General features: G+C 41.3%; 1 protein-coding gene across 3 annotated transcripts; it reads right to left on the reverse strand.

Annotated features, from left to right (window-relative positions):
* Positions 1 to 5,153: 5,153 nt before the first annotated feature.
* On the reverse strand, positions 5,154 to 57,308 carry manbal (mannosidase beta like). 3 transcript variants are annotated; one of them, XR_005945039.1, is made up of 3 exons: positions 57,232 to 57,308; positions 44,297 to 44,535; positions 5,154 to 6,341 (listed from the first exon to the last, which is right to left on the reverse strand). XR_005945039.1 is itself a non-coding variant. In XM_041203751.1 (2 exons), the coding sequence occupies exon 2, from the start codon at positions 44,444 to 44,446 to the stop codon at positions 44,264 to 44,266; it is 183 nt and encodes a 60-aa protein (XP_041059685.1). In that variant the 5' UTR covers positions 44,447 to 44,535; positions 56,727 to 56,782; the 3' UTR covers positions 43,602 to 44,263. The 3 variants fall into 3 exon arrangements, 1 of the variants encoding a protein (XP_041059685.1); XR_005945040.1 differs by lacking the exon at positions 57,232 to 57,308 and adding an exon at positions 56,727 to 56,743; XM_041203751.1 differs by lacking the exons at positions 5,154 to 6,341; positions 57,232 to 57,308 and adding an exon at positions 56,727 to 56,782 and having other exon boundaries at positions 43,602 to 44,535.
* Positions 57,309 to 62,572: the final 5,264 nt, after the last annotated feature.

Raw genomic sequence — 62,572 nt, forward strand, 5'->3', positions numbered from 1 at the left:
GTTCTATACATTACAGGATCTTGAGGGTTTATTCACTCCTCCTTGGTGAAACCAAGGTATGCCAAAGCTCTCTGGTATTCAATTCACTTCTCCTTAGTGCTCCCACTATTCTGAGGTACGAGATCACTTGGGGTCTTTCCATGAGCATGTGGCTAAGTAATCCTCCAAATCTCCTTCAATACCTCATGATTGTGGACTTCCCTAGCTCAAGCATGGGTCTCACTTGCATTCTTGATTAGTAACTTTTAAAATCAGGAACCAACCCCCCTCCCCCAAAAATCTCAATTTCCCACAGTCCCCTGCTATAGTTCCAGCAGCTTAGCAGCTTCTAGCAGATTCTCCCTGTGCCTGTCTCAAAGTTGCTCTAAGCTGACTGCCCGTTTGTGTGAGAAAACAACCATATAAAACCCCAAACAAAAGAAAGTACCTCCTTGCATTGCCTATTTCCACAGCAACATGGGATGCCCATGGGATACGTGGAATGTTCCAAACAGGAACTTAAACTAATTATCCTTTCCTTCAAAACAACCCTTTGATTCTGGGACCCACATGAATAATTTATATCTCTAATGGGATAACTGTAAGCATCCTGCCTCTACCAAGAGATCCATAGAGGGGTCGTCCATTGTTGAGGGTTTTCCCATTTCAAATTCTGCCCTTAAATAAATACAGGCAACCCTTTGATTTGCACATAGGTTTGTTTACCAGATTCTCAACCAGGTGTTGTCATTTATCTTACATTAAAAAATTTCAATTCCTAAACTAAAAGTTATACTTCTAAAACATATGAATTAAAAAGAACACAGATATCCGCAAGATTTGTTTTACATAACTGAAGCAGATGGGAAACAAATTAACAAAATAACTTTGAAATCATTCCTTCCAATGTCAATTCATTGCTTGGTAACATTTAAGTTCAGCACAACCTTCCTTAACCTCATCTAGTCCAGAAGAAAAAGAAATATTTCTAAATTATTTTTCCATACAATAGTTTAGATTCCAAATTAGTGTTTTGTTACAAATAATTGTCATGATTTGTTTTAGTAAAACTAAGTCTCCTAAGAGCCAGATCCAGTGCTAACTCTAGTCAGCCTACTCCCATTCATAGCCTGCAATATCACACATTATATTTCATACCGATTCAAGAATTAATTTATTTACAATGCAATCAATTTCCTTCAGCTTCTACTGACAACTTGAAAGAAGAAAGAAAAGATTAATAAAATAAAGCATGATGAAAATGTAATGAAAGATTTATCCTGAAGTATGTATTTCTCAATGTATTTTATGGTACAGATTTACTGCCACTTTTGCACAGATACGCAACAATTTGAGTGTGAGTCAATGCAATAGGGGAAGTTAAAACTTGGTAGTCAGATCTTAAGTATATTAATGCCAAATAGTTGATACCTCTAACAGAGAGCAAGTTAACATAGGCTTAAATTTGTGCCAGATGTAATAAAATTCCTCCTGCATTTTCTATGCTTGCTTTTTATTTTATATTTTAGGAGAAAGCAAATATTTTGGCTATTCTCATACAACAGAGTGAGGCATTGCAAATCTGTACAAGCACTTGTCTACGGGCTTCTTAATTCCAGTAAGGTCCATAGTATTACTCAAATTTAGAATATAAACTACAGCCCACAGGTATCAATTTAAGACTGTTAGCTGCAACCGTAACCTTCGAATCTAAATGTTCCAAATGGATGTGAAACATTTTATAACAATATGTATTAATTTTCATAAACAGTTACATTTGGCTATTACTGCCTACCTTAACACGTACACTGTGCCTTGAACAGCTTTGTACATTTTAAGCTGGATTCTGGTAATACGAACCAAGGGCAGGATTTTTCAGTTCAGCAGGCGTCCATGATCAGCGGGCCCGGGAGCGGCCAGGAAATGGTTGCCCGACTGCGATCGGCTCCCGACCGTGGTTTCACGCTAATTTGGCAAATTAGCGGCAAGCCAGTATGAAACGCACACCGAAAGGCTCAGCGCTGCCAGGGTGGGGGTGGGAGGAGGGCGCGCGTTGAAGTCAGCGCAGGCGCAGTGGAGCACAGATTGAAAGCTCCCCAGAGGCAGAGAGCTGGCTCAGGGAGCTGAAGAATTTAAATGCAATAAAAACAGATTTTAAAATGTGGAAAATACTGCCCAAGCATCAGAATTAGTCACCTGAACATATACAAGATGAAAATTCTGTCCTTACATTTTAATTGTTTAAATTTAATAATGGAAACCTCATCCCGCCCGTGAATGAAGTTTCCTGAAAAATGCAAAGGCCACCTGGCCAATTTGCCCACCCGCCAAACATAACGTTGGGCAACGAAAATCTTCATTAATTACAACTCTGATGGTCTTAATAGGCCTCTTATTTGCCAGCAGGCATGCTTCCGACTCACGCACACGCCCGCTGACCAAAATATCGCATGAGTGTGCAAAGACGTCGGAACGCTCGCCCAATGTCATCGAGTGCTACTTCATGCTCGAGCGGGTTGAGCTGCACTGACACGCTGAGTGAAAAATCCTGCCCCATGAGTTTACATTCTTAATATAAAGAAAAGATCCTATAATGCAGAATAAAAACAGCAGCAAGAAGGGTGCTGGTGACAATGACAAATATTAGCTTCAAAACATTTAATTGTTGGAAACAATATTTTAATTCGAAAAGCAACCCATATATCTTCATACAATGAATGCACCATTTCAACAGATCAGTAAATTAATATCACTGCAAAATTGAGTAAACATTATTGGCAGAGAGATTCTTCATTTTATTGACTTCCAGGAGATGCAAAGGAAAGCAATCCAGTCACATTGTGATGTATGACATCTGAAAATTTCCATACACAATGTGCTTGAATCAGTTATAATTTATGATCTTAATATGAACAATTGTGCAATGACCTTCTACCACATAATAAATGGGAAATCTCAAACACAATATCAATGAAAATGTAAAGGCAACAAGAGACAAACTACCCCCAATTGGTTTGTAGCTTTAAAGGCATCGTCAGGTGGCTTTTTTTTTAAAAAAGGAGTGGAGTTAGAGAGGGGTAAGGGGGCTGGATAGGGTAGATGCTGAGGAGATAAAAACAAAAAACTGCGGATGCTGGAAATCCAAAACAAAAATAGAATTACCTGGAAAAACTCAGCAGGTCTGGCAGCATCAGTGGAGAAGAACAAAGTTGACATTTCGAGTCGTCATGACCCTTCAACAGAACTAAGTAAAAATAGGAGAGGGGTGAAATATAAGCTAGTTTAAGGTGTTGGGTTGGGGGGGGGGGGCGTGGAGGTTGTAGGGACAAGCAAGCAGTGATAGGAACAGATAATCAAAAGATGTCACAGACAAGAGAACAAAGAGGTGCTGAGTGTGGTGATATTATCTAAAAGAATGTGCTAATTAAGAATGGATGGCAGGACACACAAGGTACAGCTCTAGTGGGGGTGGGGTGAAATAAGACTAAAAAGGGGATAAAATGTATAGATTTAAAAATAATGGAAATAGGTGGGAAAAGAAAAATCTATATAAATTATTGGAAAAAACAAAAGGGAGGGGGAAGAAACGGAAAGGGGGTGGGAATGGAGGAGGGAGCTCAAGATCTAAAGTTGTTGAATTCAATATTCAGTCCGGATGACTGTAAAGTGCCTAGTCGGAAGATGAGGTTTACGTTGAGCTTCACTGGAAAAATGCAGGAAGCCAAGGACAGACATGTGGGCATGAGAGCAGGGTGGAGTGTTAAAATGGCAAGCGACAGGGAGGTCTGGGCCATTCTTGCGGACAGACCGAAGGTGTTCTACAAAGCGATCACCTAGTCTGCGTTTGGTCTCTCCAATGTAGAGGAGACTGCTTGGGAGTAACAAATGCAGTAGACTAAGTTGGGGGAAATGCAAGTGAAATACTGCTTCACTTGAAAGGAGTGTTTTGGCCCATGGACGGTGAGGAGAGAGGAAGTGAAGGGGCAGGTGTTGCATCTTTTGCGTATGCATGGGGAGGTGCTGTGTGGGAGTTGAGTAGTAGGTACTCCTTAACCCCCACCTACGGCACCTCCACATGCATACGCAAAAGATGCAATACCTGCCCCTTCACTTCCTCTCTCCTCACCGTCCAAGGGCCCAAACACTCCTTTCAAGTGAAGCAATATTTCACTTGCATTTCCCCCAACTTAGTCTACTACATTCATTGCTCCCAATGCAGTCTCCTCTACGTTGGAGAGGCCAAACACAGACTGGGCGACCACTTTGCAGAACACCTTCGGTCTGTCCGCAAGAATGACCCAGACCTCCCTGTCGCTTGCCATTTTAACACTCCACCCTGCTCTCTTGCCCACATGTCTGTCCTTGGCTTACTGCATTGTTCCAATGAAGCTCAACGCAAACTGGAGGAACAGCACCTCATCTTCCGACTAGGCACTTTACAGCCTTCCGGACTGAATATTGAATTCAACAACTTTAGATCTTGAACTCCCTCCTCCATCCCCACCCCCTTTCCGTTTCTTCCCCCTCCTTTTTGTTTTTTCCAATAATTTATATAGATTTTTCTTTTCCCACCTATTTCCATTATTTTAAATCTATACATTTTATCCCCTTTTAGTCTTATTTCACCCCACCCCCATTAGAGCTGTACCTTGCATGTCCTGCCATCCATTCTTAATTAGCAGATTCTTTTAGATAATATCACCACCTCCAACACCTCTTTGGTCTTTTGTCTGTGACATCTTTTGATTATCTGCTCCTATCACTGCTTGTTTGTCCCTACAACCACCCCCCCACACTTCTCTCCCCCCCAGCAGCATCCTCCCCCCCAACTTAAACCAGCTTATATTTCACTCCTCTCCTATTTTTACTTAGTTCTGTTGAAGGGTCATGAGGACTCGAAACATCAACTTTGTTCTTCTCCACCAATGTTGCCAGACCTGCTGAATTTTTCCAGGTAATTCTGTTTTTGTTTTAGATGCTGAGGAGGTTGTTTCCCTTTATGGGAGAGTCTAGGACCAGAGGGCATAATTTCAGAGTAAGGGGCTGCACATTTAAGACAAAGATGTGGAGGAATTTCTTCTCTCAGAGGGTAGTGAATCTATGGAATTATTTACCACGGAGGGCTGTAGAGGCTGGGTCATCAAGTATATTCAAGGCTGAGATAGAGAGATTTTCAATCAGCAAGGGAATCAAGGGTTATGGGGAAGAGGTAGGAAAGTGAGGTTGAGGATTATCAGATCAGCTATGACCTCATTGAATAGCAGAACAGACTTGATAGGCTGAATGGCCCACTTCTGCTTCTACATCTTTTGGTCTAAGAGAAATTTCAACTAATTTACAGTCTTAAAGCTCACACCAAAACAAACAGGATATATTAGCATGATGTAAGATTCTGGTGGTCCAAGCTCAGTTCTCCTCTGAACACAGGTCTCAAATGGGCTGTTTAACACACTTTTGCAAACTATTTCAGGGTGTTTTATGTTACGCTCTTGCCATTAGTTACTGACCTACTCACTTAGTCCCACATGTCAGATAAAATTCTCAATTTTGCTGTCAGCGGTCACCCAAGCCCTAAAATCCCCAGAGAACGAACGCTAAAGAAACAAAACGGTCATTAATATTGCTTCCTGGCATTGGTGGGGGGTGGTGGGGAGGTTATGCGGGAGACCAAGAGTTCTCCGGAATTTCCAGAACCAGGTTTTTTTTGGAAAGAGTTTGGAGCTCCCATGCCTCCATAATAAAAATGCTGAGTCATAACTAGTGTATTGGGCACACAGTGATATGAACTCCTGTTTGGTCCTTGAACACTGTGGAAGGCATAACATCAATGGTCACACATGCACAATGACCTAAGTGTTAAAAGCACTTATCCCTATTTACTATTTAGGGAGCAATCCACTGTAGTGTATAAGCGTGGAGGAGTGCTGCATGTAAGCTGCTCTCCTGAGACCACAGTCCATGGCAATATCAAAGAACCTTTAGTTGCAGTCAAAAGATCCATGTGCAGCTATTTTCAATGAAGGATAGGTATAAAATGACTAAGACAATGAAGCTGGTTGCAAGTTGGTAATTTTTAAAATTTCCAGAAGATGCAAGAAAGATGGGATAGTAAAATTAAGGTTGCAATTGCAAAACTTTTGTGTAAACAGCACTGAAAAAAAAAAAGTTTATATATTTTCAGGAACAATGAATACAAAACCAGCATCACCACAGAAACATCTATGCTATTTTTACTCCAGCTCTCTTCCAGTAACCTATCTCTTCTTTTTGCTCTCTTTCTTGGCTTTCTTGCCCAATGAAGGAGTTGTAGGCTTCTGCTTTTTAGTGACGTCCAAAGACTTTGTCTCAGATTGGTCCCATTCCTAATGAGGTTAAAGTTTGGATAAAAACAAAAATATTTTAAAAACATTTAATAAAATTTAAAAATATTTTAAAATTACCATTCTTAGTTTCAACTTTCTAATTGTTGGCACATTCTAATGCTGAAAAATGTCTAAGAGGGGCCCAATGCAAAGACATTTCATACAAATTAGCAGCATAACATAAACATAATGCAAGCTCAAGAATAAATACCACACTTCAAAGCACTACTCCAGGCCTGTGGTTCCTTAAAAAAAATTCACTAAAAGTGCATTTTGTACTATTTCTTTGCATTCAGCAGGTCGACATGCACAGTTTCTCTCCCCATTGCAACACAGAAAATCAGAGCCACCACAGACCCTCGAAACGAGAAGCACATTGAAAACTGTCACATTTTGTACGTTTTATTCCCTTCCTCCCTTCATGGACACTGTACAGCAGATCTTTACCAAAGCAATGTGAAAGTGCAGCATTTATGTACGCCCTTCTTGTTGATACTTGAAATCAGCTATAGTATTGAAGTCACATAATCATACTTCTTTGTGTAGTTAAAACCATTCTCTACTTCCCTGGATAGTTTTAGCTACATAAACTAGAACAACTATAACAATAATAGTAGCAAAATAGCTTTCATTTTGAACACAAAGGTTACACTTCTGTTCGTATGCCACATCCTTAGGATATCTCAAAATATTTTACATCCAAAGACATACTTTTGGAAGTGACCATTCAGTAGGCAAACACAAGCAGTGAAGTTTGGCAATGTGAACAAGCGAGAGGAGAAAAGTCTTCCGAAAGCCCTATAACAGAAGTTAATGCTCGCTTCTAAATCGCATTAAGTCTGAGATCAAGAGGAAACCATTCCTGTTAAAATGATCGGGGGGGGGGGGTTGCTCTACATTGTAAGGCTCAATAAGTAAGGTATGGTACCAAGGCATGTGGATCCAGGTTTGGTCCTGTTAATCTAGCTGATCTAAGCTCAAGCAGTAATGGGTTACTACAGCTACCCTCAAAATCCTCAGTTACAGGTGACTCCTCCTGGAAAAAGTTGATTGTGGGGGTGTTGGGCATGGCGAACAAGAATCAGCTCAGTTGTGATAATTCTACCCCTTCACTAACAATGCTCACTGAAATGGTTCCTCGAAATGGAGAGCCAAAAGACTGCTGGCACCCATAGCTTGGCACATACCATTCTCACTACGTATCATATGTAGAGCAGGAAATAAAGAATCATAGAATGGTTACAGTGCTGAAGGAGGCTACTTAGCCCATCAAATCCATGCTGGCTTTCAATTTAGCTATTTCTACTATCCCACCCTTTCCCTGTAGCCATGCAAATTTTTTATCTTCAGGTACTTATCCAATTCACTTTTGAAAGCCATGATTGAATCTGCCTTCATGACGCATTTTATGGTTAAAAACCAAATTTTTTCCTTGTGTCACTTTTGGTTCTTTTGCCAATCGCCTTAAATTCTGTGACATCTGCTTCTTGATCCTTTTGTCAATTAGAAGAATTTCTCTCTATCTACTACCCAGACCCCTCATGGTTTTGAGCACCTTCATGAAATCTCCTTTCAAACTTCTCTTCTCTAAGGAGAACAACCTCAGCTTTTCCAACATATCCACATAACTGAAGTCCCTCATCCGTGGAACTGTTCTCGTAAATCTTTTCTGCATGCACTCTAAAGCCTTCACATCCTTTGTAAAATGCAATGAATAGAATTGGATACAATACTCCAGCTGAGGCTAAACCAGCATTTTATTAAAGGTTCACTCTTGTTTTAACACTCTTTGCCCCTACTGATAAAGCCCAGGATCCCCATATACATTTTAAACTATTCTCTCAACCTGCCTTGCCACCTTCAATGCACATGTAGCCCCAGGTTTCCTTTTGACTGTATCCCTTTAAAATTGTATATTTTATTTTATATTGCCTCTCCTTATGCTTCCTACCAAAATGAATCACTTCACACTTCTCTGTATTAAATTTCATCTGCCACATGTCCACCCATTCCACCAGCTTTTCAATGTCTGCTTGAAGTCTATCACTATCCTCCTCCCAATTCACAATACTTCCAAGTTATGTGTCACTGGCAAACTTGAAATTGTGCCCTGTACACCCAAATCCAAGTCATTAACATATATTAAGATAACTTGCTCCAAAAAACAATCGTTCACCACTACTGTCTGTTTCCTGTCACTCAGCCAACTTTGTATCCATGCTGCCACGATCTTTTTATTCCATGAGTTTCAACTTTACTGACAAGCCTATTATGTGGCACTTTATCAAATGCCTTTTGGAAGTCCACGTACACCACATCAATGACATTACCCTCATCAACACCCTCAGTGTCTACCCTGCTAAGCCCCTTCAAAAGCTTGCATGTTTCCATGAGATCACCTCTCATTCTTCTCAGCTTCAGAGTATGGGCCCAATTTACTGAGCCTATTATACGTTAACCCTCTCACCTCACAAACTAATTTAGAGAGCCTTCACTGTATTGCCTCCAAAGCAAATGTATCCTTCCTTAAATATGGAGATCAAAACTGCACATAGTACTGCAGGTGTGGTCTCACCAAAGCCTTGTACAATTGTGGTAAGATTTGCTTATTTTTGTCCTCCAATCCTTTGCTTTAAGTACCAACATGGCATTTGCCTTCCTACTTACTTCCTTCCTACGCTGACAAACTGACTTTGTGCTCCTTGTACGAGTACACAAAAGTTTCTCCGAACATCAAATTTTAGAATTTTCATGCCTTTTGAAAAATTTTTGCTTTTCTGTTCTTAGTACCAAAGTGAATAACCTCACACTTCCCCACATTATAGTCAATCTGCCACCTCATTGCCTGACTTAACCTGTCTTTATCTCTTTGCAGTCTCTGTGTTCTCCTCACAAGCTATCTTCCCACCTAATTTTGTATCATCAACAAACTTAGATACATTACATACACTGGAAACCCTGAGCTCAAAGATCCTGCCAAGCATGGTACACTTACCATACAACCTGTCTCAATTAAGCATATAAAACACCCCAAAATACTATTTTCTGAAAGAAGTTTTACATTTGAATAAATAAGCATTGTCTGCTTCCACTATGCCCCAAAGGAGTCTGTTCCATTGATTTAACCCCTTACCCACTAATGGTCCAGAGCCTCCATTCCCCAGGGGTCATACTCCTGAGGTAAACTAGAAGGTGTGCTGGGAGACCCCAATTCCGCCTGTGCCCAGAGGTTCCCATGCATTTGGCTGCATGGGAATCACCCAGTAGGTTTAAACTTCTGATAGGCAATTAACCTGCACTGGAATCCATCCGAAACTCCGATTTAAATCAGAGATTTCAGAGAGCTCCAACTCTCTTAGAAAAAATGGTTACCCAGGAAAATTTAGAAGAATTAAAACCAATTCTAACTCCTGGGTAACTATAGTAATGAACACAACACCACACCAGCCACTGTCCCCCACCCAACCAACTATCTCCGCACCCCCCAACCCAACTTCCCAACCACCCCCCAATACTCCATCTCACCCACCCTACACCTGTGCCCAACTAACTCCCCCACCCCAACCACCCCCAACACCTCTGACTTCCCGACTACCACGCCACCCCCCCCTCCCACCCTTCCAACACCCTCCCACCCCCAACAAGCCCCTCAACCTCTGACTGACCACCCAACCCATCCTAACACCCATTTGCTCCATCCTAACTAACATCCCCCTGCCCTCCCCCCCAACCCATCCTACTCACTTACCTTTTCCCTGGCTTCTCAAAGTGCATTTGAAAACCATGGACCTTTAAACTTACCTGGGTTACAGCAGCTAGTGCCGTAAAAAGGTGTGGCTTCACATGCCCCAGCATTGCTGACCTGCGCTGAAGGCCTCAGGAAACAGCTATACTGCATATTTCTCACCAGGCCCGGTTCAGAACAGCAGGTGAGAAATGTGCAGTTCCCGACCTGGGTAAGTGAAAAGGAGCAGAGGGGCAATCCGACTGTGATTGCCAATCCTCCGAAGTTCAGGCCCAATGTTTCTGCAGATTAGTTTGGAAATTACATCCCACCCCACTTCAAGCACAGGACCACACAAGGTAAAATAGATGGCCTATATTATCAAGGTCCTTTTAGAAACCTAAACACAGAAATCATATCACCTCTTAACCGCTGAGAGCTTGCTACATCAATATAATAATTCATCATAATCCAAATGCTCCATCCCCTCAAACCATTCCGGCTGCCCTCTTGATATGTTTTCAATAGCTGCAATGCTCTTTTCTCATTGCTGCAACCTGAACTGTACACAGTATTCTAAATGCAGTTGCATCAATGATTTGTAAATGACAGGATTGCTGAAATATGTGATTTAATATTGACCTTTCCATACATCCCAACATCTGATTTGTTTCACTCGCTGCCATTGAACATCGTTGCCATAGCTTCAGTTTATTGTCAGTCACAATTTTTAGATCTCTTCCATTTTCACATTATTTTCTTTCCATTTAAGCAATAAAATCATCCATCCTGGATATTGTTTTGTCCACCAAATGGAGCACTTTGTATTTCTCTGCGTTGAATTTCATCAGCCACCCGTCTACTCCATTCCCAAATTTATTTACATCCTGTAACTTATCTGGATCCACTTTGCAGTCTACCATTTTCATTAGTTTTGTGTCATCCACAAATTTAACCACTGGCTTGTGAATCCTATCAGAAGATTTATGAAAATATGAAACCAAAGGTGTTCTCACACCTGTGGGACCCCAATGGTACCAGACAAATCCTATACTGCCAGCCAATTACACATCCACTGTAAAACCTCTCCTCTTTGTTATTTTCAATGCAGCCTTTCCAAAGGAACTGCATGAAGAAGCCTTCTTGAAAGCTAAGTGCATCACATCCACTCCTAAACTCTTTTGTTGCTACTTTTCTACAAGAAAACCAATTAGATTGGTAAGACTTCCCCTTCATGAAACAATGTTGGCAATCGGTTATGATTTCATTTCTATCCAGACTCCTTGTGATCAAATCTTTCATAAACTCTGTGCTTCATGTGCTGTCCCCAGGACCCAGACTGAGACAAACATCAACTGCTGCTGGACGGCGTTCAACTTGGTGAAAGACGCTCTTTCATCTGCCCAAAACATGTTGGTCTTCCTCCACAAAGAACTGTCCATGACCAAATATTGCAGACTGTTATATTCCAAGGTCCAGAACTAGGTGCTGAGGCACATTCTAAAGCTCAAGGCAGCCACTACAAAGGCTCAGTGGGAAGGGCCACAGTCTAAAGCCCTCCTGTCATTGTACGCTGAAGGGCTGGAACCTGTGTAAAGCCCCTCGTATGCACCAGAGAATGTTTGACATAAAACATACATTGTAAATATAACCTGTAATTCTAAGTATAGTGAGGAAGTCCAGAGGATCACCAACTGTATTGAAATAAATTGAACTGTATTGCACTTTTATGTAAAATCAAATTTGAACTGTTATGTAATGTACTTATATAAATTTGATGAATAAAGTAGATTGTTGAGAAAACAAGTGGAGGCAGAAAATTGTGCAGCCCCTTAGAGTAACTTATCATCCCCTTCCCGATCCCACTTTCAGTGGCCTTTCTCCATCCTATTTTTCTTAATATACTTTAACTAAAAGATTATCATCCACTCCTGTGGTAATATTCATTTTTTTGCCATTCTAATGTAACTTTTACACTCCTGGAATACTTTTTCATACTGATTGCATATCTGCACCATTTTTCTTCATGGCTTTAAATGCCCTTCTTCTTTATCAGGTGCTGGTTAGTCCCATTCAAACAAACAGCAAAGTCTTTAAGTTTTGCACTCTTGCTTTGCAAGGGTACATGTCAATCCATTGCATTCAGAATTACCTCTCTGAATGAACTCTACTGTTCCTCCACTTCCCTAGACATATTCAAATTCTAGAGATAAAAACAAAAAAACTGCGGATGCTGGAAATCCAAAACAAAAACAGAATTACCTGGAAATACTCAGCAGGTCTGGCAGCATCGGCGGAGAAAAGAGTTGATGTTTCGAGTCCTCATGAAGGGTCATGAGGACTCGAAACGTCAACTCTTTTCTTCTCCGCCGATGCTGCCAGACCTGCTGAGTTTTTCCAGGTAATTCTGTTTTTGTTTTATATTCAAATTCTATTCTAAGACTTCTCAAGTGCATAAAGTTGGTCCTCTTAAAATCTGACAATTTTGTTTGTGTTTTCATAATCTATCCAATCTTTGCATTGTCAAACATAATTATAATATGATCACTTACATTTAAAGCCTTACTCACCTTTGTGCTAGAGATTTGATCGTCCCTTTGGCACAACCAAATCCAAAATGTTTTATCCACTTGCTGGCTCTTTTGTCATAAAGCAATCAATAATGACTTATAGTTGGTATCTCACTAGTAGCCTTTCTGATTTCATCCCACAGTTTCAGTTTAAGGCTTCCAACCCAGCCTAGGGGTCTATAACATACCTCAGGTAGCTTTGAGATGGTAGAGGAAAATTAAAAAGGTCTAAGATTACAGTATACAAAACATTGTTATCTCCTGAATGAAACACAGTAAGGCTGCAGGCAAAAGTTATTGTTTCAACATAACTGACAAGATGATGTATTTGGCCCTTTTCATCATGCAGTTTACAATTCTGTTTCTCTTGCCAGTGACAGTTTCTTGCATTAATTAGAGTAGTAAATCAAAGAGCTCAAAGGTTAAGTTTATACATTTTTTTTGAGTACAATCAAAAAAGGAGCAAAAAAGCCCATGACATTTTTAAACAGAACTATTATTTATAATGCTTTAAAATTGAAAATGCTTTAATAATGCCATGCAAAAGGTCCCCTAGAAATGAGCAGAAGCTCCATCATAAGAAGGGAAATAAAACAGAAGTAAACAATGACTTCATGTATTTTCTGAGATAGGTTGTACACACAGTAAAAATTGATGTTATTGTGAGCTAAGTCAGAATATGATAAGCCCAATCTATTGTATTCTAGACAGCTGGAGGAATTTTTAAAAAGACTCAAGATCAATTTTTAGTTTTCTTAAAAACATAAGCACAGGGATAACTATTACGTAAACACAGGAAAACACACTTATTTGTTTGACTTTCTTCTGTCTGTCACTTTATTGGAAACATTAACCTATTTAAACTAATACCGGTATTCAAGTAATAGAAGGATGAGATACAATACAAATCAAATTGGCAAAGGTAGTGTGCAAGATGAGGGTGTGGAATGCTTCTTTGGGAGTTTCCTTGAACAATACCTTATGGAAACAATTAAGGATAAAATGATTTTAGATCAAGTATGGTGTAATGAGAAAAGGTTAATTAGCAATCCCATAGTAAAATGTGGTCATAATGCAATTGAATTTCACATAAAGTTTGAGAGTGATGTACTCAAGTCCAAAACTAGAATCATAAATTTAACAAAGCCAATTACATAGGTATAAGGGGAGAGCTGGTGAAGGTTGATCGGGTAACTAGACTCAAAGGTATGGCAGTAAATAAATAGTGGGAAACATTTGAAAAGCTTCAACGTTTTTAACATTTAGTATGTTCTATTTAAAAAACAAACGCAAATGAAAAAGATCCCAGGATCTATGCAAATCAAGGATAGTATTTGATTAAAAGAGTTTATAATATTGTGAAGAATATTATTGAGCCTGAGAATTGAGTGAGTGTTAAAAAGCAAAGATCGACAAAAGAGTTGATAAAAAGGAAAAACAGTGGAAGAAGAATAACCTAGTCAGCAAAATAAGATGCTTGCGGCTTTTTACAAACATATAAAAAAGAGTATAGCTAAAGTAAATATTGATCACGTCGAGACAGTGGTGCAGAAATTATCATGTACAATGAGAAAATGGCAGAGATGTTGAACAAAAACTTTGGCCCAGATTTTTGTGGAGTTGGGAGGCCTTTAAAAAAGGTAGTGGGACCTGAACCCAAGATTCCTGCCTCATTTCCATTTCCAGAATTTTTTGCCAGTGTGAGATAAAGGTGCGAGTAGTGAGCTCACATGCACCACTCTCACCCTCCCTGTTCCATTGCTGCGATGGGCAGTTCAACCCTTTACAGCTTGAAGGGGAATGTTAGCTTTGATTGACATTCTTATTACCTTGTTATAAACTGATCTTTCTTACAATGTTAATGGAGCTTGGTCCTGTTAATGGCCAAAGTATCACCTGCAATAGCTTCTTTTCCTGCTCAAACACCGTCATCTCCACCATCATTCAAGGGTCCATCCTTGGCCCTCTCCTATTTCATTGCTACATGCTGCCCCTTGGTGACATTATCCAAAAGAATAGTGTTACTTTTCACATTCTGACAACACTCAGCTCTACCTCACCATCACCTCTCTCGACTCCTTCACTATTGTTAAATTATCAGACTGCTTATCAAGCATCCATTATTGGACGAGTAGATTTTTTTCCCCAGTTAAATAATGGGAAGACTGAAGCCATTGTTTTCCATGCCCACCCCAAACTCCATTCCCTTATTGCCAATTCATTCGCTTCCCCTGGCAACAGTCTGAGATTAAACCAGTCTGTTTGCAAATTTGGCGTCATATTTGATCCCAAGATAAACTTCTGACCACATATTCAGGCCATTATTAAGACCACCTGTTTCCACCTCTGTGGCATTATCTGATTTTGATCCCATATCAGTTCATCTGCTGCTGAAACCCTCATTTATCCCCTTGTTATCTCCAGATTTGGCTTTTCCCACACACTCCTGACTGGTCTCTCACATTCTACCTTTTATAAACTTGAACTAATCCGAAACTTTGCTGCCTGTGTCTTAATTTGTGGCAGTCTCATTCATCCATCGCCTCTGTGCTCAGTGACTTACACTGGCTCCTGGTCAAGCAATGTCTATATTTTAAAATTCTCATCCTTGTTTTCAAATCCCCCTCTCTTCCCCATCTTTGTAATCTCCGCCAACCCTCAAAGATATCTGCGAGCGTATAATTCTGGCCTCATGAACATGCACAATTTTAATCCACTATTTAGTTACCTAGGACCTAAGCTCTGAATTCCCTCCCTACACTCTTTGCCTCGCTGCTTCACTTTCCTCCTTCAAGATGTTATATAAAACCTGCCTCTTTGACCAAGCCTTTGGTCATCTAACCTAATGTCTAATGTGGCTCAGTGTCATATTTTGTTTTATAATATTCCTATGAAGCACTTTGAGGTGTTTATTACTTTAAAGGTGCTATGAAAGTTGTTGATGATTTGGAAAAACAATCTTTTGAAATCTTTCCATTATCCAACTTCACAAAGTTAGCAAAACACCATAATATACTGTATATGATTAGTGTGAAAAAACAAATAATGGAGCTAATGTAGGGACTATGTGGCAAAACCAAAATCTTTTTACCAATCCATTTTCATCAGAGATTGTACTTAATCCTTTTACTGACGTATTTTGATTTGCACAATAGAAGTGCCCTTGAACAATGTAACTTTGGGACTTCTACCTAAATGATTAGAAGGAATTTTGCTTTCACTTGCTACAATATTGCTACAAAGTTAGATTCAGCTTACAAAGGATCAATTCTAAACATCTTGTGTATTTCTGGTTTGGTTCCCAGGACAAGATAGCAGCCAGTAAAGATGTCAAAATGTTTACTTTCATAGGTCATATTAGTTTTGAGATAATGGTGTTCGTTAATTTGTGGCCTTTATCAAGTTGGAGGCGGTGGTACAGGGCGGGTGGCAGGCATTACATTCCAAGTGGTTAAATTTAATTGGAAGCTTAGCAAACCAAACACTAGCACACAGCATGGGCCATGGCAATGGTTTTACTACACACACAGACTCACACACACACTCACACACACACTCACACACACACTCACACACACACTCACACACACACTCACACACACACTCACTCTTTCATCCATTGATTGAGAGTTGGAGAAAGGCAGAGACACAAAGAAATTTCTCTTTCTAGTCAGATAGTGCGAAACTCTGAACTGGGACGTGATTGCACATGTAAGTAGTCCATCGTAGAGGAAATAAAAAGTGCTAGTTAGCATAGGACAGCTAACTGATGAATTCACTGGAAAAGATCAGAATCACATGGTTTGTTATTTCACTGTGTTTCTTGCAATGCAAGATGGCCACCAATACCCATCTGTGCATGCAAACTTGTCCACACATGCAAAGTCAACAACATCATGCTGAAAAAAGAGACATGTCTAAGCTTTTTGTCTTGCACGCATCAGGACACTTCGCAAGAATACCAATATAAGGGGAAAACAACAATTTATACTGCATTTGAAGAGAGTGCTGATTGTTTGGCAAGTGGTTGCAACCAAAGTGTGCATGCCTAAGGGAACATAAGGTCTACTTACAGGAGCAGTGCCACTGAATCCAAGAGAATATTTACTTTCGACCAACAAAAGTTATTGTTATGCAGCTCTGAAAATAATGTAATGTGTCCCTGCCTTGAGTATTTGCCAAAACAAAAAGGGGGGCAATAAAGAACTGAAATTCCACTTTAACACTAACAGTGTGGGGAAGTTTAGAAAACTGATCTGAACTTTTTTGACAAAGTGATAATCAGATGCTAATCTGTTTTAAAGTTCTTTTAGAAGCAGTGTGCAGTGACTCTAAGAGAGTGTGAGAGGAATTAGTTTGGTCGTTATTTTAGCTTTCTCCTGTCCAAGCTTTTTGCATGGCCTTGCTAGACTTCAAGAGGGAAGAGAAGGATTCTCAGCGTCTTCCCCCCACCCTTGTAAAATGTAAAGGCATTTTTGCCATGATGGCTGCTAGATAAATACAAGGTGTGGTTGGCATAAGTGACTTTTCTCCTGGCCATTATTTGTCATTTTATTAGAAAGCAGTAGAAAACAATGGAGACATTATATTTGGTTAGATGACCACCATTGATGAGATGCTAGAGAGGAACTAATGTAGAGCAGTAAATTAACAAGGAGTCAACATCTTCTAGAGGGTAGGAACATAGGAGCAGGAGTAGGGCATTCAGCCCATCGAGCTTGCTCCACCATTCAATACAATCATGGTTGATCAAAAACTTCAACGCCTTTTTCCTACACTATCCCCATGTTTCTTTATGTCACCGGTATTTAGAAATCTGTCAATCTCTGCTTTAAACAAACTCAATGATTGAGCTTCCATAACCCTCTGGGTAGAGAATTGAAACAATTTGCAACCATCTGTGTAAAAAAAAAAAATTCTCCTCATCTCTGTCCTAAGTGGCTTCCTTTTTATTTTGAAATTGTGTCCCCTGGTTCTAGATTCCCTAGCCAGGGGAAAAATCTTACCTGCATCTACTGTCTATCCCTTTCAGTATTTCATAGGTTTCAATGAGATCACCTCTCATTCTTCAAAACTCTAGAGTCACAGGCCCAGTTTCCTCAATCTCTCTTCATAGGATAGTCCCGCCATCCCAGGAACAAGTCTGGTGAACCCACGTTGCACTCCCTCAGTGGCAATAATATCCTTCCTAAGGTAAGGGGACCAAAATGGCACACAGTACTCCAAGCGCCATCTAACCAGGGTTCTATACAATTGAAGCACGTCTTCACTATTCCTGTACTGAAATTCACTTGCAATAACGGCCAACATACCATTAGTCTTCCTAATTTCTTGCTGCACCTCCATGTTAGCTTTCAGTGACTTATTGACGAGGGCACCCAGATCCCTTTTTACATCTACACTTTCTAAATCTTACCATTTAAGAAATACTCTGCACATATGTTTCTCTTACCAAAGTAGATAACCTCACATTTTCCTATATTACATTCCATCTGCCATGTTCTTGCCTACTCACCAAGTCTGTCCAAGTCTTCTTGAAGCCGCTTTGCATTTTCCACATTCCCACCTAGCTTTGTGTCAGCTGCGAACTTGGAAATATTACATTTGGTCCCCACATCCAAATCATTGATATATATTGTGAACAGCTGGGGCCCAAGTACTGATCCTTGCAGTACCCCACTAGTCAAAGCCTGCCAATATGAGAATGACCCATTTATTCCTACTCCCAGTTTTCTGCCTGTTAGCCAATTCTCAATCCATCCCAGTATATTACCTCCTATCCCATGTGCTTTCATTTTGCTAGCGAACCTCCTGTGGGAGACTTTATCAAAAACCTTCTGAAAATCCAAGTACACTTCATTCACTGACTCCCCAATATCAATTCTATTGGAGGCTTGAAAAACATAAAAAAAAAGGAACATCTGCTTCCCCTAACTCCCTCACTCACCAAACTCCCACTTTACAATTTGTGCACCCAAAGCAGCACACTCAGCATAGGCGAGGCAGCACTGAGCAAGGCCAGTTTATGCTCCCTGAAAAACAACGGATTCAAGCTTCTGAAAAGCAGTTTAAGCTAGCTACCTAATTAACTAGCTGCAGCTGCCCTGAGAGAGCTTGGATATCCCTGCTTTAAGGTTGGGATAAAAAACCTCTCAACTAAAAAATTACTCCTTAAGTTAATTGCTAAATTAAAGGAAAATATAGGCTTTAGATAGAAATTAACCCTTAAAACTCTCTCACTCTCCAGCTCTCAGTGCAGACAAGGCAGCCCGGAGGAAGGCCTCTTTTTATACTCCCTTAAAAACAACTGATTTAAGCCTCTGAAAACCAGTTAAAACTAGCTACCTAATTAACTAGCTACAGTTGCTCACAGAGAGCTTCGATACCCCTGTTTTAAGGGTGGAATATAAACAGGAGAGAAACATCACATGAGAAAATCGGCAAGGATGCTGGAAATCTGAAATGAAAACAGAAAATGCTGGCAAAACTCAACAGATCTGGCAGCATCAGTAGAGAGAGAAACAAAGGTAATGTTTCGAGTCTAATATAACACTTCATCTAAACTATACGTAAAAGTGGTCAAATTTTAAAATTTGTTTGGAAGAATTGCATTGTGATTGATGCATTAAAATAACACTCAGATGGAAAAGTGAGCAAATTAGCCAAATCTTTTAACCTTGGAGTCTGAAAATCGAGGATTACAGCAGCTAGATGTCATTAACATGCATCAGTTGCAATAAGTTACATTAATTACCACGCTCAATATTTAGAAAAAAATTAAAATCTGTTGCATCTCCAACTTTTTCCAGTTCTGGTGAAAGGTCACCAATCTTTTTGTTTCTCTTTTGATGCTGCCTGGTTTGCTATATCCCCAGCATTTTCTATTTTTATTTCTTCTCCTGCTCTCATTTGGCTTGCACACTTTGTAGAAGAGATCACAACTTGTCATTTGGGAGTCAGAGGCCCTCACATTTCCCCTCAGTCCAGGGCTGCTGAATCCAACTGAAGGACCCAAACTGCCAAAGCATCTGAGATTAGCCAATTCACTGCAGTCATACTTCTTCAAGTGCATTTTCACACATCAGGAAAAATGATTGAATATGGGAAGACTAACTTTGCAAAACAAAAAAGTGAAAGCATTTAATTACTGTCAAACTGATGTCCTGTAACTACATTCAGAAGTCTGATACAACATATTTTATCAATATTGTCAAGAATAAAAATATTTTTCTGCTCAAAATTAAACACATCAAATCATAACAAGATTGGAATGAAAAGCAGGCCAATCTTCAACTTGGTTTTCACTCCTCCAGCTTAGTCATAACTGCACAGTCTGCCAGCAAACTGATTAATCTTTATTCACAACTCATCTGCAACCGTAAATGGTTTCTCAGCTGGATGCACTGTACTTCTACCCGGTGATCAACGCACACAAAGAAAAAAAATTAACAAAAATAAATCTTATTACAGCATCTCGACTTGGATAAACTAATAACTTCTTGGTAAGTGGCCATCAACTGTAACTTAAATTATTAATCCTCAGTGGGAGCCTTTAATAAAATCAAAATGGAGCTTTTCTCTCCCACCCCTGACTAGCAAAAGACCAAGGATCCAGTTTTCATTTTGGTGCTTTCGGTGGCATAATAACTGATTGTAACTGCAGGTAACCGTAACAAGGGCAAATTCAGGGAATTGATCACTGTGGTTATAGAAAGCTCAGGGAAGCTTGAATGCATTTCACTTGGGCACTAAAAGTCAATAGGTTCTGCACAGTCTAAAGCAGGTTCCAGAAACTTTAATTCAACCAGTGATGATTAACCCTGGTTTTAAATTGGGCTGTAACTTCCAAGCTCCCCAGCGTGGTGCTGGGGGCTCCCCAAAGGTGCGCTGTGGAATTCCCTTTGGAACTTCCCAGGTAAAGTTTGCACAGCAATCTCCCAGAAGTGCAAACTTCCCCAGGGCAATTGCCCTGCATTGGGAACCATGTAATTTAAATCGCAAACTTCAGATGGTTCTGACTGGGTTACCACAACAGTTACCTTCAGAAAGTTAGAAGGATTAAAACCACTTCTAAGTTCTGGGTAACTATTATACAGACCCAAACAGACTAGCCCCATCATGGGATTTCCCCCTACCCCAAAAAGGGCTCATTCCACACCCCTGCCAAGCCAGATTCTCACTCCCAACTAGCAAGGCCTGACGTGATCCACGCCCCACCAAGGCCTGACACCCTACCCCCCTCCACCCCACCCCAAGCCCGACCCCCGATGGCCAAGACACTCCTCCCACACACCCCAGGCCCAACAATTCTCCCCCGAGACCCTCCCCTCACCATCCTCTACCCGAGGCCCGGCATCCCCACCCCCCACAGGCCCGGCATGGCCTGGCCTAACCCAACCCAACCTGAGGCCCAGGCACTTCACATCTCCGACATCCCCCTCCAGCCTCTGATTCCCCCCCCAACCTCTGAACTTGCACCCCGCATGCCCCAAACTCTTATCAACTTAGCTTAGGCACTTACCTTCTCCTGGCCTGTCAAGAACCTTTAAATTTCAATGGACCTTTCAGCTTATCTGGTTTACAGCAGCTAGTGCCATAAAAATAAGTGGTGTGGCCTCTATGCCTTCGACTCAGCTGCACTTAGATGCTGGGCCCCAGAGACACGTTGCAGTGCCTGGAACTTGTCCGGCCTGAGTCAGAAGGTTGGACGAGATAAGGTCGAAAAACAAATTAATAAATTGGGCATGAAGTGGTTCAGGCCCCTTGCTGCAGACAAGCAGGAAGTAGCTCCTGGCAATGACAGTAACAGGAGTTCTGCACGCTTCTAAAGTGTTTTGCAAAGTTTTGACATTTGCAACTTGTGTGGACATGTTGATTTGGCTGAAGTATTGGTGGACCAGATACAATCACAGTTTGCTACAATATGGTCAATCCAACACTATCTCTTCCGTGTTGGAGATGGTGGATTCTGACACAGGTTAGATCCATCTCATTAAGTCCCTTACAAAAGCAAAATACTGCAGATACTGGAAATCTGAAATCAAAACAGAAAATGCTGGAAATATTCAGAAATTCAGGCAGCATCTGTGGAGAGAGAAACAGAGTTAACATTTCAGATGCATGACCTACCAAAACTGATGAAAGGTCATCCACCCGAAACGTTAACTCTGTTTCTTTCCCCAGATGCTGCCTGAACTGTCGAGTATTTCCAGCACTTTCTGTTTTTATTTCATTAAGAACCATTGTCTGCATGCTTTGGGACTGAGCTCAGTGCAGGAGCAACAAATGAATTTTCCCTTTGTCTTGCCAAACAATATTGGATGGAAAAAAAAATCTTTGTTAAAACATTGAATTTATGACAGTGATAAATAAATCCTGGATTTAATAAAAATGTGCACCCTTCTAGCACATTCTGCAGGTGGCTTTGTCTAGGATTGGTCTAATGCAGTTATCAAGCTAAACATCTGAACGTTTATAACTGAAGACAGCTTACCTTACTCTAATTGGATTGTTCTCCAAACAAGCTGGCACAGGTTCGATGGACCAAGTTGCCTTCTTCTGTGCTATGCTACTCTATGATCCTAGGCAGAATTTTACAGCCGCCCGCTGGCGGGATTTTCCCATCCCGCTGAAGTCAATAGACTTTTGAACATCTCGCCGCATTTTACTGCCCCGCCCCCACCACGCCAGTGTTGTAAAATTCCGCCTTACGATTAAGTAGTGGAGGTGGGTAGGCAACATTGCAACCATTCTCAGCAAAACTAATGGCCCATTCTCTGCAAAACTAATGGCACATTCTCTTCAGTGCTGAGATAAAACAGAAGGACAAAAACACATTGAAAATCTGGAGAGGAACAAGCACATTCTACTTATTTACAAGCAGGTAATTGGCTTTGCTTTCCAGTTTACTAAATCTATAAAGAAGTGGAATTCTCAAGGCCTTTCATGAGGGCTGGTGCTGTTTCTGATGGTAGCCATAGCTTACATCCACAAAAATACTTTTTAAAAAAGCATAAGGTGTTCAATCTTTCCCCTTTTAAAATCAAGTTTGGCAGTAGCTCCCTACAATTACAGTTTAAGAAAAAGAGACAGGTAAGTCTACAAAAGGATGAAAAATGTTGATGATTGATTGCTCCATATGCATGCCTGTACTGGATTTGGGAGAGGGATAGGGAGAGAATGCTACTGAGTGTCGGTATTACTCCCAACACATTAACTCAAGGATGTTTCCTGTGGGTTTAAAGAGCCCAGCTCTCATGGAGACAAGAATCCACTTCTTTGCTTTGTTGATTCTTGGTACATAAGAAAATCAAATATAATTGTGAAAAAAATTAACCAGAATGGAACTGAGCTGGGTTGCAGATTAGATCTGTCACTAGGCTAAAGTAGAAAAGACATTACCAACTGGGCTACAAAATACAATGGGGGTTGGGGTGGGGGGTGGGGGAGTTAAACTAGCATCATTCCCAGCCCTCATTGGATACATTGATCCTTGCTGGGCAAACTGGGGCCAAGTGATGAGCACTACACACTTTCCCTGATTAAGTAAGATAGCTATCACCATACTACTAATTCAGCTGGACAGGTATTAAACATTTATAGTATCACATCCAACATTATTTCTTCCTGGAGAAAACTATAAAGCAGGATCCAACACACAACTGATATTCAAGACAAAAGTCATGATCCACATTTGTTCATTTGTGCTTGCACAAAGAATGCAGCACATATTAATGCAAGTAATTCATTAGGCCAAGCGAAAGGTTCAGATTTAGGTTAGGTAAAAGGTTCAGATTCATGACACACTATGTAAGTACTGCATTCCAGAAATCACAAATCGCTGCAACCATCATTTATATCCACAATACGTCCAACTAACTTCGTATACGTATTATAACAATGCTCATTTTTCTGATTACTTTGTACTTTCATTAATTTTGCCCTTTTAGGAACTGCAATAATAATCTTGCACAATAATAAAGACTTACTTAAGCTTATTCCAATTCTGTGGGCTACAATGATGCAGTCACATGCTTTTTCTTATATTCCGTAGTGTTAAACATCATATATTGTAATTTTTGCCTATTGTATGAGTGTTTTAAAAATGTACAACATACTTAGCAGTCCAACAGTTAAAACGCTGCAAAACCAATGCTGAATTGGTTTTGCATGAACCTGTTATATAGTTCTCCCCTGTGGAGATGTACTCATGGTAGTACTAAATTGTCAAACACAATGGCGAAACCTCCATGCTTTGAACGAAAACTGTAATAAAGGACCATTCCATTTTATAAACAGGTTTATGCACAAAAGGATCTCACTGATTTAACTTGTCCCTGAACATGGATTCCACTGTAATGCAGCCTGGCTTTGCTGCAATCTAATAAGGAAGATTCTACTGCACCCTGGTGCCACAATATAAAAATGCAGCTTCAAGGCATTCAAAATAATGCTACAGGATTTAAAGAAAAAGACTCGTATTTAACATAGCGATTTTCAAGACCAGTGGACATTCCAAAGCACTTCACAGTCAATGAAATACTTTTGAAGTGTAGTGACTGCTGTTATATAGGAAATGTGGCAGCCAATTACTGAACAGCAAGCTCATTCAGATGCACAAATCAACGAGACTGCACCTACATTTATCAGTCTGATGGTAACTTTATTAAAACGAAGGACAGTCTTCTTTGCTGAAAATATGATGCATCAATGATTATTAATCCATCAAAGCATCTGTCTCCCAGTCACTGCAGTTCACAGAGCAGATGGACTGCGCGCGTGCAATTGTTGGGTAAGAAAGTCTAAATTTCTATTTTGTACAAACCTAATCTTGTTTGTGGTTGGCATTAAACTGAAATCTACAGTTTAAATTCTGTAGTTGTCAGCCTTAAACAGGGTTTTTTCAAGTGTTCCAGTGAAAGAGCAGTTCAATTAAGAACCAGCTGAAGCTGAATCCTCAACAAGTGACTCAGGTAGGTCTTTTGTGTTAGGAGTATATATAAGTAGCCAACTTTGTGCGACTTACAATAGAGTGCCGGAGCTGAATGCTTCAGGGAGTGCAACTTACAATAGAGTGCCGGAGCTGAGTGCTTCAGGGTGTGCAACTTACAATAGAGTGCCGGAGTTGGGGAGTTTAGTGGAGGAAGGGAAAGTGGTATTTGCTTTTGCTTAAACTTTTTCAGCCCCCAGGAATTGATTCTTGCTCTGCTACAGGAGACGAAGCTGGTTAACTGGTGAGAATCTGGTAAGTGATTACAGTTTATTCTATTCCTAAGGCTCAAAATAGTATATTTTGAGCAAGAGGTGAGTGGGAGAGGATAAAAGGCGTGAATCGAGAGGCCTACCTGCAGTGAGACCAGTGGCGGAGTGATGTCACGAACCACAACATAATGTGAGTGATCAAGCGGCTGATTGGTGAGTGGGGTTGGTGAGTATTTCTAGTCCTTAAATTAAGGCCTTTAGTTTGTGTTTAGGTCTCTAGTCTTTTTTTTCCCTCTCTTTTTCTTTAAAATAGCTTGTTAAGTATAAGATTGATACTGATGTAAAAGAAAATGAATTACAATAGTGTAAAGAGCAGGGATACTAGAGTAATTAAATAAATTAATTACAATGGTGATGGCAGGACAGGTGATGTGTTGCTGCTAGACACCAAGGTGATCCAGAGCGAACACATCTGTAGTAAGCGTTTGCAGATCGAGGAAATTCGTATCCGATTTGGGGAGTTGGAGGCCGAGCTGCAGACATTGCGCCACATCAGGGAGGGGAAAAGTTACCTGGACACTTTGCTCCAGGAGGCGGTCACACCCCTCAGATTAGGTAATGCAAATTTTGTCTGTGATCAGGGACAGGAGGGTGTGACTGCAGATGGGGTAGGTACGGGGACCCATGGGGTAGCATTCAAGGAGCATCAGCTCCTGCGAATGTCCAACAGTTACAAGGTTCTTGCAAGTTGTGTGGACGAGAGCGGGGACTGCAGGGAGGATGAGCGAACTGACTACGGCACCATGGTACAGGGAGCCATTCAATTGGGAGGAGGAAATAGGAACGTAGTACTGGTAGGGGACAGTATAATTAGGGGCAGAGACACTGTTCTCTGCAGCCATGAGCATGAGTCCCGAAGGCTGTATTGCCTGCCCAGTGCCTGGGTTAAGGATTTCTCCTCAGGACTGGAGAGGAACTTGGAGTGGGACGAACAGTTGCCGTCGTCCATGTTGGTACCAACGACATTTGTAGGACTAGAAAGGAGGTTCTGCTGAAAGAATTCGAACAGTTAGGAGCTAAATTAAAAAGGAGAACCTCCAAGGTAATAATCTCAGGATTGCTACCTGACCCATGGGCAAATTGGCATAGGGTAAATAAAGTCAAGGAGTTAAATGCATGGCTCAAAGGCTGGTGTAGGAGGAATGGGTTTCAGTTCATGGGGCACTGACACCAGTTCTGGGGTAGAAGGGAGCTGTTCGGGTGGGAAGGGCTTCACTTGAACTGTGCTGGGACCAGGGTCCTGGTGAATCGAATAACTAGGGCTGTAGAGAGGGCTTTAAACTAAATAGAGAGGGGGGAGGATTCTGGAGAGGGCATACCTAGGCTTACAAAGCAAAAGGATATGGCAGCCTTGTAGGACAGCTAAAACAAAAACAGAATTACCTGGAAAAACTCAACAGGTCTGGCAGCATTGGCGGAGAAGAAAAGAGTTGATGTTTCGAGTCCTCATGACCCTTCAACAAAACTAGGTGAATCCAAGGAAGGGGTGAAAAATAATTGTAGGACAGCTATTGAGGTAATGATACCCAGAGTGTGACAGAAAGGGACAGAGTGTACAAACATAAAATAAAGCAGTAAATAGGGTCAAGGTGGGGGGGAAAATGATAAATAGGCAAAATTAGTGGCTCTTAAACACAGGTAGCATTCGGAACAAAATAAATGAATTAACGACACAAATAGAGATTAATGGGTATGATCTTATAGCCATTACAGAGACATTATAAGGAGATCAAAGCTGGGAACTAAATATTCAGGGGTATGTGACTTTTAGAAAGGACACTCAGGAAGGAAAGGGTGGTGGGGTAGCTATTTTAGTACGAGATGAATTAAGTACAATAGCAAGAAATAATCTTGGATCAGATGATGTAGAATCCAAATGGGTGGAAGTAAGAAATAACAAGGGGAAGACGACACTGGTGGGAGCAGTCTATATGCCCCCTAACAGTAGCTATACTATAGGACAGAGAATAAACCAGGAGATAATGAGGGCATGTAAAAAAGGCAGTACATTAATCATGGGTGACTTTAATCTTCGTGTAGATTGGGAAAATCAAATTACCGAGGTAGCCAAGAGCAAGAATTCATAGAGTGTACTAGGGACAGTTTCCTAGAACAATATGTTGTGGACTCAAACAGGGATCAGGCTATTTTGGATCTTGTAATATGTAATCAGGCAGGTTTAATAAACGATCTCAGAGTAAAAGATCCCCTAGGAAATGACCATAACACGGTAGAATTTAGCATTCAGTTTGATAGTGAGAAACTTGGGTTGGAAATAACAGTGCTAAATTTAAATAAGGATAATTATAAAGGAATGAGGGCTGGACTGGGAAACGAGTTTAGCAGAAAAGACAACTGATGAACAATGGCAGATGTTTAAGAAAATAGTTCATGACTCACAACAAATACATATCCCAGTAAAGGAAGAAGGATTCTAGGAAGGGGATAAACCAACCATGGTTACCCAAGGAAGTTAAGGTTAGTATCAAATTAAAAGAAAAAATATACAACCTGGCAAAGATTAAAGGTAAGCCAGAGGATTGGGAAAGTTTTAAAAACCAACTAAAGATGACCAAAAAAATAATGGGGAAGAAAATAAACTTTAAGGGTAAACTAGCAAGTAATATAAAAATGGACAGTAACAGCTTCTTTAAATATATAAAGAAGTAGGGAGAGGCCAAAGAATAAACTTGCAGGGCTACAGAGATAGATTGGGGGAATGGAACTGACTGGATTGCCTGACAGTGAGCAGGCATGGACCCAATGGGCCGAATGGCCTTCTTCTGTACTTAAGTGACTCTAAGATTCTAATTCAAATGCATAATGCTGAAGACAGAAAGGATTCATTACATTGCAATATAGCTTTTCATATGCTTTGCATCACAAGGAAAGTTCCAACAGTAATCATGGCACTTAAGTACACACAGTCCAAAGCAAAGAGATACTCAGTAAAGTCCCACTATTTGCAGGGGTTACATTCCCACAAAACCTTGCAAAAGGTAAAATCACGAATAAGGAACATGCTTTTGAATGGGACTCAATTAGATAGGTTTCAGCCATGCGAGGGCAGCACCGGTTTGGACTCTACAGCAAATTGTTCTCGTTATATCTACTCGCATGCACTTCTATCAGGGTTACTGGATAATGGTGTGGAGCAGACAAGCTGATTTCTAAAGCCAACTGAATAAACGCACAAAGATGTCACTAAGTGTACTCCATGAGTAACTGACCCCAACAATTACTTGCTGTATCCTCCATTTTAATATAGCATTCCAATCCATCACAGTTACATGTTTCGCTAATCTGGTGGTCATGTCTAACAGTGTTAAATTTGCCAGAGTATATATGCCTTGGCTTTCAAAAATCTTTTGCAAAATTATTTCATTATAAAACTGATATCTTAGGATAAATTAACCGATCCCACACTCGAGCTGTGCTCAAAGGTGTACTTGTCAAAGAATCAGTGCAGAAATTCAGACATTTCAAACACGGATAAGCGAACATTGCTCACGTGATGGGCGATGTGGTGTACAAAGTCCAAAGCACTTGTAAGTGAAAATGTGAACAAGAAAGTTGCAAAAGGCGGGACTTTACTGCAATCAAAACCAAAAATTTGCAGTTATTGTGTGATGGGCTGTATTTTTACTTTAAGTGTCTCTCAGTGTAATGACCAGCATTGGTGAATGCTTTAATCCATTACAAAACAAAGCCACCACAGAGTGTCCAGTTTCTTCTGGTCATTAATGGCAGCTGGGAGACACCGCCAAGGATTCAGTGAAGGACGGACGCAAGGTAAAAGATGATGAGCAACACTGCCTTCAAGGAGCTCAGACATTGCATCAACCTGCACTGTTGAGGCCTCCGTCCCTCATGAAACACACAATGCCTGAAGGTTTGTTGGCATACCCAAAATTCATAATCAGTCATGTCTGTCCAACAGTGCCCTGGGAGTATAGCTGTCCAATAGGATGTTCTGGGAAATAGACCTCATTCCAATGCTAGCCGATTGAACAATTTTATCAATGAAGCTACGAGTAATGCATTATTCACTACAGAGACTGATGTCCCTCACAACTATCCTTGCCACAGACTAAAAGACAAGTATGCATTTATACAGTGCTTTTCATGAACACAGGATATCTCAAAGCACTTTACAGCTAATGAAGTACTTCTTGGAAGTGTAGTCACTGTTGTAATGTTACGATCTCGAGGGAGGCCATTAATTTTTTTTTTGAAAATTAAGCTCCTAGTTAGTGACTGAAAGAATTATGCCACAAGGTTTCAAATGTTCAACAAAAAGTTTTACTCTACAAGAGTTAAACAAAACAAGCACTGTTAACTTAGCACTATATTTCGTAAACAGTCATTCTCAAAGCCTCAAAATCTCAACAGGACACTCCCAGTTCTACTGTTATTTCCACCAAAGAGTTCCCCTAGGATCCTGAGGGTGCCTTCACTTCTGGGATGAAAACAAGGTTTTCCACAGCTTGCAGGAATCCACTCTGATTCTCCTCAATGTTCCCACTATTCTCAATGGTATGAGATTTCCTCGGGTCCTTTCACCAGCATCTGGCTAGGGCACCCTCCAACTCCTTTTAAGCAATTCTTGATTGTGGACACCCCAGCTCAAGCACAGACCTCACCACTTTCTTGCTCAGTGGCTCCAAAATCAGAAACAGCCTTCAATTCTGGTCTATAGCCCCTGGCAGAATTCTCTCTCTGCTTTCATCAAAGCTGTTTCCATGCTTCAACTGCAACTGCCTGTTTTGGAGGGAAAAATCACACAGATAAACCCCCCCCCCCCTCCCAAAAAAAAACCCTGTAATCTATCCCAACGGCAACATGTCCCAGATAGAGATTCAAACTCATTATCTTCCATTTGCAAACATTCCTTTAGATTCTGGGACCCAAATTAATAATTTACATCCATTATGAAGATAACTGTAGACATCTTGTCTCCACCAAGGCTCAGAAAGGGTCCATCCATTGTTTAATGTTTCCCCACTTCCAACTCTTGACCTTATTAAACAGACACAAGCCACCCTTTGAATGGCAATAACTTCAGGTCAATTTACCAGCTTCTCACCAGAGTCTTCATTCATCTTACATTAACAATTAAACTATCAACATCCTGGAGGTTACCACTGGCCAGAAACTGAACTGGACTAGCCACATAAAGACTGTAGCTACAAGAGCAGCTCAGAGGCTAGGGATCCTGCAGTGAGTAACTCACCTCCTGACTCCTCAAAGCATGTCCACCATCTACAAGGCATAAGGCACAACTGTGATGGAATATTCTCCATTTGCCTGGATGAATCCAGCTCCAACAACATTCAAGAAAGTTAACAGCATCCAGGACAAAGCAACCTGCTTGATTGGCATCCCATCCACCATCTTAAACATTCATTCCCTCCACCATTGACCCATAGTGGCAGCATGTATTCTGTCTACAAGACACACCGCAGCAACTTACCAAGGGTCCTTCGACAGCACCTTCCTGACAAAGGCTATAACAGAAATATAGTAATTTTAGAATAGGTGCAAGCTAAAAAAAAACATTTCTTGTCTGCACTAAACTCAGGATCTTCTTCTGGCAAATTTTATAGCCACATTTTCCTGCTTTTTCTCTCCCACACTAATCCCATTGTCCTGCTTTCTTTCACACACTTACACATGTATTAAGTGTCTATTTAGTACCTTTTTATCATTGTAATTAATTTGATATTGATCATTTGTGACAAAATGTGATTTGCATGAAGGCATTTAATTTTCTCCTTTATACATCTAATTCTATGGAAAGACTATGGCCTCTTGACTTGAAGTGATTAGACTATGAATGACTATAATCTGCTTTTATCTGAACTATTCCTTTGACCATTATGAGACCCACCCTTGATCTCCCTTCATGTGAATAAAGCCATGGTTGCGCTAGTTTATTGCTGAGAATTCATACCCCTTATCCCAGGGCTCTCCCATTCCTCAAAAAGTGAGGAACCCAAAACCGCAAAAGTTTTCCAAATATGACCTCACCATCAGTTTATAATCATTATGTTTTTGTAGTCAATCCCTCCTATAGAGAATTCACACGTGTCTTTCAATCGCTTTTTAAAATTTGACCATAAATCAGTAACAGGTTTGTACGAAGAGATACTTTGCTTTTCCACCGCTTTGAGAAATTTAGGTTTAAAAAGGTACATTTCTATACTGCATTCTTGTTTCAGTTTTCCACATTAACCTATATTGGATACATCTCTCTCCATCTGCATAAGTTGAATTTTGTTTGCTATTTTTTTCCAGTTTGATATCATCAACAAACTTCCTACCCCCTTATGTATAATAGGTCCAGATCAAACCAGATAGAGAAGATCAAAAAGAAACACAAAAGTGACCCAAAGATCCTTCCCTGGAGCACGCCAGGAGTTAACATTGACCAATCTGAAAAATATTCCCTTGCATATGCATAAGCTTTTGACTTTTTCAGTCCACGCTGCCATTTTTCCTCTTATATCCTGGCCTGAATTTTGCCTTTGACAGGCGGGCGGGCGCGCGCAATTGGCAGGTCTGGGAGCGGTTGGGAAATGGAGCGTCGACCACGATCACCAACCCCCCCACCCCCCGACCGTGATTTTCACACTGGCTGGCAGCCAGCCAGCATGAAACACGTGCTGAAAAGCTCAGCTCTGCCGGGGTGGGGGCGGGAAGAGGGCGGCTGATGATGTCAGCACGGGCGTGGGTCAGCGCTACGAGAAAGCTCCCCGAAGGCAGAGAGCCGCCTCAGGGAGCCGAAGACCTTCAAATGATCATATAAAGTTTTGAAAAACTGTAAAAAAAAATGTCCGTGCATCACAATCAAGCACCTGAAAATATACCTCATAAAAATGCTGTCCACAGGTATTTATTTTTATTTGATTTCATAACAGAAATTTCATCCCGCCCTTGGATGAGGTTTGATGAAAAATGTAAAGGCCGCCTGGCTGATTCGCCCGTCCGCCAACTGTAAGGCTGCACAGGCCACAAAAAAAAAAATCGAAGACAATTGCATCGTTAATGGGCTTAATTGCCAGCAGATGTGCTTCCAACTTTGACACGCGCCTAATGAGCGAAATATCGTGCGAGTGCGCAATGACGTCAGGACGCTCGCCCAACGTATTCTTGCGCGATTTTACGCCAGATCGGGTCAGGCATGCGTCCACCCACAGGACGTAAGATTCTACCCCATGGGTTCTAAACCAAGGTACAATAAAAATATATTCCATTGGAAAAAAGAAACAACTAGTTTTAGGATAACCTGGATAAACAGCAGTGTGAAAATACTTAAAATTAAAGAGAGTTTATGGTAATGATAAGAGATTTGGATGCTTCCTGGTATGAGGAAATACAAATGTAAAGGCTAAATATAAAGTTGGGTCCTTTTCTGTTGCAACAGTGCTAGTTACTGGACAATAACACAGAAGCTTTTTAACATCATGCCAGGATAGAAAGAAGATGTCACTTTCCAGTAGTTGTAAGGCCAAGAACAAGGTTGGGGGAATTGGAGCAGAGGTAGGAAAAACCTCCAGTCTTATAGAGAGGGAGGAATGCAGTTGACAAAGAGAGAGAGAGAGAGAGTTCAGCACTCCATTTCATTTATTGGGTAAATTAGATATTTAGCCTCCTATTACATTATTGTCAACGTTACAAGATTACAAAGTATGATGGATAGCAATTAATGTGCAATGAAAAAAGATACAGTTGAAACTAAGACCAGAGAAAGCTTGTTAGTCCATTACACCTGTGATGCTTGTCAAGCACCTCTATTTAATCCCTATGACCTGCTATTTTCTTACACCTTTAATTTAAAAAAAATAAACCTACTTCCCTTTTTAAAATGTAATTATGGATGCTTCTTCCATCATTGTTTCTAGAAGGGCATTCCGTGTCCTGAAAATCCCCTGCATTAAAAAATATATATTTCCACCTCCCTCTGTTTCGCTAGTGATAAATTTATGTCCTCCAGTTATTGACTCACCTGCTGGGTTTAGCTTATCAAAACTTCGCCATTTTAAACACCTTTGTCAGTTCTTCAGTGAAAACAGCTCCAGCATCAGTCATCCATCCTTATAATTTAAAGCCTCTCATTGCTCGTAGCACCTCAGTAAATCTCTTCTATACACTTTCAATGTTACTAACAACCATTCATCCTCAATGCACACAATATTATAAACTTTGATTTACACCATTATTTCCAATGTTTAGCATTAACACTATGCTCCACAATTAACTCCAGGGTCACATATGCTGAATTTAGGCCTAGAAAAATAAAAAGGCAGGCTAAGTGGGAAAGGGAAAATGAGAGAGGTTTAAATATTTTACGGAACGGTGGAGAATGTGTACTCCTAGAAGCTACTTTAAACAGTAGCTGCATTTCAACTTTGGTATTTCATTTATTGTGAAAATTGTATGCAGCTCAGTAATTTCAGCAGGTAGGGCACCAGTACATACATAACATATTAAAAACTGAAAGGCACATACATTCTGTTAAAAAGCGGAAGTCTGACAGCTGAAAAAATAAATTTCAGCAGCGATTTCAACAGCAAGTCAAAACAGACTGACACAGACCAGACACAAAATATCAATAAATTCAGATTCAGCAACTGTAGGCTAGTTGGAAAGCAATTATATTCTAAGTAAATGGCATGCTATCACAATCTATTATAGTTCTGTAATCAAATGCTTATTATAGTACTTATAGAGAAAAATAACTACCAAATTCTGAGGGATTTCAAGCTGTTGAAAGCACTTAAGGCCAGTACTCTAGAGATGCACTGTACAACAGAAAGGTGGCACCTTTAGCTTATTAGTTTTTCATGCAGCACTTGATGAGATGCAACCAATTACTGAAATGTTTAGATAAGCTTCCCTAAACAGAAGACCTTTCTCTTAAAGCAATGAAGCGAAATGAAGAGGTACAGGTAAACATTACCATTAGTGTTTGAAGTAGAATGGGCTAAGAGTGAGCTTGTCCCTATTAAACCCCACCTGCCACACACACATTCTCATTATTTGTCTGCCTCTGTAATGTTTGAGTCGGCCCACATCTTTTGATCCTGCCTAAGTCCTCATTGCCAAGCTCCAACCATCAGACCAACAGCAAATGGCAAAACAACCTGTATTGTAAAGCAGTAACATCACAAAATGCGTGAAAATGCTCAGCAGGGTCAACGTCACCTGTTGGAAGAGAAAAAGTCAATATTTCAGCTTAATGGCCTTTCATCAGTAGTCAGGGATGTAATAGGTTTTAAGCAAGTGGAGGCAGGGAATGAGAAGAAAGAGCAAAAAGCGAAGGTCTCTGACTGCATGGAAGACACGGAGAGATTAAATGACAAAAGGGATGATGGTGCAAGGGGAAAGGAGATGGCACAAATAAAGAAACAGAGGCTGGGTCTAGAAGAGGCGTAGATGGAAAGAGCAGATATTACCAACACCCACTATGATCTGAAATTGCTAAATTTGACATTGAGTCCAGAAGGTTGTAAAGTGCCTAACTGAATGATGAGGTGCTATTCCTCCAGCTTAAGCAGAGCTCCACTGGAATAGTGTAGGAGGCCAAAGGCAGAGGATAGAGAGTTACAATGACAAACAAGCAGATGGTAAAAATAACACCCCCCCCCACCCCGCCCCCATGTAGAGGAGTGCACATCATGAGCAACAAATGCAGGATACAAAATTGAAAGACGGGAACAGCTAAAAGGCACCTCTTGCATAGGTAGGTGCCACGATAAAGGGAGAGCGTGTTGGGAGGTGATTGAAGAGTGGACCAAGGTGGTACAGTGCGAACTGTGCCTACAAAATGCTGAAAGGTGAGGGAAAGATGAACTTGGTGGTGGCATCACACTGGAAGTGGCAGAGGTTAATCTACTGAATATGGAGGCTGCTGGTGTGGATGGGGAGCACCAGGGAAACCCTATTATGGGTCTGGGAGACAGGGGATGAAGTTCAGAGAGCAGAAATATGAAAATGATATAAACATAGCTGAGGGACCTGTCAACCATGGATTGGTGGGAGTGGGCGGTGGTACTTTAGTTGAGGTAAAAAGAAGATATATCAGAAGCACAGGGATGGAAGGTGGCATCACCAGAGCCGATGTAACAGAGATGGAATAACTGGGAGAATGGAATACAGTCCTTACTGAAGCAAGGTGGGAGAAATTGTAGTTAAGGTAGCTGTGGGAGTCAGTGGGCATTTGGTGGATATTGGTTAATCCCCAAAAATCAAAGAAGTTAAGTGAACAGAAGAGTCCCTCCTTGACACCCTGGTCCATGCCTCAATCACCCAAAATATCCTCTGTCCTTCCTATGCAAATGTAGGAGATGAAACACCGGCCCTTTTCTCTCCTCCATTCTCAAACCCCAGGGCTCCAGCTGACACAACAAATTACTTGATACCGTCTTCGCTGCCATCATGAAAAGCCAATTACCGCCACAAATTACTTTGGGGAATATTGAAATTTTTAAGGAAGACGTGTGAATTTTTAAAGAAATACAAGCAAGGACACTGAGCAAAAGATGGCTGATAATGGAAAGTGGCCACTTTTTGGAAAATCCAACAGAATTGCCCTGAGAGAACATGGAATGTTGCACCTGAAAAAGTGCCATGGCCTTCTTCAAGCAGAGACACTTGCATCTTTCCTATCTCCCTTTCAAAAGACTGAACTTTAATCTCCTGTGATTGTGGAGACAAAAGATGGGTTTGCACATCTCAGCAGTCACGCAAAAATTCATCTCCTGTTGATTTATATCTCAAGATGTATAAATAGTTCTGAGATGGATGCAAAACAACTATTTCCTCTCATGGAAACACAGGGAAAATGTGTTGAAAAGCTAGCTGCAGAGCAGTGCAGTGGGTACTGGTGTTTTGTGACAGTAACAGCACAAGATGACCAACTATACACCCCTGCAGTTGCAGGTGAAGTCTCTCTCTGTGGCTGGAAGCAAGGCTCAGCAGAAGCCACAATCAAAAAGGAAATAGGACAGCCTCTTCAGCCACCCTGCAGAACCAAGTGTCTCCAAACCAACTGTGAATCTGCCCAAGCCAGCTCTACCGGAATCACACAACTTAATAGCTGCAACATACCGCCATCTATGCCTCATGGACAAACCAAAGACTGATTTGTATTTTTAAAAAACTTTTCATTTCACGTGTGAGTGTGTTTGTGTGTGTGTTGCATTTTTATTATTTTTCTCAGGTTTTAGCAACTAATAAACTTACTCTTTCTTTGACTCAAGAAAGCCTGGTTAAATTGGCTCCTTCTAAAAAAATAAATACATCTGGACTGGGAAAAGGTATGCATGGGGGAGGGGGGCTGGGCACCAGGGGAAGGGATCCCTTTTAAACTAACCTTGTTGCAACCAACACAAGGGGACTGAATAAAGAAGAGAAGCCAGCTCACTCCTCCTTACTTGGAGAGCAAAACAAATTGGGGTCCTGTTCAGGAAGTTAACAAATCGGGTGACCTCACCTGGAGACCGGTTGTAACACTGCTCATGATGCAGCCTCCTCGACATTGGAGAGACAAACTCAGATTGGAAAACTGCTTTGTGACCAACTCTTCAGTTCACAAGGGTGACCAAGCTTTCAGTTACCCAAATTTGAAAGCAAGCAAAAAAAAAGGAAAATAAATACTTTTCCCCCCAAAGTGAAATAAGCCAGCTCCAATGTACTGCAGAACCTTCTGATTATCTTTTTTACATAACAACAGGAGTGAATGAGTAACAAGTAATGGGAAAAACAGCCAAAGGATATTACAAACCATCACTATCTAACTGTATTAAATTACCAATGTTGTACTCAACAGAATTGAAATATGCTCAGTCATCAAATTTTCCAGTACAAACATTGACATAAAAACTTTATGACACTGCAAACATATTTTAAAACATCATTCTATCCCAAACTCAAGCAAATATTGAATTCAGATATCATATTCATAAAACAATGCATTTGGTCAATATTCTATTTGAAATACATATCCTTCCTTACAGTCTCAGGTACAGGAGATGCCTCTGTCATTGCACTAACTTAAAACCATTTAAATCAGATTTTTGGAGTGCATCCATAGTTGCTCAATACTGCCAGTCAAATCCAGAGGTTTAATTTGTCACTTCTCTTCCAGAGGTTCCCAGCTTTGATCATCCAGTTGGTTAATCAGGGCAGCAGCACGGGCATTACATTACTTTTTAATCTCTTTACTTCAGCATTTATAGGCAAAAATGACAAAGAAACTGCTTCTGATTATTATCCAGTGACCATTCCTGGAAATGCACATGTACAGCATCAGGCAAGAACAAGTGTAGACCTAATTTTGACAGCTTATATGGTTGCGTATCCACTGACACTTTATCATCTAGCATTGAGTATGAAAAGTAACTGCTTGAATAATAAGTGCATCAGTGGGCTGTAGCTACCTGTGGAACTTAACCCAGAATAACTCTCTGTTCTCATTTAAGGAGAGGCAAGGATCAAACAAAGAAGAAAACTTAAAATCAGTACAAATTTTGGAATACTTTATAATTAAATGCAATGTGTATTTTATCATTTCATATGTAAACTTATAATCAATAAAATTCACGAATATCCTGAATTTAATGTTATATTAGAGGAAAGGGTGAGGTGGTGGCATACTGGTATCGTCACTGGACTAGTAATCCAGAGACCCAGGATAATGCTCTGCGAGTTTGAATCCCACCACGGTGGAATTAGAATTCAATAAAGTTCTGGACTTAAAAGTCCCCAAATGGCTTTGTGGTGACTATGAAATCATTGGTGATTGTTGTTAAAAACCCATCTGGTTCACTAATGTCCTTTAGGGAAGAAAACCTGTCATCCTCACCCAATCTGGCCTATATGTGACTCCAGATCTGCAGTAATGTGGTTGACTCTTACATGCCCTCTGAAATGGCCTAGCAAGCCACTCAGTTGTATCAAACCACTCCAAAGTCAATACAAAGGAATGAAACCGGAATGATCCAGGCACCCTAACCCTAATGCAAACCCAGCCCTGCCGACCCTGCAAAGTCCTCCTTACTAACATCTGGGGACTTATGCCAAAATCGGGAGAGCTGTCTCTCAGATTAGTCAATCAACAGCCTTGACATAGTCATACTCACAGAATCATACCCACAGATCATGTTCCAGACTCCACCATCACCACCCCTGGGTATGTCCTGTCCCGTCGGCAGGACAAACCCAGCAGGGGCAGTGGCACCTTGGTATACAGTCGGGAGAGAGTTGCCCTGGGAGTCCTCAACATCGACTCCAGACCTCATGAAGTCTCAGGTCAAATGGTATCAGGTCAAACATGGGCAAGGAAACCTCCTGTTGATTATCAAGCACCAGACCCCCATCTCAGCTGATGAATCAGTACTCCATGTTGAATACCACTTGGAGGAAGCACAGAGGGTGCAGAATGTACTCTGGTGGGGTCTTCAATGTCCATCATCAAGAGTGGCTTGGTAGCACCACCACAGACTGAGCTGTCCAAATCCTAAATGACATAGCTACTAGACTGGATCTGTGGCAGGTGGGGAGGGGATCAACAAGAGAGAAAAACATACTTGACCTCATCCTCACCAACCTGCCTGCCGCAGATGCATCTGGCCATGGCTGTATTGGTAGGAGTGACCTCCCCACAGCCCTGTGGAGACGAAGTCCGGTCTTCGCATTGAGGATATCCTCCATCGTCTTGTGTGGCACTACCATACCACCTTGCTAAATGGGATAGATTTTGAACAGACCTAGCAACACAAGACTGGGCAACCATGAGGTGCTGTGGCCCATCAGCAGCAGAATTATGCTCACAATCTGTAAATCCATGGCCTGGCATATCCCCCACTCTACCATCATCACCAAGCCAGGTGATCAACCCTGGTTCAATGAAGAGTGCAGGAGGGCATGCCAGGAGCAGCACCAGGCATGCTTAAAAATGAGGCGTCAACCTGGTGAAGCTACAACACAGGACTACTTGAGTGCCAAACAGCATAAGCAGCAAGTGATAGGCAGAGCTAAGTGATTCCACAACCAATGGATCAGATCTAAGCTCCGAATGGTGGACTTCAATTAAACAACTCAATGATGGAGTAGCCCAGCACTTATGCAAAAGATAAGGCTGAAGTATTCACAACAATCTTCAGCCAGAAGTGCCGAGTGGGTGATTTATCTTGGCGGCTCCAGAGGTGCCCAGCCTCACAGATGCCAGTCTTCAGCCAATTCAATTCATGCCACATGATATCAAGAAATGGCTGAAAGACTGGATACTGCAGAACAAACCCAACGCAGCCAATTACCGCCCCATCAGTCTACACTCAATCATCAGTAAAGTGATGGAAGGTGGTCATCGACAGTGCTATCAAGCGGCACTTGCTTAGCAATAACCTGCTCACTGACGCCTAGTTTGGGTTCCATCAGGGCCACTCAGCTCCTGAACTCATTGCAGCCTTGGTTCAAACATGGATAAAAGAGCTGAACTCCTGAGGTGAGGTCAGAGTGACTGCCATTGACATCAAGGCAACATTTGACCGAGTGTGGCATCAAGGAGCCCTAGCAAAACTGGGGTCAATGGGAATTGGGGGAAAATCCTCCACTGTTTGGAGTCATATCTAGCACAAAGGAAGATGGTTGTGGTTGTTGGAGGTCACTATTCTCAGTTCCAGGACATCATTGCAGGAGTTCCTTAGGGTCGTGTCCTCAGCCGCTTCATCAGTGACCTTCCTTCCATCATAAGGTCAGAAGTGGGGATATTCACTGATGATTGCACAATGTTCAGCACCATTGGTGAATCCTCAGATACTGAAGCAGTCCACGTCCAAATGCAACAAGGTCTGAACAATATCCAGGTTTGGGCTGACGTGGCAAGTAACACAAGGGCCAAGCAATTATAATCTCAAACAAGAGAGAATTTAACTTCACCCCTTGACATTCAATGGCATTACCATCACTGAATCCCCCACTATCAAAATCCTGGGGAGTTACCATTGACCAGAAACTGAACTGGACTAACCATATAAATACTGTGGCTACAAAAGCAGGTCAGAGGCTAGGAATCCTGCAGTGAGTAACGTAACGCACTTCCTGATTCCCCAAAGCCTGTCCACCATCTACAAGGCACAAGTCAGGGGTGTGATGGAATAGTCTCTGCTTGCATGGATGAGTGCAGCTCCGTCAACACTCAAGGAGTTTGACGCAATCCAGGACATTGCAGTCTGCTTGATTGGCACCCCTTTCACAAACTTTCACTTCCTCCAGGACCTACGAACAGTGACAGCAGTGTGTACCATCTACAAGATGCACTACAGAAACTCACCAAGGCTCCTTAGGCAGCACCTTCCAAACCCAGGACCACTACCATCTAGAAGGACGACAGCAGATACTTGGAACACCACCACCTGGAAGTTCCCCTGCAAACCATTCAGCATCCTGACTTGGAAATACATCGCCATTCCTTAACTGTCACTGAGTCAAAATCCTGGAACTTGCTCCCTAACAGCATTGTGGGTGTGCCTACACCACATGGACTGCAGCAGTTCAAGAAGGCAGCTCACCACCACCTTCTCAAGAGCAATTAGAGATGAGCAATAAATGCTGGCCTAGCAAGTGATGCCCACATCCTGTAAATGAATAAAAAAAACTAACATCCTGAATTTGTTATATTACATTTTTCAGAAGGTGCAGAGCCCACCATTTATACTATCTACACATACGATGGGCAAATGTCACTGACCATGTGCCATTTCAACCGAAGTCAATTACAAAAGCGCCATTTATAATATATATGCTGGTTATTACAGGAAATCCAAAGTGCGATTAAGCACTGTCACCTATTCAACCAAGGGGCTTGTGACAGTGGCCGGAACCTTCAGTTCTGGAGTCTGAGATTGGCGGCAGGCACTGAAGTGAGAGTGATTTCTGCCGTGGGGCAGGATGGCTGACCACATGCGATCTCACAGTGTTCAGCTCATTACATATACATCCACAAGGATCTCACCGATTCACGTGGTGGGGGTGGGGTGGGGTGACAGGAAGTCACTGTCCCCTCTGTTACCTCATGGGATCGAAGGTCCAGGCGCCATATTTAAAGGCCACCCAGACAGCCTGCACTATCTCTTCCACCTTTGCCTGGCCACTGCCCCACCCTTCCCTGCTAACCCTTCCTTGGTCATCCTTCAAGCAACTTGTACTGCCACTGCTCAGTCTCGAGCATAGGCTGGTATTTACAGATGCTCCCCAATTGCAACAGCAATTCACTGTTAATCATGGAAGAAGTCTATCTCATCAGATGCATGCCACTTATGTGCAGTCGTGAATATGAACATTCTAATTTGTTGCTGGAGGGGAACTTAATCCCAGCAAGGTGTTTTTTTTTAAAAGAGCATGCTCGACATATCAATGCATATAAAATGGCTTCCCAACTTTGCTCGTCGGGAAGCTCGGCTGGCCCTGAGTCCCAAGAACCTAATTGCAAAAGTTCAGACCACCTTCAGAAGCTGATTGTTGGTCTCCTGCCAAATTAAGTTCCTCCGCCCGCCAAGCTTCCTGCTGCTATAGGGACCAGAAGATTCCGCCCACTGTATCTAATTGCTGGCCTGAAACTTTTGAGGTGGGCACAGCACCAATAATCCACAGCCACTCTCTTTGTAGTCAGTGTGGTCTTCAGAGGCCTTCGATAGAAACTAGACTGGATGTTACGACACGCTCTGGGGTAGCCTGTTTCAGACTAACGCATAGCAGTTTACAAGCTTTGTCCTTTAACCTGGAATTTAGAACAGATTTGGTTCGCATTTTTAACGTCCACTTGGTTAGTGGGCAAATTATGTTAACAATAACACACCCATTATAAACAGCGTATAATGCTTATATGATCAAAGAACTTGATATAGAAATAATGTGTTGTGGTCATTTTAATGCAGCAGCACATGGTTTCCTCCCTTGATGCCTATGTAAATTCCTTTTGCACTGTGTTTCATGTCTTCCATTTTCTTATTTTTTGCTCCCCAAGCAATTTTCTCACTGAGAAAATGCTGCGATACAGTTTCACAAATCTCAGTCATCAGTTTACACCACACCTAAATGCCATTCTTCGTGTCCGAGCTCAGATAGCGAGTGTTGCAGACAATTTCCCTGCTGTGAACCAATCCTGCCCTCACTCAGTGCACTCAAGACACATAATACATTAACTGCAAGAGCAGGTGGCAGATTTTCAATTCCTTAACAGTGGAGCAATGATCAACTAAAACTGAAGTTCTCTTGTTCAACAGAAAGCAGGGATTTAAATCTGTGTTGTTTAGCTACCTGCTGACTCCATCAGTTGGTAACATTTAAGAACATTCTCTTACTTCCTAACCATTTAGAATGTGGGTTCTAGAAAATTCTGCTTGGAGATTAGCCAGGATATTTTCGGGCTCATTCAAATGGACTGGCAAAATGTAAACTAAAGTTATTTATCTATGTAAAACTAACGTGGACTTACTTGTATCGAGCTTTATCTGACTCTTTAAAGGATTTTTTTCCTACTGCATTTTCTTTTTAAGGAAAAATTACTTTGATGCTTGTTGCATCTTCCCTACTCCTCTCTTGTTTGAAAGGCTCACCAGATTCTGCTGTTTAATTTCCTCATGCTCATCAATGCCTTTTAGGTTAACCATCAATTTATACTTAATTGAAAAAAAAAGTCAACTCCCAAAGCAGGAAGCCATTAATAAAAATGGTTGTTCTGCATCGCCAATCCTTTTGACCCGCCTTTTTGTGGGATGGTTAATAAATAGGGTTTGAATGTTTCCGCATGTAATAATACTGCTTGCTCAGTTGCAAGCAGATGTCCATTTTTTCCCCCTCACTGCATCAAGAGGCTTAGCAGAGAATTGATTTTGCTTGGCATGCGCTTGACTGTGGATTTAATTATAAGTTACTAAACTAAAGCTTGATAAAGGGCCTGTGAACTCTTGGGTCCAAGTACCTTTACATTTGCATTCAATTCACTTTCAAAACGTTGTAAATGGAATATTTCTTGACTGGCAGGCAGCAAAGTGAATTAATTATTTTCATTTCCAGCTGTTACTACATGGAAAACTCAAATGGTTTTCATTGTGCCAAGACAAATATTGGTTGAGAAGAACTTACAATCCTCTTCAAATATGAACTGAAAATAACACTTTTGGTCAATATATGCCAATTTATAATTAAATACTTTAAACACTGTTGAATATACCACAAGAGAAAGCCTTTTCCTTGATGATTATTGAATTACAAAGTTCATTCAACCTTTTATTACCAGAAACACTATTTCAAAAGCTTTCCTATTTGGTTGTTTTCCCTGCCTTTGATCCCACTGAAGTAAGGAATGGAATAAGTTTCTTCCCGCCGTTCCGCTTTTCCCACTGAACAGTTCAGGCATAAGCCTCCTCCCAGGCTTCTGACCAAGCTAATGACAGACTGACTAATCATGGCAGCAGGCCACAGATATACTTCCTCCGTATTGGGGAACATAATGTGGGAGGAGGGGTGGTGGTGGGGGGGAGGAAGGGGGGAGATTACTAACCAAAAACAGGTGGTTAACGTTGACAATCAAAGAGAATGGAGAAGGAAGACCTTCTGGTGAATCTCTGCTGCTACAAATGACTGCAGAATCATTATCTGTCCCCATTAATGCCTGCCCAATGCACAAAAAAAAAAGCAGCGACAGGACGGTGTTCAGGACTCCATCCACATTTCCTCCATTGTCACGTTGCTGATGGAAGGAAGGACAAAAAAAAGGAGGGCATAGGACTGGAGCAGCAGAAAGAGTAAGAATTATTATTTCTGCAAGGTAGGAGAGGTGGACTACTCTCCTCCTCAGAGCCCTTCCAACTACCCATCGCTTGGCTACTAGACTCATTTAGTGCCAAATTAAAACCTCTTGCCAAATCATTTAGGGGGCTCCTGCCCCAATACAGATACTGTAGTGAGCGTCCCACTGCAGCACCCCTACACAGAAGCGGTGGACTCCCAGTGGAGAATGCATGGAAATATCTGAGGAATTCTGCCAACATCACGGCAGGGTTAGATAAGTGGGCAGAAATCCCACCCAGACTTACTTCTGGCAGCAGCCTGTCGTCAAAGACAGCCCCCATCACTTTCTCACAATGAGACTGGTGAAAGTACACTTAATTTCCATGTGATAAATCAGGAACGAGTATGATGAACATTTAATAGAGATTTTTGAACTAAATACGAGATTATGTGTTTGAAGACGAAACTTTCATGGTAAAGCCATTGCTAGATTACTTCAACAACAACTGCAACCAAAATAGTCAATAATGGCTCCTCCCTCCCCTTCAAATCAGGAGTATCACCTTTTGTCAGGTTAGGAAGAAAAGTGAGTTTGTTCTTACTGGCTCTGATGATTTAGAAGAGGGTAATAAGATAGACAATATGCAGATAATCTGGAAAATTGCCCCTAGGAACAAGCCATAACGCAGGATGTTGTCAAAAAAGGTTGGTTCTGGTATTTCTGGAGGAGACAGATCAAACTCTGTGGCCATTCTTCTGCTGTAGTTGCCGATTTACAGTTTGTCTTTCTGGAGGCCCTTCAGTTTTCTGATATCTTAGTTTTATTCTCCACGTAATGTACCTAAGGGGGAAAAGTCAGAAAACAAGTAGTTAAATGATAAGTGGTTAATCAACGTGATCTAACATTTATAAAATCCATAACCATCAGTGTTCATTTAAAATTCACTGTTTCAAAATATACTGCTCCCCTATCAATGTATTTTTTTCAAACTGGGATCCTTGGACCTCAATGAAGTTCAGTCAATTGTTGTCTGTCTGTCGCCAGATTTCACGTTTTCTTTTATTGACTTAATAATCTATTAATTATGTTGCTACATGTAAACACATTGTTTACAGTAACCTTGAATCAACATTGACTGTTAAAATGTTAGAATAGGAATATATGGGAATACATAAATATATGCAAAGGTTCCTCAAGTGTGTGTTAGCATTTACAAAAGAAAGGGTTGATAACCAATATTAATTTCAAGATTTATTTCTCATGTACTTTAGAGGTAATTTTATAACTTCTGTCCAAATGGACAAAAAAAGACATTGGGAACATACATCCATGTTTGCAATATGGACTCCTTAATGGATGACAAGCCAATTCAGAAAAAAAAAAATCACTCATCCTGTTTACTTGGCTATCCAAAAAAGAGCAGTAAACATTTTATTCGATTCAGGGAGAAAACTCCCAATAATCAGTAAGGGAATCAAGGGTTAGGAGGAAAGGTAGGAAAGTGGAGTTGAGGATCACATCAGCCACAATCTCATTGAATGGTGAGCAGACTCGATGGGCTGCATGGCCTACTTCTACCCCTATATCTTATGGTCTTATACAAGATATTTTTTCTGAAAATAGGAAATGCTTCGTCAATTTGGAAATATTTAAAAACTCAGTTTTTTTTAAATTTAATATCACAGGACATGACCTTTGCTGGCAAGGACAGGTTTTATTCCCCATCCCTAATTGCTCTTAGTGGTTTTGATACAATTGGATGCCTTGTAAGACTACTTCAAAGGCACTGAAAATAGATTTACAAGGGAATTGCTGTGGGTCTGGAGTCACATATAGGCGAGGTCGAGTCATGGTGGCAGATTTCCTTCCTTAAAGGAAATTAGTAGATCATAAGGTTTTTGTTTTTAAAAACCATCTATAGTTTTATGGTCACTGTTACTCATGGTCTTTTTTTTTTATTCCAGGTTTAATTAATGAACTGAATTTAAATTCTCCAGCTATCATGATGGGTTCTGAATTCAGGTTTCTAGATCATTACTCCGGTCTCTGGATTACAGGTCCAGTCATATAACCACTATGCTACTCGTTACTATCCCCGTAGAGACCGATAATTTTTAAAAAATGAAATTCCCAGTGACAAACACAAAGGAATCACACGACAATATTTCAAATTTTAAGACTTTCATTGTGACAAACTAAAATCACTATCAACTAAGCATTTAGTTGTTAGGCAACTAATACACTAAACTACAGAAAAGATGTTTTTCTCATTAACAATAAATATAACGGAGAAACCCATGCCACATTTACACATTACACTGCAGCAGAAATGTAGTCTTGTGTACAAGTCCCAAGCTCCTCCCGGCTTTAACAGGGTCTTTTCAACCCTGCCTGTCAGAATGAATCTTCCAGTGTCCTTTTAAAACAAAGTCCCTTCACTCAACCTTCTGAGCATAATTGAATGGACTTCCAGTGGCAAAACACCCTTTGGCAATTCCTTGGTCTTTTGCTCTCCACAAGCTTTGTTTCTTCAAACAGTGAGTTTGTCCTCACCAGCACTCTGCTTAGTGGTTAACCCAAAAACATTCCTTTTCTTCTGCCTGGCATAGCAGCACCAGTCCTGGGTTGTCTTCCCCAAATCACCCTGTCTGACTGATTCAGAGTACAGAATTAAATGTCTTCTCCCACGGGAAATCGTTCTCTTTGGTGGTCAGCGTGATAATCAGGGATCTTCTGCAGGCACTAGAATGGACTGTAAGTTAAGCTCCGTAGTCAGCTTGTTTCAGTCTAACAAACAACTGTGCCCTTCACAGGGTTGGCTATGGAAATAATGATCCGTGACCATTTTAGTGCAGCAGCGCAAGTTTCCCTCTATTTTTGCATGTGTACATTTCTTTACTATGCGTTTCACTTTTCAGATTTACTCTCAAGGCAATTTCTGCACTGATTCCTTGCTGGGACACAGAGGCAGAATAATCCGTTGTAATAACCTTATAAAGAATTTCACACCAGTATTACCTAGAGCCCTGACAGGTAGCATGTTAAGATGGGCATTTCAGTTCAAGTTATGAAAACAATGCAGTGGCAGAGAAATTGCCCAGAGATAGCCGAAAGCAGCACTTGAGGAAGATAATTTTGGCACTAACAGTTTAAAAGAGAACTGTCTAGTAGCACTTGTAAAATTTAATATCCATGCCACAGCAGCCTTACTAGCCAACATAGAAGAGAGTCATTCCAGCCAACGGAGATGAGTTTAAACAATAAAAGCGAGCAGTTTAATTCACTGAATTCCCAATTTACTTTTTCTAGCCAACATATAAAAGAGTCATTCCAGCCAACGGAGATGAGTTTAAACAATAAAAGCAAGCAGTTTAATTCACTGAATTCCCAATTTACTTTTTGATTTCAGGAGATAACAAGTACAAACATTGTAAACCGGTCATCATGTATCTTGTCTCAAGCCATCTATTTTGTAACCAAATCCAAATATTGTTGTATAAATGACACCGCTCCTCTCATTTTTTTTATGCCAATAGATAAGCCAAATAAATCACCATAGCAGGACTTAACCATGAATTTTGCCTCTGGGAAATCTTTCAGAAAAATTATGAAATTAATGTAAAAGTGGTTGATGTCATACTTTTGTAAAGGTTTTGATTAAACCTTTCTTTAGGGAACTGTGGTTGTTCAATGTCTGAGCAGCAGATGAGCCATTTTGTCCGCCAAGGCATTACGCAAGAGTTGCAAAGCAATAGAAAGTTCAAATTGGCAATGGTGAATTATTTGTATTCCTTGCATGACACGACCTGCGTAACACTGCTTTTCATTTGTACATTGGGATTACTTGCAAGCCTACAGACCCAAGAACATAAAGAAAGAGCAGAATGAACTGTTCCCAACCAAGTGTCACATCATCTCTCTTAAAATACAATCGCCTGAAGTGACATAGAAAGGAGAACATTGTGTATGAAAAGTGTTAATAAAAAAAAGGAAAGAGTGACTGGCTGAAATGTGCTAGAACTAAATACATCCAATAAAGCGTGATGCAGTGATGGAGAATGCACTCTAAGCTGAAATTGGTTTTGGATTTTAACATTGGAGAAAATGGCAAACAAGAATGAAAGGTGTGAATGTATGCATTGCTTTGCATGGAAGTTAAAACTCGACAAACTTGAAACATTTCCTTGAAACGATTGCTGGTTTTCCCAACTGTTGGACTCAAATTTCTATTAGTTCTTTCACTTAAATATTGTGAAAGGAAAACAAAATTTAAGGAAAGGCAGAGTGCTAGGAAAGGTAACCACTAGAATAGCAAGAGAGGCATGAAAGTGAAATGTAAGGTAAGAAGAGACAAGTGCCAAGAAAACAGACATTTAAGAAAAATGCTAAGGTTTAAATATCTGCAACAACTAATGTAAAAGCAAAGTGCTGCAGATGCTGGAAAGCCAAAATAAAAAATGGAAAAGGCTGGAAATACTCAGCAGGTCCAGCAGCATCTGTGGAGAGGGAAACAGAGTTAATGTTTCATGTATAGTGAACAGCTCTGATGAAAGGCCTGAAACGTTGGGCAAAATCTTTAGCTCAGCGGGTGAGCACGCACCTGACCTGCTCGAGCATAAAACGACGTGCATCGACATTGGGTGAGCGTCCCGACATCAACACGCAATCGTGCCATATTTTGGTCGGTGGCTGCACGCCAGAGTCAGCAGCGCACCTGCCAACAATTGAAAGGCCTATTAAGGCTATTAACAAGGTTATTAACTTAAATTTTCTGCTGCCCATCCAACCATACGGCTGTCGGACAGGTGAAAAGGCCAAAGGGCCTCTGCACTTTTTAGGAAACCTCATCCATGGGTGCGATGAGGTTTCCTAAAGCAAATAAAAATAAAAAAATTAAGATTTAATTAATAACATGTCCCTGCTCATGTGACAGAGTCACATGAGCGGGGACATGTTTTATTACATTTTTCATTTCTTTATTGTTTTTTTGGAAAATTTTTCATCACCCTGAGGCAGCTCTATGCCTCAGGGAGATTCTCAAGCGCGCACTTGCACGCATGCACAAAGTTCGCGCTCACCCTGTTCACCCTCATCCCCCCTGGCCCACACAGGCAGTACTTAGCAGTGCTGCTCGCATTTCACGTTACATTAAAAGCTATATAAATGCAAATTGTTGTTTTATAATGAGCAACCAACTCCAGTGTCTCTGGAGGCACCCAAAAACAACATCAGGAAGATGGGTGGGGGGAGTGCAGTCCAAGCTTAAGCCAGACAGTCCCCTTCTTAATGCTACTTGAGTGAATCTTGAACTCTGCTGCCTAGCAAGAGACTCCATATATGCACAGAGCTTTCAGCTCCACACAGAGGTAGGATAAAAACACCAATTCCAAGGAATCTCCTGGTACTTTTCCATACAGATGCAGCGGGGAATAACACTTTGTTTTGCTCCAGAGTCAGGTCAGCCCATAGCTCCACATTTACACTACAATTTTGGGGTTTATGTGAAACAGAAATTATCGGGGAATGTACCCAAAGGCTTGACCAGAGACAGCATTGGCAAACAGACACAACCACGAGACATAATCTTTTCATGTCAATGGATGAACCCAGTTCTCAATCTGCCCATTCAGTCAAAGGCTTCATCCATTATTTACTGGCCTGTATGGACATCATGAGAACAGATTTGCAACCTGTAGAACAAAAGCTGCAATTTTGTTTTCTAAATTCATTCACGGGATGTGGGCTTCGCTGGCTGGGCCAGCATTTATTGCCCATCCCTAGTTGCCCTTGGGAAGGTAGTGGTGAGCTGCCTTCTTGAACCGCTGCAGTCTATGTGCTGTTAGGAAGGGAGTTCCAGGATTTTGACCCAGCAACAGTGAAGGAATGGCAATATATTTCCAAGTCAGGATGGTGAGTGACTCGGAGGGGTACTTCCAAGTGATGGTGTTCCCATCTATCGCTAGATGGTAGTGGTCATGGGTTTGGAAGGTGCTGTTAAGGAGCCTTGGTGAATTCCTGCAATGCATCTTGTAGATGATACACACTGCTGCTACTATGCATTGGTAGTGGAGGGAGTGAATGTGGTGCCAATCAAGTGGGCTTCTTTGTCCTGGACTATGTCAAGCTCCTTGGGTGTTGTGGGAGCTGCACTCATCCACAAGTGGGGAGTATTCCATCACACTCCTTACTTGTGCCTTGTAGATGGTGGACAGGCTTTGGGGAATCAGGAGGTGAGCTACCCATTGCATGATTCCTAGCCTGACCTGCTCTTGTAGCCATAGTATTTATATGGCTAGTCCAGTTTCTGATCAATGGTAACCCCAATGATGATGACAGTGAGGAATTCAGTGATGGTAATGCCATTGAACATCAACTGGCAAAGGCTGGGTTCTCTCTTGTTGGAGATAGTTATTGCCTGACACTTGTGTAGCCTGAATGTTACTTGCCACTTGTCAGCCCAAGCCTGGATATTGTCCAAGCCTTGTTGCATTTGGACATGGACTGCTTCAGTATCTGAGGGGTTGCGAATGGTGCTGAACATTGCACAATCATTAGCAAACATCAGCACTTCTGACCTTATGATGGAAAGGTCATTGATGAAGCAGCTGAAGATGGTTGGGCCGAGGACACCACCTTCAGTAACTCCTGCAGTGATGTCCTGGAGCACAGATGACTGACCTCCAACAACTATAACCATCTTCCTATGTGCTAGGTATGACTCCAACCAGAGAGTTTTCCCCTGAATCCCACTGACTCCAGTTTTGCTAGGGCTCCTTGATGCCACACTCGGTTAAATGTGGCCTTGATGTCAAGGGCAGTCATTCTCACCTCACCTCTTGAGTTCAGCTCTTTTGTCCATGTTTGAACCAAGGCAGGAGCTGAGTGGCCCTGGCAGAACCTAAACTAGGCATCAGTGAGCAGATTAACACTAAGCAAGTGCCGCTTGATAGCACTGTTGATGGCTCCTTCCATCACTTTACTGATGATCGAGAGTAGACTGATGGGGCGGTAATTGGCTGGGGGGTTGGGTTTGTCCTGCTTTTTGTGTACAGGACATACCCGGGCAATTTTCCACATAGCCAGGTAGATGCCAGTGTTGTAGCTGTACAGAACAGCTTGGCTAGGGGTGCGGCAATTTCTGGAGAAAAGTCTTCAGTACTATTACCAGAATATTGTCAGGGCCCATTGCCTTTGCACTATCCAGTGCCTTCAGCCATTTCTTGCTATCATGTGGAGTAAATAGAATTGGCTGAAGACTGGCATCTGTGATGCTGGGGACCTCTGAAAGAGGCTGAAATGGATCAACCATTTGGCACTTCTGGCTGAAGATTGTAGCAAATGCTTCAGCCTTACCTTTTGCACTGATGTGCTGGGCTGCTCCATCATTAAGGGTGGGGATATTTGTGGAGCTTCCTCCCCCAAGGGAGTTGTTTAATGTCCACCACCATTCACAACCTGATGTGGCAGGACTGCAGAGCTTAGCTCTGATCCGTTGGTTGTGGGATCGCTTAGCTCTATTTATCACTTGCTGCTTATGCTGTTTGGCAAGCAAGTGGTCCTGTGTTATAGCTTCACCAGGTTGACACCTCATTTTTAGGTATGCCTGGTGCTGTTCCTGGAATGCCCTCCTGCACTCTTCGTTGAACTATGGTTGATCCCATGGCTTAAGATAAAGGCAAAATACTGTGGATGCTGGAAATCTGAAATAAAAACAAAACTTACTGAAAAACTCAGCAGGTCTGACAGCATCTGTGGAGAGAAAGACAGAGTTAATGTTTCGAGTCCGTATAACTCTTCCTCAGAACTTAAAGAGAAGTAAAAACATGGGGAAATACATACGTTTAAGTGGGGTGGGACAGGTGATGCTGGATCTCCTGGCTTGATGGTAATGGTAGAGTGGGGGATATGCCGGGCCATGAGGTTGTGTTCGAGTACAATTCTGCTGCTGCTGATGGTCCACTGTACCTCATGGATGCTCCGTCTTGAGTTGCTAGATCTGTTTGAAATCTATCCCATTTAGCCCAGTGATAGCGCCACACAACATGATGGAGGCTATCCTCAACGTGGAGATGGGACTTTGTCCCCACAACAACTGTGTGGTCATCACGCCTATCAATACTGTCATGGGGAGATGCATTTGCGGCAGGCAGGTTGGTGAGGATGAGGTCAAGCATGTTTTTCACACTTGTTGGTTCTCTCGCCACCTGCCACAGACCCAGTCTAGCAGCTATGTCATTTAGGATTTGGCCAGCTCAGTCAGCGGTCGTGCAACCAAGCCACTCTTTGTGATTCACATTGAAGTCCCCCACCCAGAGTACACTCTGCATCCAAGCCACCCTCAGTGCTTCCTCCAAATGGTGTTCAACATGGAGGAGTACTGATTCATCAGCTGAGGGAGGGTGGTACGTCGTAGTCAGCAGGATGTTTCTTTGCCCATGTTTGACCTGATGCCATGAGACTTCATGGGGGTCCGGAGTCGATGTTGAGGACTCCCAGGGCAGCTCCCTCCCGACTGTATACCATACCACTGCGCTGCCACCTCTGCTGGGTCTGTCCTGCCAGGACATGGACATACCCAGGGATGGTGGTGGTGGTGCCTGGGACATTATCTGTAAGATATGATTCCATGAGGGTGACTATGTCAGGCTGTTGCTTGACTAGTTTTTGAGACAGCTCCCGCAATTTTGGCACAAGCCCCCATAAGTTATTAAGGAGGACTTTGCAGGGTCGACAGTGCTGAGTTTGCCATTGTTGTTTCCGGTGCCTAGGTCGAAGCTGGTCTGTTTTCATTCCTTTTTTGTGACTTTGTAGCAGTTTGATACAACTGAATGGCTTGCTAGGCCATTTGAGAGAGCATTTAAGAGTCAACCACATTGCTGTGGGTTTGAAGTCACATGAAGGCCAGACCAGGTAAGGACGATAGATTCCCTTCCCTAAAGGACATTAGTGACTGTTCTTACAACAATGATTTCATGGACATCATTAGACTTTTAATTCCAGATTTTTATTGAATTCAAAATTCCACAGTGGTGGGATTCGAACCCCGATCCCCAGAACATTACCCTGGGTCACTACATTACTCGTCCAACGACAAAACCACTATGCCATTGCATCCCCTACAGGTGTTTCTCTGCTATCACCATTACAAAGAAGCACATGCTATATTTTTAATGGGGTCTTATAGCAGTGGGAGCCCAAGACCATGTAAAAAGTTTTCACATACATCCATAAGTTGTGGTAAATCTGTTTTGGAGACAGCACAGTTCCCATTCAATGTACCAATATACCAATGTATAACAGGTGACTGATTAGATAACTGCACCAAAGGCTGGCATTTACATTTTAACTACTGGTTTGAAACCACTAGATTTCATTCAAACTTCACTCAGGTCACCCAGAAGACAGCACTACACATACATGTGCTTCAAAACAAACAAAACTTTGCTTTCTGCAGTTAAATTTTAAACCTTTAGATAGCGCAGCTGGGTTGGTCAAAATAACTACAGGTAGTTTTAAAAAGCAGATGTATTTGAGGAAAGTGAGAGAGAAACCAGAAAGTTATAGACTTGTTCGCCTAACATCTGGTCTGGGGAAGTTATTGGAATCTATAACTAAGGACTGAGCACTGAAAGAAATTTGAGCTAATTAGAGAGAGTGCCAAAATGCTTTTTTAAAGGTTAGGTCATGTCTAAATAATCTAGTTGAATTTTTTGAGGAAAAAGACTGAAGTGGTAGACAGAGGAATACAAACGGGTGTAGTTTACATAACCTTCCAGAAGACATTTGACAAGGATCTATAGAAGAATTTATAAACTGAAGCTCATGGAATTGAAAGTAATTTTTTAACCTGGTTAGGTGTTGGCTAAACTGTAGAAGAATGTCAGATAATGGGCATGTAGTTGAATTGGAAAGAAGTAACAAGTGGTGTGCCACAAGAATCTGTGTTTGAGGGATCAACTACTCACTATATTATAAATTATTTAGATGACACAATATAGAATCAAATATTCAAGTTTATCAATGACACAGAGAATGATGCCATAGTAAATTTATGCTTCCAGCTACCCAGATTAAAAGACTTTGATCAATTAAGTGGGCAAAACTGTGGCAGGTGGATTTCAAAACAAGCAAATATGAAGTCAATCATTTTGGACTAAAAAAAGGACAGACTCAAATATAATTTGAATGGTGGAATAATGGATTTTTAAAGAGATTTAGGGATCCATGTACACTGGTCATTAAAATGTAGTTGTCAGGTTTAAAAATATAACCAAAAGGTTAAAGGAATGCAGCCTTTATAACTAGAGAGATAGGCTATAAAAGGAGAGGAAGATTCGCCACAGCTCCACAAAGCACTGGTTAGACCACATTTGGAGTACTGTGTACAGTTCTGGGAACCCAGCCTTAGAAAGGATGTATTGACCTTAGAAGGAATGCAGCACAGATTCACTAGAACATTAGCAAGGCTCCAGGAGTTAGATTACAAGGAGAAATTACATCACCTAGTCTTGTATTTCTTAAATATGGAACAATAAGGGGTGATCTGATTGAAGTTTCCAGGAATTTGAAAAAAAATTCAAAGGGCAGATGGAAAGAAACTCTTTCTAATAGTGGAGGAAACTTGCACAAGAAAACATAACCTTAAAACTGAAGCCAGGTCATTCAGGAGAGAAATTAGGAAACCCTCCTTCACAAGTGTGACAGAAGTGTGGTACTCTGTAGATGCATCTCTGTAGATGCTATTAATAATTATCTCCACCACTGAAGATGGGCAGAGATAATGTTTTCACTCCTGTTAGTGTGTAAATAATGTATCTCAAAAACTGGTGGACAGATTTCAAAAAAACTTGATACACAGATAGGGTATGGTCCAAGGAAGAACTAATTAATTTTTGGTTAAGATTTGGATACAGACCCTGGAACTTTTTTTTTTAAATAAAGGATCCTTTAACATTGGGTGATAAGCCAAATTGACATGCCTTCTTAAAAGAATGATGTTGGCTGTTTTATTTAGAATGTTGTTGCTTTAGAAAATTGTGGATTCTGTCAGCTGCTGCGGTACAATTTTTCACAGCTGCCAAACGTGAGCAGAGTTTTCAGAGCAGGTTGTTGGATGTGGTTTAGCCTGAAACCTCCTTAGTGAAATGGAAGCTCGTAAAGAATTATTTTTTCAGTTTTTTAGTTACAGAGCATCAATAATACATCTGGAACATTGAAGAGCCCCTGATTACAAATTCTATTGGCAGGTTTTATGGGACAAAAAATGAGCTAGAAGTGTATAAATTGTTGTAATAGTTTAATGTTGAGTTAGCATCACATGGTGGAAGTATATGCTCTAATAAGCACCCTCCTGACTTATTTTAAACCCAAGATCGATAGATTATTGCTAGCCGAAGGTATTAAGGGATACAGAGCCAAGGGAGATGGATAAAGTTAAGATAAACTTCAGCCATGATCTAACTGAATGACAGACAGGCTTAAGAGGCAGATTGGCCTATTCCCATTCCTGTAAGTGTCTACATGGTGCAAAAGCAAAGTGGTAGGAGACTGCCCCCTCCACTTTGCTCTGGAGTCAGATCAGAATTCTGTCTCTGAATTTACACCAAAGTTACACTAAAATATGCTTTAAGGATAGGCAGGAAACAGATGCAATATGGTACAGAGTACATCTGTTACAATTTTTAAATGAGTTATATTTGGAAAGAAGCAAAAAATCTTTTAAAATACTGGGACAATAAATGTACACTTCTCTGGATTCAATCCTAACAGTGCTTCTTTTCTAACTTGCTTCCCGACTAATATGCAAAAGAGAAAAATCATTATCACAAAATACATTCCCCCACTCCTCTCCAACAACTGTTATATAATTATGCTACTACATACATACATACATGCTACTATAGCTGCCTGCCTGTTTCATCCTTGTCCCTCAACTATCAAACCCACCAGGTGTCCAATCCACAGCCCTCCCTAAAACTGGTAATCTGGCAACAAAGCCCAGGCAACTTAATCCTCTCCATGCTTTTATTTCTTATTTACTTGTTTGTCCTGTTTGAAAGTGGAGGGTGTAGAGGTTTGTCAATACTTCATTTGTGGATAAATCTTAATGCTAATATAAGCAATTTAAGATACCTGCCAATTCAGGGAATGAAAAAGTAGCTTTCAACACCGAAGGCAGATATTTGGACCATTATGTCTATGTTGCCTCTTTATTGCAACAATTTAAAACCAAGCCATAGCCTCTCCCAAAAGCCCTTCATCCAACACCAATTCAAATATATATATCCTCAGCTGGTCCCTCCAGCAAAGCATTCCATGTCCAATATGGAATGCTTTGCTGGAGGGACCAGCTGAGGATATATATATTTGATTTGCAAAAAGACATTTCTTCGAAAATCTCCCTTCGGAGAAATGTCTGATTGGGGAGCGAAGGGTCATCATTCGTAATGACAATTTTAAACTGATGACCCTTCGCTCCCCAATCAGAATAATCTGCCCCATACTCAAGCACAACCGTTCAGAATTATCTCAAGTCTGCTCCAAACTACTTAATCATTCCTAGCATCATTCTGGTGAACCTATACTCAATACCCTCTACGGCCTAACGCCCAATACCAAACACACAGTCCACTCTCCAACTGTAGCTTCAGCATTCCCTTAGAAACATGAAATTAAATTTTATAAGCAGGCAGGAACCTGGGTTTTTTTGCATTATCCTTCAGAAAAAAACACCCTGAACTGCAACATTTAGCCGCTTATTCGAGCCTTTGAACCCCAGCCTCCTTCCTCCTCCTGCTCTTCATTCCTGTTTAAAGACTTTGACAAAGTAGCCAGACTGGCAACAATGTAGCGCCGTCTCGGCTTGTGCCGCTCTCCCGGCCACAGGGCTCCAGGTTACTGGAAAGAAATGCGCACCATCATCAGAACAACAACAACACAGAAAACCAGCTTCCGAAGGACTGGGAGCTTTGCTTTCAGTGAAAGTCTGCTCCTGCTTTAGGGTTTACTTCTCACAGGCCTTTTCCACTCACCATCCGCCCTCCACATTCCCCAGGAAGCTGCGGTTCATTCAACCCCCTTTGACACCCGGAAGTAACGCCCCCACACACACACACTGTCTCAGGATAACTCGCTCTACATTCACTGTGCAGCATTTAAATACACCGGAGTTCACAGAATAATTGAAATTGCAGCATAGAATGAGGCCATTGGGCCCAATATGTCTGTGCTGCCTTAAACTTTCCAGCTCTTGATCGGTAATCCTGCAGATTACAATTCTTCAAGTGCGCACACAAGTGTTTTTTTTAATGCGATGAAGGTGTCTGTCTCTCCACCCTTTCAGGCAGTGAGTTCTAGACTCCCATTACCTTCTGGGTGAAAATAAAATTCTCCTCAACTCCTCTTAAATCATTCTGTCAATTACTTTAAATGAATGTTTCCTGATTGTTGACCTTTCTGCTAATAGAATAGGTGCTTCCTATCCGCTCTATCTCAGTTCCATAAAACTTTAAACGCCTCAGTTAAATCTCCCCTCACCTCTGTCCTGAAGAAAAAGACACCAGCCCATCCAACCTTTCCTTATGGCCAAAATGATCAAGTCCTGACAATGGCCTCATAAATCTTCTCTGGCACCCTCTCTGGTGTGATCATCCTTCCTGTTGTGTGGTGACCAGAACCAGAGTATTTAGCTGCAGATTAACAAGGATTTTATACAGTTCTGGCATAATTTCCCTTCCGTTGTATAGTGTGCTTTGGCTAATAAAGGAAAGTATCCTGTATGCCTTCTTTAGCACCTTATCTACCTGCCCTGTGACCTTCTGGAATCTGTGGATATACAGACCAAGGCTCCTTTGTTCCTCAACACTACTCACTATCCTACCATTTATTATATATTTCCTTGTCTTGTTTGTTCTCTCCAATGGCATTAACTCAAACATCTCCAGATTGAATTCCATTTGCCTCTTTTCTGCCCACCCTCCAGTACATTGATTTCTTCCAACAGCCTACTGCCTTCTTCCTCATCATAAACCACGCAGCCATTTTTTTGTATCATCAGCAAACTTCTTAACTATGGAAGTCTAAATAGTTGATACTGACCACAAAAAGCAAGGGTCCAAATACTGAGCCCTGTGGAACCTGACTGAAAACAACCTTCCAAGCACAAAAATACCACTGATGATTAACCTTTGTATCCTACTACTGAGTCAGTCTTGGTTCTATGTGCCATTTTCCTTTGGATCACATAGGATTTTACATTTCTGACCTGTATAAGCTTAATTTATTCTTTCATTCTGGCAAGACCAGCATTTGTTGCACATCCCTAATTACCCTTGAACTGAGTGGCTTGCTAGGCCATTTGAGAGGGCAGTTACAAGTCAGCTACATTGCTGTGGATTTGGAGTCACATGTAGACCAAACCAGATAGGAACAGCAGATCTCCTTCTCCAAAGGACATTAGTGAACTAGATGGGTTTTTACAACAATCAATGATGGTTTCATAGCCACCATTACTAAGGCTAGCTTTATATTCCAGATTTTATTAATTGAACTTAAATTGGCAAGATTTGAACCTGGGTCCCCAGAGTATTAACATAGGCCTTAGGATTACTTGTCTAATGACATTATCACTACACCACTGTCTCCCTTTTATCAAAAGCCTTGCTAGAATCCATGTAGACTATGCCAAATGTACCACCCTTATTGACTTTCCTTGTTACTCATCAAAAAATCAAGTCAATCAGGGAGAAACTTCCTTTAATAAATCCACACTGACTGTCCTTAATTAAACCATGTGTTTCCAAGTGATGTTTTATACTGTGTCATGAGGCTATGACTCTTCATTTATGAAAATGTCCTTTTTAAACTTTTAACTGGCTAGAATTTTTGCAATTTGAACTGATACAGAGCAAACTGCTTAAAAATGCAAAGCCACATTCAAGGTGAAGATGAGAAACAAACAAATCGCCCTCAGGAGAGTGAAGAGAGGGACATTCCCTATAATCTAAAACAAAAACAAAAATATCTGGAAAAACTCAGCAGGTCTGGCAGCATCTGCGGATAGGATACAGTTAATGTTTCGGGTCCAAATGTCCCTTCAACAGAACTAAGTAAAAATAGAAGAGAGGTGAAATATAATCTGGTTTAAGGAGGGGGTGGGGGGTGGTGGGCTGGGACAAGAATAGCTGGATAGAGGGCCAGTGATAGGTGGAGATAACCAAAAGATGTCACAGACAATAGGACAAAGAGGTGTTGAAGGTGGTGATATTATCTAAAGGAATGTGCTAATTAAGAGTAGAAAGCAGGACGAGCAAGATACAAAACAAATACAGAATAACCTGGAAAAACTCAGCAGGTCTGGCAGCATCAGTGGAGAAGAAAAGAGTTGACATTTCGAGTCCTCATGACCCTTCAGCAGAACTCTTTTCTTCTCCGCCGATGCTGCCAGACCTGCTGAGTTTTTCCAGGTAATTCTGTTTTTGTTTTGGATTTCCAGCATCCGCAGTTTTTTTGTTTTTATCTCGAGCAAGATACAGATAGCCCTAATGGGGGTGGGGTCGGGGGAAGGGATCGAAATAGGCTAAAAGGTAGAGATAAAACAATGGATGGAAATACACTTAAAAATAATGGAAGTAGGTGGGAAAAGAAAAATCTATATAGGTTATTGGAAAAAAACAAAAAAGAGGGGGAAAATCGGAAAGGGGTGGGGATGGAGGAGAGAGTTCATGATCTAAAATTGTTGAACTCAATATTCAGTCCGGAAGGCTGTAAAGTGCCTACTCGGAAGATGAGGTGCTGTTCCACCAGTTTGTGTTGAGCTTCACTGGAACAATGCAGCAAGCCTAGGACGGACATGTGGGCATGAGAGCAGAGTGGAGTGTTGAAATGGTAAGCGACAGGGAGGTCTGGGTAATATTTGCGGACAGACTGAAGGTGTTCTGCAAAGCGGTCACCCAGTCTCCATTTGGTCTCTCCAGTGTAGAGGAAACTGCATTGGGATCAACGAATGCAGTAGACTAAGTTGAGGGAAGCGCAAGTGAAATGCTGCATCACTTGAAAGGAGTGTTTGGGCCCTTGGATGGTGAGGAGAGTGGAAGTAAAGGGGCAGGTGTTGCACCTTCTGCAGTTGCATTGGGAAGGTGCCGTGGGAGGGGGTTGAGGTTTAGGGGGTGATGGAGGAGTGGACCAGGGTGTCCCGGAGGGAATGATCCCTGTAGACTGCCACCGGGGGGGGGGGGGGGGGGGGGGGGGGGGGGGTAAAGGGAAGATGTGTTTGGTGGTGGCATCATGCTGGAGTTGGCAGAGGATGATCCTTTGAATGTGGAGGCTGGTGGGGTGATATGTGAGGACAAGGGAGACCCTATCATGGTTCTGGGAGGGAGAAGAAAGTGTGAGGGCATCTAGATACCCATCAAAGCTCATAACTGTCTAAGGAAGAGACATTAAAAATGCAAAGTACAAGACTTTGAAACAATGGCTGCCACAGACAGACACGTCCAAAATCCTCTTTGAAGTAAACAATGGGTGAAGTATTTCAAGGCAAGGCTGCCCAGACACTAGATGGGGGTTGCAAGTGACACAGGCAGTGTCTAGAAAGTCTTCAGCAGGGGGAACAGGCTGAGGACTGCTCTCTCTCCCTCTCTCTCTTTTTGAACAAGTGTGTCACCCGGTTCAAGGAGCCAACTCTACCAACAAACTGAAATCTTGTAATAATTGCAGCATCTTTTACATCCAAGAAACCAGCTAATCTAAATCTGCTCAACTTTAAAATCTATGCCTCAAGGACAATCAAAGGATACTTAACCATATATTATTTTACCTTTCTTTTATTGGACTTTAACTCCCCTTACTTCTGATACCTGTGTGTGTGTGTGTTTGTGGATCTGAATAACTGGATGTGGGCTGAATGTATGATGTCACATTTCTATTATTTTTCTTGGGGTTAGTGGTTAATAAATTTGCTCTTCCTTTGACTCAAGAAAACCTTATATGATTGGCTGCTTATTGCTCACATCTTAAATAGTTAAATACATTCTGATTTGGTGTATCCTAGTGAAAGAGAAACATAATCTTTTGTTGAATAGAGAGGAGCCAGTTCACCCCTTCTCACCTCATCATAGCAACTGTCCCTCATAATTTTTTCCAATAATTTGTTCACCAGTGAGGTTAGGTTGACCTTCCAGTGGATACTCAGTCTATCCCTTCCTCCCTTTTTAAACAATAGTATAAAGTTAGTAGTTCTCTGGCAACATGCCTTTAGCTATATATGGAGACAAACATCAACTGCAGCTGGAGGATCATCAACTTGTTGAAAGACACTCTTTGGTCTGTCTGAAACTTGTTGGTCTTCCAGCGCAAAGAGTTATCCCAGACTGAGTGTGGCAGACTGGCACATTCCAAAGTCCAGGACTATGTGCTAAGGGATGTACTAAAGATTGGGGCAGCTGCTGCAAAGGCACAATGGGGAAGGGTCACTGACTAAGATAGCGTGATGGAAGCAGATTCAATAGTAACATTAAAAGAGAGAATTGGATAAAAATTTGAAGGAGAAACATGTTGCATGGCTGTGGAAAAGCGCATTGGAGCAAAATTAATTGGATAGCTCTGTCAAAGAGCTGACACAGCCATAGTGGGCCGAATGGTCTACTTCTGTATGATTCAATGAAATATATTCTGGTCTCCAATTGTCTTAAACATTTTATATGTCTCGCGTTATTCATTCCTAATTGCCCTTTTTTACAGTAAAATGTTATATTGCAACATGATTGACAGCGGAATAAAACAGTAATTCCAGACATCTATCCGGTGGTAACATTGTATTAGGAGTAGCCAATTCAAAAAGAGTTTATATTCCCAGCTAACTCAAAACTATATTTGATAATGAAGTTTTTACAACCCATGTTTTATCTGCAACGCTGGTTTGAAAGTTTTAATCAAGTTTTATTTTCAAAGTCAAAAGGTTGGTTCATCATCCGAGATAATAGGCTTGTTTAGAACCTGATCTCTCCCCTATTGTCACGTACTGTTCTTATATCTCAGAAAGAGTATGCAGTAGCTATATGTAACATTAATGTCTATGTTCCTGGCAAAATAATAACTCTGCTGATGTTAAGAATATGAAGTGGATGATGTAGGTCGGACTTATCACAGCAATCACAATGATATCTGATGTTAGGAACACCTATAAAGGCTTATTGCATTTTCCAAATTACTTTAACACACAAAAATCTCGTTCTTTACGTAGGTGCAATATTGAAATATTTGCCCCGTCTGTCCCTTGCTTTTGATTACTTAACAAATACAAAATGAAACCAATTTTCTGCCTTGTGTACAACTAAGAGAAACCAAATATAATTTAACTATGTGTCCAAATGTTCATTATGGTCAGGAACAACTGGTACCCGCAGTGCTCAGTCCCTCTGAACGTCAAGAGATTGTACGGTTTAAACATCGTTAAACCTTCAGACGTAACTGAGAAGATGAGTAAGATCAAGTGATCTGTGGTAAATTGCGGATATTGAAATTGCATTCTATTACAGGGAGGGCATTCTCGTCTTGGAACTTGCTGTTTAACATTTGTAGACGATTATGCAGGCAATTCAGAAAGCAGATTACATACATATCCCACCAAGCAGCGGTAAACAAAGGGACGCATAATTACTAAAGCAATTGAAGAACGACCCATACAAAGTACCTATTTCCAAACATTATTGCTAATACAGCAAATCCATATTATGCTTCGAGAGCTGTTTTTCCGTTGCAAGTTTATCACGGCTGCAGAAATATTTTCTGCTTTCCACACCTTATAAACTGTAATGCAAGCATAGAATCTGGACTCGAACCGCCTCTGCAGAAACATCCCGAGAGATTCCCTGACCAG

The sequence above is a fragment of the Carcharodon carcharias genome, chromosome 14, assembly GCF_017639515.1.
Source record: "Carcharodon carcharias isolate sCarCar2 chromosome 14, sCarCar2.pri, whole genome shotgun sequence".
In the NCBI taxonomy this organism is placed as follows: domain Eukaryota; kingdom Metazoa; phylum Chordata; class Chondrichthyes; order Lamniformes; family Lamnidae; genus Carcharodon; species Carcharodon carcharias.

What these genes read in the sequence shown, in the direction of transcription:
- manbal (XM_041203751.1), bottom strand. Translation starts at nt 44,446, where the DNA reads ATGGCCACAGAGTTTGATCTGTCTCCTCCAGAAATACCAGAACCAACC.